The 72,089-nt window shown below is 43.4% G+C and overlaps 2 protein-coding genes across 2 annotated transcripts; both read right to left on the bottom strand.

Moving 5' to 3' along the window:
• Nucleotides 1-31,158: 31,158 nt before the first annotated feature.
• LOC309840022 (ferritin heavy chain-like) lies at nt 31,159-31,725 on the bottom strand (the record flags this gene model as incomplete). Its single annotated transcript, XM_082682031.1, has 1 exon — nt 31,159-31,725. One exon carries the CDS (start codon nt 31,723-31,725, stop codon nt 31,159-31,161), a length of 567 nt encoding a protein of 188 aa, XP_082538157.1.
• Nucleotides 31,726-45,440: 13,715 nt separating this feature from the next.
• LOC309840021 (ferritin heavy chain-like) lies at nt 45,441-49,308 on the bottom strand (the record flags this gene model as incomplete). Its single annotated transcript, XM_082682030.1, has 3 exons — nt 45,441-46,087; nt 47,339-47,480; nt 49,300-49,308. 3 exons carry the CDS (start codon nt 49,306-49,308, stop codon nt 45,441-45,443), a joined length of 798 nt encoding a protein of 265 aa, XP_082538156.1.
• Nucleotides 49,309-72,089: the final 22,781 nt, after the last annotated feature.

Raw genomic sequence — 72,089 nt, 5'->3', positions numbered from 1 at the left:
TACATGTCTAGGAAACGTATGTGTATCCCGTCTGGTTTGAAAAAACACAAACAGCATTAGTGAGCACGTATTCTGTATGGGTGGTCTGTGATGTATTGTCGGGGTAGGGAGGGAAGAGATAAAGGGACACAGGGAATAAAGCATTTCACATTCTCAAGGACTCAGAGAGAAGTACAGATATATAAATAATAGAAATGACTAATTGATAAAGGCAGAATAAAATATAGGCTAAAGAGTGCTGAGTGTATTAAGCTCTGTGTGTGTGTGTTTATATAGGAATACAGCGTAAGAAAACTGCCTTAGGTCATGATTCACAGAAGCAGACCCTGAGAAGAGGATTTGCGTGCAAGTGATTTATTAAGGACCTGTTCCCATGGCAGAGTGGGGGATGAAGTAGGGGAGCTGGGGGAAGGCTCCAATAATGGGAGTGGGAGAAGTAGAAAGGGAAAAGCGAGAAAGCCAAGTAAGGGTTCCATTTTAGGCCAAATTTCATAGAGGGTAGCTTCAACCTGTTTTCATGAAGGAACTCTGGAGTGTAAGTTACACTTCAGAATCATGCCAACTTGATTGTTTTCATACTTCCACATCCACAATCATTGCAAAGCAGTTCCAGTAGCCTGAGGGGAGTCTCCTTCCAGAAGAAGAGCTGCAGGTATTGGCCTGGCTGTTGAAAGCACACCAAAGTTGAGTCAGGGCCACACAGAAATCCATAAAAAGGGATCCTTGTGCCTTAATACAGGAAGTGTGGGATGTTTTGCCTAGCTGTGAAATAGACATCATCTGCTATTGTAAGACATTATGATATGATGATACTATACTTAATCCTGCTAAGGGGTGATACGTTCATATTGTGATGCCCTTCTGTAGACAATTAAAACATATAATGCTTTAGAGTAGATATTTAAAATGACTTACTGTTGAATGAATGAGTGAATGAATCAATGGACAAGGAGCAGCTAAAACTCCAATTCTCATAACATAAAATTTTCCTTGGAAAACTTGCAGGCTTCCTTTGAAGCCCTGTACATGAAATAAGAGACTGTTGATTGTTCAAGACTTAAAGAATGCAATATGTAAAATTTTTCCTTTAAGCAATAAATACCTCATAAAAAATACATCTCATAAGCCTATCATTTTCAAAACCAGATGCTTTCTACTGCTTTTCTATTCTGCCTTCATAGAACCTCTGCCATGCACTTGGCAAATCTCTGTGAGGGAAGATGGTTCTACCTTTTAATTATTGATTCATTATGTACGTATTTGTGGAGGGCCTGTTAACACAAGTTCGTGTGCCCGACGCACAGTGAAGCCATACAAACTGAAACATCGGAGTTTGGAGCAGAGAAGGGTTTACTGCAGGGCCATGCGAGGAGCCGGGCGGCTCCTGCCCTGAAAGCCCCGAAATCCCCTAAGGGTTTCTGCAGAGCACTTTTAAAAGCCAGGTGAGGGAGGGGAGGGTCGCAGGGTATGGGATCAGCTTGTGCACAGTTCTCTGACGGGCTGATGGTGAGGCAGCAGGGTGGTGTCACAGTGGTTAACATTATCAGTCCTTAGGCTCCAGGAGGCCTGGGGCTATGTGCTCTTGGTTGTCAAGTAGTTAACATCTTCCATTTGTTGGAGAGAAGGGCTTGTTTTTTTTTTACATCTGCAAAACAACTCAGGAAATGTGCATGAAATACTATTATCTAGGTACTTCAGAGAGGAGCTAAAGCAGAGGATATGAGGGAAGGCCTGTCCCAGGAAGGCCTGCATGGGGTCCTGCTTGGTTACAGGCCTAGGAACCCTAGGAGTTCAAGGACATCTGGTCCCGCCCCTGAAGGAGCACAGGGGGTACGAGGAGCTACAGCCTCACTGCAGATGAATTATAATCGCAGAAGGCCACACACACAGGAGCGTCTCTTTACTAGAGGTGTTAGGGGGATGCTACACAGGATGTCTGTGTTGGTATTTGTATGCTAAGTTTGCATATACCAGGAGAGGAAGGAGGGAAGTGGACATTCTAGTCAGGGATGTTGGCCACGTGAAGGCAGGAATAACAGTAATATCTAGCTCACGTTTATTGAGGGCTTCCTCTGTGCCTAGCACTGTAAATCAACATGGTGAAAGAGTTTGGGGTCCAGCAGGAATGTAACTGAGGAGGTAGAATCTGATTGTGAAACGTCTTGTGTGATGAGGTTCATAAATGTTGTCAGAGTAATTAAATCATTGATTTCCTGTTGTCAGTGAACGCAAGTCCATGTGCCCGACGCACAGTGAGGCCAAACAAACCGAAACACTGGAGTTTGGAGCACAGAAAGGTTTATGGCAGGGCCACGCAAGGAAAGGGGTGGCTCATGCTGAAAAACCTCTGAACTCCCTGATGGTTTGGACGTAGAAATTTTTATAGGCAAAATTTGGGGTGAGGGCTGCGGGGCGTGTGACTTTCTTCTGATAGTGAGGTAACGGGGCGGTGCTCCAGGAATCTTGCGCCCACCTTGAAGTTGCCATCCTCCTCCTAGGTGGGAGGCTTAGTTCCAGCAGAAGAACTCAAAGATATTATGTATTGATATATTCCTTGAGCAGGAGCCAGGATCCTGCTTTAATCGCTGCAGTATAGCTGCTTGATGGCTCCTCCTTTGTTTCTGCATTCCTCTAGTTCCCTGATTAGCAACTGTTTGAATCTGCCCTTTGGAACTCAGAGAAGGCCTAGGAGGCTGAAGCCTTTTCCCTATAAACAAGAAATGGGGGACACAGAAAGGGTTAGGACCCAGGAGGGCCCCACATGGTCCTGCTCGGTTTCACTGGCTTAATAAGGCTCTCCTGACAAGGAACAGAAAATCCTTTCCTTTGGGAAGTCATTACAATCATGCATCTACCCATGGACACAAAAGCCTATCCACTCACATGACCCTAAAATCAGAAAATATTAAACATAAATGCCAGGGATTACCTATCTCAAACACAGCCAGACTACTGAGTAGAACATGGGTTACACTCATGCCCTTGCTCTTATTAATCTCAGTCACTAATTTGAGGACTCTAGAACACCTCTTTCAACCTTTAACACGCATGTAAATAATCTAGGGCTCTTCTTAAAATGCAGATTCTGATTTAGTAGGTTTGGGTTGGGGTCAAATATTCTGTAATTCTAGTAAGTTCTTAGGGCTTCCCTGGCGGCGCAGTGGTTAAGAATCCACCTGCCAATGCAGGGGACACGGGCTCGAGCCCTGGTCCGGGAAGATCCCACATGCCGCAGAGCAGCTAAGCCCGTGCTCTATAGCCCAGTAGCCACAACTGCTGAAGCCCGTGCTCCTCAACAAGAGAAGCCACCGCAGTGAGAAGCCTGTGCACCACAACAAAGAGTAGCCCCTGCTCGATGCAACTAGAGAAAGCCCGCGCACAGCAACGAAGACCCAAGGCGGCCAAAAATTAAAAAAAAAAAAAAAAAGTTCTTAGGTAATGCCAATGCTTCTGGTCCATGGACCATACTTTGAGTAGTAAGGCCAGTTCACTAATTCTCAGCAGTGGCTGTACCTTGGAATTACTTGGGAAGCTCTTCAAACTACTACTGCCTGGATTCCACGCACATAAATTCTGATTGAATGTGTCAGGGGTGTGGCCTGAGCATTAGAATTGTTTTAGAATTCCCAAGGCGGTTCCAATAAGCAGCACAAATTGAGAGCCACCACAGTTAGTTATAAATGCACAGGCAAATGACTAAGGGGAACTTCTGGCACGTAGAGGAAGTACCTTTCAGAGGAGAAAAACATTTGTTAAGAGATGATTTTGGAAAACGGAAGAACCATTGCTTCTGGTCGGAATAGAACACTTAACATAATAGAACAAAAATTACCAGGACATGCAAATGAAGTTTCATATTGCAATAGTCAATCATTCAGGCTTTCTATTAATAACTCAGCAATTAGGATTGAAAGTATGTCCTTTAAGTACTTACATACATTATAATACTGAATTCTCAGTAAAAATATTTTTCCATTTAGAAAAGCAATATGTGCTCATGGCAGGAAATTTGAAAAATATAACCCATAACCCAACACCTAGGGAACTATAACATTTTCATATATTCCTTTCATAAATTTTATGCATTTACACAGGTGTCTTGATTGTTTTAAAGTGTGAAAGTGCTGTATTTTCTATTAAAAGTACCTTAAAATATAATTTTAATGGCTACATTCATAGACTATTGTTTCTCTAGTGTTTAATGACTTTTTGTAAGTCAGTATGGGACATAATATCCTTTCCCCTTATTTGGCAGAGTGGTTCATCATAGTATAGATCACAGCAGAACTTAAATAACTAAGTTAAATGTTATACTAGCCTGTTATACTCTCTCATTTCTATTTTATTTAGTTTTTCACACTCATTTCTAAAAGCACAGACCTATAGTGAAGTCTCAATGTGAAAATGATATAACTCTCTAAATGGCAGCACAACTAAGTTATGATACAGGGATACTTTTTGTTATTGTTAATGGGTTGGATTTTACTTTCCCTTTGGACAAATGGGGCTTAGCACACAGCAATTTCTTATCTTGCTTGGTTATGCACACATCTAGTTGCTAATTTGGATGTTGGGATTGCTGCCAAAGAGATACGCAGAAATTGCTCAAGACTGGACAGATACTTAAAATAGGTCAAGCCAACCGATGGAAATAGCCTTGGCAGAGAAGGTGCAATCAGCTTTGCTCTGAGTTGTCTGAAGGAGGAATCGTCATCTTTCTTATTGTAGCAATGATTGAACAGTAATTCTCATTGTTTAGTTTCATAGGGCGCTAGGGATGGCTTTTTACAATTTTACTCAGGCTAGAACTTGGTGACTTTATCACTTAATTAAAATTCCCTGAATACTTCATGTACATAAAGTAATCAGTGGTGAGATTTTGAAAATGGTATTATAATCATTCTGTTACTATTATTTTTAGTTGGATGATATTAAAACTATATCCTTATTGGACACTATGTATCCTCCCACTCTAGAGGTTACCACAATCCTAAATTTGCTTTTTTTTATTCATATCTTTGTATACTTTATGCCCTATATATAATTTATATATGTATATATGCATGTTGATAAACTGTACACAGATGGTATCATTTTGTACATACCCTCTGTACCTTACTTTTTTTTTTTTTTTTTTTTTTTGCGGTACGTGGGCCTCTCACTGTTGTGGCCTCTCCCGTTGCGGAGCCCGGCGGCCATGGCCCACGGGCCCAGCCGCTCCGCGGCATGTCAGACCCTCCCGGACCGGGGCACAAAGCCGTGTCCCCTGCATCGGCAGGCGGACTCTCAACCACTGCGCCACCAGGGAAGCCCTGTACCTTACTTTTTTGATCAACATAGGTTTTTGAGATCTATATTGATACATGTAGTTCTAGTCCATTGATTTTCATTGCTGTATGCTATTGATATTTCATTGTATGACCATGCTATACCATAATATAGTTATCCATTTTACACTGATGAATATTAGAGATGTTTCACTCTTTTTCCTACTAAAAGAATGCTATAAATGTCTAATCATTTCTATGTGTGAGAGTTTCTTTAGGGACTATACGTAGGATTGGAATTGCTGGGTCATAAGATACGCAAGTCATATATTTTACTAGATAATGCCTAATGTTAAACAAAATGGTTGAGGCAACTTATAATCTTTATAAGCAATAACAGAGGTTGCAGTGGTTTACATCCTCAGCAACCCATGGTATTATCAGACTTTTTAATTTTTGTCAGTATGATGGGTATAAAATGGTATCTCATGATCTCCCACATTATTGCATCATTACTCTATTCATTGGTCAATGAGTTTTCCTAGTCTATGAATTGCTTGTTCACATCTTTTGCCCACTTTTGATTGAGCTGTCTTTCTCATATTTATTTATAGTAGCTTTTTATATCTTCTGATAACTAATCCTGTCAGTTATATGTAATTATAAAAATCTTCTCACAATCTGGGTCTTGTCTGGTCATTGTTTAGTGGTATCTTTCAATGCATAGGCATTTTTAATTTTAATATAGTTAAACTTTTCCAACTTATCAATCTTTTCCATGATGGTTGATACTTTTAATGTCTGTTTAAGAACCCCTTCCCTCAAATCATAAAACATTATTATCTTCTAGTTTCCTTCTAAAAATTTTAAAGTTTTACTTTTTACATTTAAATACCACAATCTCCCAAAATTGTTTTTGGTGTATGCCATGGGGTATGGATTCCATTTTTTATCTGTTGTTAACCTATTGCCCCATACCATTTATTAAGCCATTTATCCTATCCCTACTGAATTGCAATACTACTTCTATCATATCTAAGGTTTCTATAGACACACAGGTCTGTTTCTGAACTCTTTCTTCTCGGTTTCATTTGTCTATCTATCTCTGAACCAATGCCACTGTGTATTAGATACTATAGCTTTCTAATAAGCCTTGATATCTGACAAAGCAAGGTCTTCTCTCTAGCTCTTTTCAAAATAAGCCTGGCTATTCTTGGTCCTTTGTTCTTCCATGTTAATTTTAAAATCAGCTTCTAAAGTCCCAAGAGAATGTGGTTGAAATTCTCATTGGAATTGCATAGAATTTATTGATTAATATTGGACTGGATATCTTTAAAATATTGAGTGTTCTTATCCATTGATATGATTTATCTCTACATTTACTTAGACCTTTATCATCTTTGAATAGTTTTTAAATTTTTGGCATAGAAGTTTTACTCAACTTCCGGTAGATTTATCCCTCCCAAGGAACTTTATATTTTAATAGTAATATTGATCGTCCTTCTTGGAAATTACCTTTTCTAACTCTTTATTGCTGGTGGGTAAGAATGCAGTTGATTTTTGTGTATTGCCTATACATCCAGAAACCTTGCTGAACTCTCTTTTATTCATTCTAATAATATGTCAGATCAATAACATTTTTTAGGTGTGAATAAATTTTAATAATTTTTCTGAATACTAAATGTAGTACATGGTCATTCTTTAAAAAATTTGAAAGCACCCGAAGGAAATCCTTGTAAACATTTTGCCTTATTTAGTTTATTTCATTTTGGTTGTCTTCTTACCTTTCTTTCTTCCTTCCTTTAAAAAAAAAAAACTTTTACTCTAAAAATTTCCAACATAAATGAAACTGAACAGAAAAGTATAATGAACCTTCATGTTTTAATCTTCCAGTATCCACAATTGCCAACTCATGGTTAATATTTACAGTGCACTACCCCCTACCTACTCCTTTCTCTCCTTCCCAGATTATTTGAAACAAATCTCAAACACTATATAATTACATCTGTAAATACTTTACCATGTATCTGTGAAACAGTGGTTCTCAATTTGTGGTCCCCATACCAGCAGCTTCAGCATCATCTGGGCACTAGTCATAAATGCAAATTCTGAGGCTCTCCCAAAGATCCACCGAATCAAAAACTCTGGGGATGGGGCCTCAGCCGTCTGTTTTTTAATTCACCTCCTGCTTTTTAATTAATCCTGCTGATGTACATTCAAGTTTGAGAACCCCTCTACTAAAACATAAGAACACTTAGGAAAAGTAATCTCAATATCATTGACGTGATTAAATAACAATTCTTTCATATCATCAGTCAGTGTTCAAATTTCTCTAAAGGTTTGTTTTGTTTAATTTGAATTTTTAGCAATACATCATATGTGAGTTGTGTACTTCCATCATGAGGCTCATAATATTTTCTTGCTTTTTGTGTAGTTAGAAGACACAGATGATCACATTGCAGATGCATTATTTCACTAGAGTCACAAAATGGTAATATTCTAACTCTATCATTTCTTCATTTCTTGCTGGGATACTTCTCAAACAGAAAATGTCTTCCATCAACCGTTTGGTTACTTTGCCATACAGTGTGTATAGGAAAGGCTATTTTCCGGCTTTCAAAACTTACCACCTTTCTTTTACTATAGAAAATTTCCAACATATATAAAAGTAAAAAAAAAATTGTTTTCCTTACATAATTTTAAACATATTTGATGTGCTTTAATTATTGTTGCTTTTCTTATTGATATCGTCTTTCTTATAATTGAGTTTTTATTTATAGCAAAGCTCTGTTTGCACAGAGTATAAAAAGTCAAATCACTTCCACATTTCCCCTTCCAATGGCAACAGTTTTCAATTATTTTAGCTTATTAGTTTGATATCTTTAAATAACTTGCTTCCCCCTTTCTTGTTTTCAGTTTTCAGCCTTATCTATTGACTTCCCATTGCTAACAGAAGATCTTCAGAGAGAAGAGACTTCCCATTGCTAATAGAGATCTTCATCTAGTTATAGCATAATTATGGTGAGTTCAGTATTGTATTTTCATTGACTATGTAAATTCTATTCACAGCTGAGCCCCGTACAATACTATGGTTATTTTTCTATTTTTGCACAACTTTTTCTTTTACCTGGAGTTGATGATCACCAATGTTTATTTGCTTGTTGAATTTTCTACATTCGTATTACCAATTCAACCCCCCAACTCTCCATTAGTTGTCTAAATCTCCTCTTAACAATTTTGATACATCAGGTATTCTCTCCATTTCAACATCTTGAAGAGTAAAGCTAAAGTCTTCTGACCACCTCCAACCTGGACTGCTGGGTCTCTACTCCTGGGCACAGCTGCCATGCTGTGATCTCCCCTCACCCTTCAGCCTGTGAATTTCTGTGGCTTCTTTAGTTGCATCCACAGTTGCCTGGCTTCCTTACCTCCCTTTTCCTTTATTTAGTCCCTCATTTTGATGAAGCTCATCTCTAGTAGGTTCCTGGGAAGGGGCTTTAAAGAAGCCAATCTGGGGGGACTTTACTTGTTCAAAAATATTTTCATTGCCCTCTGAAACTTCATTGGTAATTACATAGAATTCTAGCTTGAGAGTCATCTTCCTTCAGAATCTTGAAGACATCGCCCCATTGCTTTCTTGGCTCCTGTGCTGTTGTTGAGAGGACTGAAGTCATTCTAATCTTTGGCCTTTTGAATAGAAACAGTTTATTCCTCTCTGTGGCAGCAAGTAGGGTCGTCTCTCTTTTCCCTAGGTTCTGAACATTCGTGAGGATATGTGTTGGTGTAGGCTTATTTCTATAAATTTTGCTGAGTGCTTAATAGGCCCTTTAAAACCTTTGGTCCTTCACTTGTGGGGCATTTTATTACTAGTTCTTTAATAATTTATTTCTCTCCATTTTCTGTGTTCTGTTTTTCTGTGATTCTTATTCATTGGCTGTTGGACCATCTGGACTGGTCCTTTAATTTTCTTATCTTTTCCATACTATCTCTTTGTCTTCTTGCTTTACTTTATGGAAGATTCCTTCAACTTTATACGCCAAACATTTTATTTCTCTATCATGATTTTCGTCTCTATAATACCTGTTTTTTCTTGTTGTTGTTGTTCTCTGAATGTTCCTTTACTAGCACCCTCTTCTTATTTCACGGATGCAGTATTCTCTTTTCTCTTTAGGGATATGAACGGAATTCTCTTCTTTAAAGTTTTCTTCTCCCTGCAATTTCAGTTCCCCCACCACACTCCTTTTTCTGTTTGTAGGTTTCATTTTGTTCTGTTTGACTTCAGTCTTTCAGGTTAGAGGCTCTCCTTAGAAGATTGCTCTCTTCAGTTCATACTTGAGAATGAAGTACTTAGAAGCTGACTGGAAGCTCTATGGGAGTAGGTGGGTCTTGTTGAACGTGGGTGACATGGTAACGTGGTGACACGACTGGCATATTCCCTTGGGGGACCTCTGATGTCTACATCCACAAAGAAGTATTATCCAGTAACCTGCCTGGGAGGCACAAGTCTGGCTGCCATCGCTACAGGGTCTGAGTGGAAGAAGGCGGCTAAGAGAAGTAGCGTATCAAATTCAGTGTATACTTTTTGACTTAATCCCCTATGTTTCATACGGTACTCCTGAGTTCACCTGTAGCTGGTGTTCTCCAGGCCAGAAGTCTCCTATGCTCTCCAAAGACCAACCCCAGTCACTGCCAGAGTATAGACAGTGCAATCAGATGCTGCACCTGGTGAAGTAGGGGATCTGGAATCTAAAGTCTTCCTAGAAAGAATTTCACCAGATCCTCCTGCTTTTAGGCCCACCCTCACCCCCAGTCTCAAGCTTTTCAAGGTGCTGGCTGGGTATATCAGATCGGTTCTCAGCTTTCCCTGCTGCCAGTTTAGGATTCAGATTTCCCAGGTTTTCTAAATCATTTACTGCTTTCCAGTTTCCGAATTTTGTTCGGGAACTGTTGTCTTATCTTCTATTGTACTTATCCTTTCAGGTTTCCATCTTTAAAAAATTTCATTTCCTGTTGTTTCAGTGGAGCTTTGGGAAGGAACAAAGGAAGGTCCTAGATTACCAGCTTCAAAGTTCCTTCTGAAGTAGGACCTCTTTGTTCTCCTAAGGAGAGAGTGCAGTCCTTGATCTTCAAGAAATAGAATCATATCCCCATTTTACAGATAGAACATTTTGGGGACAGAGAAGTCAGGTCATTTTTCCAAGATGACAGCATTGGGGGTGAGGCAGTGGCTCAGTGCATTTGTGTTAAGGGAAAAGACACTGCTGTAACACTATGCAGTTGTCACATTCCTGACATGTTACTCTGTCCTGCCTGCTCAGTGCTTTGCAGTTGACCTCTACCAATGTCACCGCCAAGCAAGCGTTAGTTGCTGAATACTAAATGACCGGGCTAAACATTCACACGTTGCTCTCTTCTGCAAAAAATGGAAGTAAGGTGACCTAGTATTTTTCATAATGGACTGTAATTAACTAACCAAGCTGAACAAGCCTTGAAGTTCATCTGAGAAAAGACTACCATTGCCAGCTTTCCGAAACTGAAAGCATGACAAATTTGTGAGTTGGGTCTTTTGGAGACAGGAAGAAAAAAGCTGAGGCCATCTAAAATTGAATTTAGTACCTAAAAGTAGGTCTCAAAATGAAAATGCTGCTTTACCCTTTACAGGCAGAGTTTTCTGGATCCTTATGCCTCCTGAAGCGATTTACTGCATGGATTTCTCTTAGGTCAGCAGGATGGTTACTCCAGGTTTAAGCCAAGAACATTTCGCCATCAGTTTTTGCTCCGATTCATTACTCTTATAGCTGGCCGTCAGGCTTCTATTGCATCAGTAGGAGTCAGACTAATACTGCCAGCAGATAATGTCATAATCTGTTGATGAGACTATTCATTTCTTTTGTCATTTCTTTATTTACTTAGGATACCAACTGTATCTTCCCTCTTAAAATGTGTCAGATGTGCTGACGCTCTATATACCTCAGTTATGTTCTCTTGAGTCTATGGATGAAAGGAACCTATACCAAAATCCTGGGGAAGAATGCCTCTGAATTAATTATACTGCCTGTGAGTGCATTCTATTTAAATATGCCTGAAATTGCATTTGCAGACCATTTATATTGAAACCGATCAGTGTTGCCGGTTTGTGGCTTTGCTTTCAGGAAGAAGGCTGCTATACTTAAAGGAATCAATAAAGAATAAATATACTCGCAAAAGAGTTCCTGACGTGGTGTTGTTAGAGGGAAGATGTGGAAAGAGGAGTCCTGCAAAGTGTGAGGGCAAGAACTCATCCTAGAGAATATCTAGACCAGCTCTTTCATTTTCTAGAAAACTGAGTCTCAGAACGATTTAGTGACTTTCTACCAAAATGCTCGGTTATTTGTCGGTGGAGCTCAGAGTAATGAATTCTCCGGCTTCTCAGGCCCATTCTCTTTCCACTTTACTGTGGCATCAAGGTATTTAAAAAACCTTTCTCTATGTTATTTATTTTTAATAAAAGAATATTCATAAAGTTGGCCTTTAAAATTTTGTATTGAGAAATAACTTAAAACTTACAGAAGAATCGCATGTATCATACACATAACTCCCTAACTTTACCTTTTATCTAGATATGTCGGTTGTTAACATTTTTCCACATCGTATGCGTGTGTGTACACACATACTTAATTATTTCAAGTTGAAGAGGCACTTGGGTATAGCTAATATCACCTAAGAACAAGCAGTTCTCTTGCAAAACCATAGTATAAGTATCAAATTCAGGAAATCTAACTTTGATACAATGCTATTTTTCATATAGAGTCCACGTTCAATTTTCACCAGTTGTCCCGACGATGCCCTCCTGGCAATTCTCTTTTTTCCCCCTAGATCTAATCCAGGTTTATGTATATTGCATTTAACTGTCCTGTCTCTCTCATCTCCTTTAATGTGGACTGGCTCTTGGCCTCTGTCTGTCATGACACAGATATGCTTAGAGAATATAGGCGGGCTGTTGTGGAGGAGTCTCTCAGTTTGGGTTTGTCTGATGTTTCCGCGTGATTAGATTTGGTTTATGTACTCTTCTGGCAGAAACGCTACATAAGTAGCTTTGTGTCCTTCGAGCGTCACATCAGGAGGCACACGATGTTGGTTTATCTGCTGCTGGTAATAACATCTTTGATGCTTGGTTAAGTGGGGTCTTCCAGTTTTCTTAGCAGGATATTTTCAGCACAGCATGAGGATCAAGAAAGTTTGCACAGCAGGAGGTCCCTAAAATCCCTCTGTGACCTGGACTCGATAAAAACTTGGCAAGAGCTGGGGTTAAGTATGGTTCCTTGTAGTGCTGGCCGGTGTGATTTAGCCCTGCAGCCGAGGGACCTCACCAAAGGTCTCAACTTGTATAGTTTCTCCAGGCCTCCTTCTGCCAAACCCTACAGTCTGCAGCACTAACATGGCAACCCCTGATGGGGCCTGCTGAGTCTCTTTCCTAGGAAGCCACACTACATAGATATCTCTTTAGCGGAAGGGAACTCACAAAGCATGAGGTCAAAATCCAAAACTACACGAGCTGGGTGAAACCATATGGTCTGCATCACCTGAGCCCTTTATTGATTGGTTGTAGAGATGTTTGGTTACCAAGGCTGACTTTATCTCCTTGGGCTTATTTATGAAATGGGCAATGATAACGACCAAAAGGAATGTGTTTCCCAAAGCTGTGCCTGTGGTTGCAGGGACCTCCTTTCCCCACTCAATCCCTTCACGCTCTCCTCTGCTGAGGTAATTAGCTGAAGAAAAGGGATCTTCACAAACACGGTTGTGATTTCTCTTCCGCAGAGGAGCATCCTCTCTGTGATGTAGGCCCTACCTGCTAGCCACGCCTATGCCCTGCCCTTCCTCTTACTAAGCTGGAATAACGTTTAAGAGGTTTTGACGTGAATATTTTATCAAGAAATATTCATTCTTGGTCAGTGATCACTGGGCTGTCTAAGAAAGGTGATGTTATATGGGACTGTGGACCTTCAAATCGGATACTCTCCCGTCTTGAGGGGCTGATCAGAAAGTAACAGTAGGGCTTCCCTGGTGGTGCAGTGGTTGGGAGTCCGCCTGCCGATGCAGGGGACGTGGGTTCGTGCCCCGATCCGGGAGGATCCCACATGCCGCGGAGCGGCTGGGCCCGTGAGCCATGGCCGCTGAGCTTGCGCGTCCAGAGCCTGTGCTCCGCAACGGGAGAGGCCGCAACAGTGAGAGGCCCGCGTACCACACACACAAAAAAAAACAAGAAAAAAAAAAAAGAAAAGAAACTAACAGTAAAAACAAAATAACCAAGCAGCTCTCTGCAGACATGTTTCCAGGCCTACCTTCCCAACTTCAAAATGATTTAATAATGAGTTGCTGTTGAGACTGGAGCTTCTCCGACATTTTAGAATGTGATGGTTAAAATGGACCGTCATTTATGAGGGACCTGCTAGCAACCTCAGTTTCTGCACTGCACATGAGAATAACCTGATCTGAAGAGACATATTTGGAGCAAGCTTGAATTTATGTGGCCTTGCAGTTGAGTCAAAGCTATTTAACCTGCAAGGAACAGAAACATACTTAAATTAGCAGCAGTCGAACTCACAGACATGGCAATGAGCCTCATGGGAGCTGGAACTAGAGAGGGGTTCTGTCGTCAAGGCCTTTCTGGAAACAGTCACTATAGGAGTTTCTGGCCCTTCCCTGGAAGCTGCACAATTTCTGTGATTTGGCTGCACTCCGCATGTCTGCTTCTTCCTGTTTTCTCATCAACTTGCTCGTTCTTCTCATTTCCTGAAGAAAGTCTGGTAGGATCGGGGTGGTGTCTCAGTTTGAGTTCTACCCAAAGAATATGCTAAGAAAAGTGTTGGATGCAAGTAGTCTACTTTTGGAGTGAAGACAGGAGGCAGAGAGAGGGAAGAGCGGTGGAAAGGGAGGAAATTCAATAAAAGAGGAGTTAATACGTGAGTTATTGCTATGGAGCTCAGTTCTCCGAGGGACCCTCTGAGAGACGGAGGATCATGCTGCAGAATCGTCCCTCCAAGAGAGTGAGGAAACTGGGGATGTCCTCGTTCCGTCTGTTACCCTGCTAAATATTCATCACCTTTTAAGACCATGCCTTTGATGAGGTTTTTTTTTAATGACTTCATTACAAAAGAGTAGAAGAAATGCCCCATATGGCCTCCAGGAAATCATTCAAGTATTCCAAATTACAGGTAAGAATTGTTTTTTCTATTCATGCTGGAGTCGAGGGAATAAATAAATCCGCTCTTTGTTTCCCTCTTGAGCCAAAAACCAGTTGAGACGTAAGACACAAGAATCAAACAGATAAGTGGGAAAAATATCAGCTTTGTCACTCTAAGATTGAATTGTACAATGAAACGGAACATATGGCCATAATGAGTCCCCCAGAGCCTCCCTTCCTGACAGCATGTCTGAGAATGCAGCCTCCCACTTGCAGGGGGAAATCATTCCTGGGGAACTTACCACAGGGAGTTTGTGAGAGAGGGTGAATCTTTGGGGTGGCAGAGGAGAGAGAGAGAGAGAGACAGACAGACAGACGGACAGAGAAGGGGTAAAGCTACAGAGCCACACTGTGTTTGTTGGGTCTCCTGAGAGGCCCACTCTGAGACACAGGAGTGCAAACATTTTATTGAGAGGTAAAGTTTTGAAAGATAAAAGAAGGAGAAAGCACAATTGAGCAGGAGAGCCTGGAATCTCAATGCACATTTGACAGGACGTCTGCCAACCCATTGGGGAGCTCCACAGCAAGCACTGTCTATTAAAGGGGTACCACCTTGGGCTGAAATGCCAGGCCTTGGCACTCCTGCTACGTTCAGTCATTGGTTGGGGCTGCCCAAGAAGAACATGGCTTTCAAAATCTGGAGGCTGTCAACTAACTTCACTCGTTGCAACTCACTGTCAAGTTCTTTCTTGAAGGGGGATCTGAGTGGCACCCCTCCAGGGCTGCCACACAGACCTACTGTGTTCCTTTTCCTACTGTCTCTGATTAGAAAAGTTACTCTTTCATCCCTGAAGAGGAATGGACAAGGGAGCAGAGAGAAGCTAGCTGTGTTGCTCCCATGTGTTTCTTTCTCAAGGGATGAAGTGGAAACACAGAAAGAAATACCAGTTAAGGAAAGGTCCTTTACACAAACGTGAGACATAAGAAATAATTCCCTCTGCTTCTTGCAACCAATACCATGTCATCCCACTTGCCTTCTCAAAAGGTCCTGTTAACTGGAGAACTTTTTATGTTGCCGAGCTAGAGATCTGGAGGGGACTCTGCGTAGCAAGAGGGAAGAGAAAATAAGTAGGGGTGAGGATGACAAGAATGGAGCCAATGACGCTGGGCACTGTATGGAGGAAGGACAGAGAGAAAACCATTGTATCAAAGAAGGCTAAGAAGGGATTTGGGAGAAGATAAATGTCAGAGATATTAAAGTTGATTACTTTGGGTAGCATGATATCAATTCCTTCTTGATCTCCACTGTGGTATCTTAAGAAAGGCTACATTGCCCTCAGCTGCCCTTGTGCGAGTGGATTCTTCACAGGATCCTCGATGAGGTATTGACATGTATGCCTGGAGGAATAGACCACGCAACAGAACTGAGTAGCTGAGACACAGTCTACCTTAGGTCTGCGTGATGCCCAAACCTATGCTCTCAACTGCTCAGCTTATACTGCTGTTGGTTGGCTTCCAAGGAGGGTGGCAGTGGTTCACAAAGTCAGCGGAACAGCTTAAACATTCTTTTGCCCTGAATATGCCAGAATTGTGGAGTTCCTTCTCTAATGGGCTTGTGTTCCAAAACCCGGGGTGTGGACCCAGAGAGTAGAGACACACTCTTCGTTTTCCATAGTTGCTCCAGAGTAACTCTGCCTGGTTAGTCAACCCCCAAGGGTTGACGTGACTTGCCAAAGAAGATAGCCGTGATCCTTCCTATCGTTGCATTCAGCCGTTACCGTGGAGTTTCTCCTGGGTCCCCCCTGGAACAGGTTACAGGTGATCAGAAGCAGTCCCTCTGGGCGGAACTACAAGGCCAAACAGCCAAAGCAAAGGAAAGAAGATGCAGTCTCTGGTGAAGAGCAACGGAGAGAAGCTAAAAGCACAGATCCTGGATATAGAAAATGAATACCCTCCAATCCTCCCATCACCGCCACTATTGTTATGACTAATAACAGATCAGTTGGAGGAGTCAGAAAAGGTCTGTTTCTATCTCTTCCTTTTCCCCTAGGCTGCAGTGAGTATTGCTCACCCTGCTTCTGTCCAAACCCCGCTGCTTCTGATTCTCTCCGGTCTTCATCCCCTGGCCTCATTGCCCACTTTTCTTCTTCCGCCGCTAGTCCACTTTCTCCTCTTCCATAGGCCAGCCTTTGGTCTCCTCTTACAATAAACATGGCAGCACAGAGCACGTAGTGTACTGAACTGCCACAGACAGAGGCCAAACAAGAACAGGACAAGTATTGACCTCACCTCTGGTGAGCAAGCCCCATGTTTCCTTTTTATTTTATATATATACATATATATATATATTTTAAAATTGCAGTATAGTTGATTTACAGTGTTGTGTTAATTTCTGCAGTATAGCCAAGTGATTCAGCTATACATTATATATATATATATACACATATATATATACATATATATTCTTTTTCTTTACATTCTTTTCCATTATGGTTTATTATAGGATATTGAATATAGTTCTCTGTGCTATGCAGTAGGACCTCGTTGTTTATCCATCCTATATATAAAAGCTTACATCTGCTAATCCCAGCCTCCCACTCCATCCCTTCCCCACCCCCTCCCCCTTGGCAACCACGAGTCTGTTTTCTACATCCGAGATTCTGTTTCTGTTTCATACATAGGTTCCTTTGTGTCCTACTTTAGATTCCACATATAAGTGATATCATATGGTATTTGTCTTTCTCTTCCTGACTTACTTCACTTAGTATGATAATCTCTAGTTGCATCCATGGCGCTGCAAATGGCATTATTTCATTCTTTTTTATGGCTGAGTTGTATTCTATTGTATATATGGACCACCTCTTCTTTATCCATTCGTCTGCCGATGGAAATTTAGGTTGTTTCCATGTCTTGGCTATTGTAAATAGTGTTGCTATGAACATAGGGGTGCATGTATCTTTTTTCATTATAGTTTTGATTATATATGCCCAGGAGTGGGATTGCTGGATCATGTGGTAATTCTATTTTTGGTTTTCTGAGGAACCTCCATACTGTTCTCCATAGTGGCTGCACCAACTTACATTCCCACCAACAGTGTAGGAGGGTGCCCTTTTCTCCACACCCTCTTCAGCATTTGTTATTTGTAGACTTTTTAATGATGGCCATTCTGACTGGTGTGAGGTGGTACCTCACTGTAGTTTTGATTTGCATTTCTCTAACAATTAGTGATGTTGAGCAGCTTTTCATGAGGCTCTCGGCCATCTGTATGTCTTCTTTGGAGAAATGTCTACTTAGGTCTTCTGCCCATTTTTGGATTGGGTTGTTTGTTTTGTTGTTGTTGAGTTGTATGAAGCTCCATGTTTCCTTAATTCTCAAAAAGGAAACCATTGAACAAAATATAAGCCAACAAAAGTAAGCTATCATCATGACAATTCTAACATGTTCCATGTTAGGATTCCATAAAGTATGGTTGCCTCATGAGGCGTACTTCAGAAAAGAGGTTAGCTGTTTAAAATATGTATTAGTACGCATCCAACACCATGGAGAGGAAGGTTGGTTGGTTTCTACAGGACCAGTCCACTTATTCAGAAAAATTCCTATAGTAGAAAATTTACTCATTAATTCATATTACCTTATTGTGACTATCACTTGGGAGAAAAAAGGAGTAGCAGATGCTGTTGATGCCCCACTCATATCGCCTTGACATCTCCCATGTCCATCCATGCTGCCCAACTTCCAGCTGCCAGCACCTGCCACTCTTTGCCTGAATCCTCTGTCTGGACACTGGAGCCCTGTCTGCCCTCTGCCCTCCCAGAAGCAACCCTCACCCAATGGCCGATGGAGTTACTGGGTAAACATCCCCACTCCCTTGCCTCAGGAGTAGAATAAATCTGAGGCCTGTTCTATCAGGAAGTTGCCCTTAGTGATCCTTGTCATCGATGCAAATTTTACTGGCTTCCTTCCCTTCCCTGCTTTTTACACTTCTACTTGTTACTGATATTTCCAGGGATTTTCTGCCAAGTAAATACTTGGCATTTAAACCGTTTTCTCAGCGTCACTTCTGGAAGAACAAAAACCAAGAAAATTTGCCTGACCCACTGCTTACTAAGCAGCCTTTTGATGTGTAGTAGAGTTACATTAATGGCTAATTCCTGGTAGGACGTTCTTGGGAGGTAATCTGTCCTGGTCATATGTGAGTCTTATCTGGCTGATGAGTGACTCTTGGAAATACTGTTGGTGTAAGTCAATCTTCTAGAACAGGGATTGGCAAACTACAACCTGTGTGTCAAATCTGACCAGCCAGCTAGTTCTATAAGTAAAGTTTTATTGGGACTGCAGCGACACCCATTCATTTACATATTCTTTGTGGCTTTCACACTACAGTAACAGAGTTGGATAGCTGTGACTAAGACCATAGGTCTGTAAATTCTAAAATATTTACGCCTTAGAGAAAAAGCCTGCTGATCCCTCATGTAGAACTGTTCACATTTGGGTTCACTGAGAAAAAGCAAGCCATGTATTTGTAAAGACGAGGGTCAGAACTTGGACCAGTGGCTTCTCACCAAATGGCAGCAGCTCAGCCTGAAATCCAGACTGATCACCACCCTCTCAGTTTGTCCCAGTGTTTGGTTATAGCATGTCCAGAATCATGTCTTGAGAATTCTAGAGTAAAAATGAGCAGGAGGGCATGGGCTAGAAAGGAGTATTGAGAAAGTGTCTTTGATTTTATTTTACTTTTTTGTTTTGTACAAAGATAAAACCATTTTTATGTTATGTATTTTTTCACATCTTTATTGGAGTATAATTGCTTTACAATGTTGTGTTAGTTTCTGCTGTACAACAGAGTGAATCAGCTATATGTATACATGTATCCCCATATCCCCTCCTTCTTGAGCCTCCCTCCCACCCTCCCAATCCCACCCCTCTAGGTGGTCACAAAGCACCGAACTGATCTCCCTGTGCTATGCAGCAGCTTCCCACTAGCCATCCATTTTACATTTGGTAGTGTATATATGTCCATGCTATTCTCTCACTTCGTCCCAGCTTCCCCTTCCTCTGCTGTGTCCTCAAGTCCATTCTCTACGGCTGCATCTTTATTCCTGCCCTGCCACTACATTCATCAGTACCGTTGTTTTAGATTCCATATATATGCTTTAGCATATGGTATTTGTTTTTCTCTTTCTGACTTACTTCACTCTGTATGACAGACTCTAGATCCGTCCACCTCACTACAAATTAACTCAATTTCGTTTCTTTTTATGGCTGAGTAATATTCCATTGTATACATGTGCCACATCTTCTTTATCCATTCATCTGTCGATGGACATTTAGGTTGCTTCCATGTCCTGGCCATTGTAAATAGTGCTGCAGTGAACATTGTGGTCCATATCTCTTTTTGAATTATGGTTTTCTCAGGGTATATGCCCAGTAGTGGCATTGCTGGGTCATACGGTAGTTCTATTTTTAGTTTTTTAAGGAACCTCCATACTGTTCTCCATAGTGGCTGTATCAATTTTCATTCCCACCAACAGTGCAGGAGGGTTCCCCTTTCTCCACACCCTCTCCAGCATTTATTGTTTCGTAGATTTTTTGGTGATGGCCATTCTGACGGGTGTGAGGTGATACCTCATTGTGGTTTTGATTTGCATTTCTCTAGTGATTAGTGATGTTGAGCATCTTTTCATGTGTTTGCTAACAATCTCTATGCCTTCTTTGGAGAAATGTCTGTTTAGGTTTTCCACCCATTTTTGGATTGGGTTGTTTGTGTTTTTGATATTGAGCTGCTTGTGTATTTTGGAGATTAATCTTTTGTCAGTTGCTTCATTTGCAAATATAGAAAGTGTCTTTTCAAATATGGTTCATCCGCACACTTGAAAATTTCTCTCCAAAAAACATTCTTTCTTGATTGACATGGTGCTTGCTTATCATCCCATTGTGCTATACCCTCTTGGATCTTAGAGGCTCAGCATTAATTATTAACCAATTTGAAACTGGTTAATGGAGGTCCTCTGTATGTGATCCTATGCTGTGGATGCCCTGATTCTAGCTAGCTTGAGCTCCTTCTGCATAGAGACACTTTCTGTTCTTTCTTGTCAACCGTCTAACCCCCAACAATTGATCAAACAGTATTCTATATATAATAAATGCTCAGTAAACTGTGTCTCATGTCCATCACACACAGAGTCCTACCCTTGAGCCAACATGGTAATAAAACTGGAATCATATGCCAAATATGAAGTAATTGTGCATAACGGGTGAGCGATAAGGAATATAGGTTGGAAATATGCGAACACAGTGGGTGAAATCCTTCGTCCTGGCCATCCAGGCTTATCTTCAGACATTCGAATGGAACAAATTGCTAAGTCACAAAATTTTAAACCTGAGCCCTTCCTGAGTAGGTAATAATGAAACTAGAAAAGAAAGAATAAATCTGACCCCTTTGGGAAATTAACCAGATTGCATAAACTTTATGTCTTGTTATGAGATCCTTTTGGCCAGAGACTAATTACTAAAAACTTGTTTTTGCTCTATCATCCACAATCTAGTAGAGCGATAAAATAGGTACGCCAATCACGACCTTTAGAAAGACATTTAGAAACGACATTGGAAAGAATAGCCTAGCACTACATTTATTGTCTCGTCTCTCTCACTTCTATGCATTTTTTAAACCACTGTGATCTGGGCTTTATGTTCAGTTAGGTTCAGCTTACCATTTTTTTTAAAGTTCCTATTACATGTATGCTAGTGCTTAAGGAGAGGGGAAAAGACCCCACATACTCCCTGCCGTCAAGGATTCTATAGCCTATTAAGGAATGTGTATAATGTGCATGTGTATAAAAAAATTGTCATACAGAGTGGTAAGTGTGATTGAAAGCAATGAAGTAGGAGTTGTATTGCCTGTGTTTAAGGGTGGATTTTAGGTTGAGTGTTCTGGAAACAGAGCCCGAGACGGGTTTATTGAAGGAGTATACTCAGGGGAAAACTGTATACAAGTAAGGGAAGCCGAATAGGGCAGGAGAAGGAATCAAGCAAGGATTTGATCTTAGGGAAAGTCTAACCTTGGCTTGACACAAGACAGATTCTGGAGCACAAATCTCACTGCAGAGACAGGGCCAAGTGTTCAGGTTCTTTTGCCTCTATCATTGGCCGTCCCAGTTAGCCAGGGGCACTCCTGAGAACATCACAGACGTAAGCTGTCAGCTGCAGCACGCACAAGCAGCTGGGGGTTTGGCTGTCCTGGCTGGTCAAATTGATCTGGGCAGAGCACCAATAGCGTCTACAAAAGGAGGGTTAGAAAAAACTAGATGATATGTTTATCCCTTTGGACAGCTCAACATCTGAGCACCCTTCCTGTTTGGTGAAAAATGTCAAGGCTGGAAACACTCCCATTTACCATTGCAACAAAAAGAATAAACCTAGGAATGAACCTACCTAGAGGAGGTAAAAGACCTGTACTCAGCAAACTATAATACACTGATGAAAGAAATCAAAGATGACACAAACAGATGGAGAGATATACCATGTTCTTGGATCGGAAGAATCAATATTGTGAAAATGACTGTATTACCCAAAGCAATCTACAGATTCAGTGCCATCCCTATCCAATTACCAGTGGCATTTTTTTACAGAACTAGACCAAATAATCTTAAAATCTGTGTGGAGACACAAAAGACCCCGAAGAGCCAAAGCAGTCTTGAGGGAAAAAAACGGAGCTGGAGGAATCAGACTCCCTGACTTCAGACTATAGTACAAAGCTACAGTAATCAAGACAATATGGTACTGGCACAGAAACAGAAATATAGATCAGTGGAACAGGATAGAAAGCACAGAGATAAACCCATGCACCTATGGTCAACTAATCTGTGACAAAGAAGGCAAGAATATAAAATGGAGGAAAGACAGCCTCTTCAATAAGTGGTGCTGGGAAAACTGGACAGCTACATGTAAAAGAATGAAATCAGAACACTCCCTAACACCATACACAAAAATAAAGTCCAAATGGATTAAAGACCTAGATGTAAGGCCAGACACTCTAAAACTCCTAGAGGAAAACATAGGCAGAACCCTGTATGATATAAATCACAGCAGGATCCTTTTTGACCCACCTCCTAGAGAAATGGAAATAAAAACAAAACTAAACAAATGGGACCTAATGAAACTTCAAAGCTTTTGCACAGCAAAGGAAACCATAAACAAGACGAAAAGACAACCCTCATAATGGGAGAAAATATTTGCAAACGAAGCAACTGACAATGGGTTAATCTCTAAAGTATACAAGCAACACATGCAGCTCAATATCGAAAAAACAACCCAATCCAAAACTGGGCAGAAGACCTAACTAGACATTTCTCCAAGGAAGATATCCAGATTGGCAACAAACACATGAAAGGATGCTCAACATCACTAATCATTAGAGAAATGCAAATCAGAACTACAACGAGGTATCACCTCACACGGGTCAGAATGGCCATCATCAAAAGTCAACAATAATAAATGCTGGAGAGGGTGTGGAGAAAAGGGAACCCTCCTACTCTGTTGGTGGGAATGTGAATTGGTACAGCCACTATGGAGAACAGTATGGAGGTTCCTTAAAAAACTAAAAATAGAACTACCATATGACTGGCAATCCCACTACTGGGCATATACCCTGAGAAAACCATAATTCAGAAAGAGTCACGGGCTTCCCTGGTGGCGCAGTGGTTGAGAGTCCGCCTGCCGATGCAGGGGACACGGGTTCGTGTCCCGGTCCAGAGGATCCCACATGCCGCAGAGCAGCTGGGCCCGTGAGCCATGGCCGCTGGGGCTGTGCGTCCGGAGCCTGTGCTCGGCAACGGGAGAGGCCACAACAGTGAGAGGCCTGTGTACCGCAAAAAAAAAAAAAACAAAAAAAAAGAGTCATGTACCACAATATTCATTGCAGCTCTATTTACAATAGCCAGAACATGGAAGCAACCTAAGTGTCCATCGACAGATGAATGGATAAAGAAGATGTGGCACATGTATACAATGGAATATTACTCAGGCATAAAAAGAAATGAAATTGAGTTATTTGTAGTGAGGTGGTTGGACCTAGAGTCTGTCATACAGAGTGAAATAAGTCAGAAAGAGAAAAACAAATACTGTATGCTAACACATATATATGGAATCTTAAAAAGAAAAATGGTTCTGAAGAACCTAGGGGCAGGACAGCCATAAACACGCAGATGTAGAGAATGGACTTGAGGACACGGGGAGGGGGAAGGGCAAGCTGGGACGAAGTGAGAGAGTGGCATGGACATATATACACTACCAAATGTAAAATAGGTAGCTAGTGGGAAGCAGCCGCATAGCACAGAGAGATCACCTTGGTGCTTTGTGTCCACCTAGAGGGGTGGGATAGGGAGGATGGGAGGGAGGGAGACGCAAGAGGGAAGAGATATGGGGATATATGTATATGTATAACTGATTCACTTTGTTATAAAGGAGAAACTAACACACCACTGTAAAGCAATTATACTCCAATAAAGATGTTAAAAAAGAAAAAAAGAGGGAGGGGATATGGGGATATATGTATACGTATAGCTGGTTCACTTTGTTATGCAGCGGCAATTAACACAACAACGTAAAGCAATTATAGTCCAATACAGATGTTAAAAAAAAGAAAAAAGAAAACAAGGCTCTGCTCCATATGATGCTTCCCATTTTCTGAGCAAAGTTCTAGGGCTTCCCCATCGGCTACCAGACATCCTTCTAAAATGCCTTTTCTGTTTTGATTAGCCAGGGTCCCATTTTGTGGTTTGCCACCAAGAACCCTGACAAGTACAGAGATTATGGAAATTGTTAGATCATAGATGATTAGAGCCTGAAAAAGATGGGGGTGTCAGGTAAGAGAAGAGCTAATGGAGAGGAAAGAGATGTTCAGACTGAGCAAGACCAGAAGTCTAGGGTCGACTCTGAAATGTTTTACTTGTAACACTCCCAGAAGGTGTGTCAAATCTAGGGGGAGTTTAGTGAAGGGGCAGTGAGTTCATCTGGGGACTTGGGGAATCTGAGTTTTCTGGCGACATCCAGAAGGAGATGTTTCACAGATGGCTGTGCAAGTGTCATAGTCAAGGGAAGCGTCTGGGAGTGGGGGCAGAGAGAGAGAGAGAGAGAGAGAGAGAGAGAGAGAAAGATTGGCCCATGGATATGGCTGAATTGGAGGGGAAATATATATTGAACAAGGGTTGAAGAGGCCAACAGCAGAATGCAGGAGGATGGTTCGCTTTATATAGTTCTCTATAGATAAACCTTAGGTAAACCACGAAAGGACAAGGAAGGTAAGAAAAGAAGGACACTGTTAAGAACTGCGGAATGATCAAGCAGAGCAAGTGCTGAAAAGGACTTTTGTGATGTGAATTAGTAAGCCAGTGATTACTTTTGAGAGAGGAGTTTTGGGAGAGTTCCTTAAAGGGGAAAAATCTCTCCCTCCTCCTGTGTCACGTAAATCCACTGCCTCTCCCCTGTCTCCTCTGGGTCTTCTCTCATTAACTGTATCCCAGTCCACTCCTGAATTTGTAACCTTTCCTACTCTGTTGGCTCCTCTGCAGTAAATGAACATAGCTAAAATACCCTTTCCACTCTTCTCCACTTGTAGAACTCCAGTTCCTCTTTGAAGACTCCGTGTTACCTCCACAGCGGATGTTGCCTTCGACCCAGGTAAGATCCAGACTCTACCCTTTCCTCTCCTGCACTCACACGGCACCTTGTAAGCCTCCTCTTTTAGCTCTTACTCAGATAGATGGGTGGTATCTCTCTGTGTGTGCATCTTTTCCACCACGCTTGTGAGCAGGAACTGTGCCCTAGTCATATTATATTCCTAGTGCCAAGCATAGCGCAGAAAACTTCCAAGAATCCAGGATAATTTGTTGAAAGAATTTGGCTAAAAATTCTTGGCTATTTTAATTGGGCCATTTGGCTAAAAATGTCAAAAGCTGCATGAATGCTCCCTCCTAGAATGTTTTCTTTTAGGTTTGTTTCTTGAATTACGGTTCTAAAACATATTTTAAGGTGGAACTTTTACTTCTCCATCAACTTTATAGAAGAATTAAACTTTGGGGAGAAAAAACAATCATGCCCAGGGAATTAGCGCACAGAAAAAAAAAAGAGAATAAATCTCCTCGTTGCATGTGGCATAGTTAATATCAGATATAACATGTTGTAAACCAAAAGTAATGTTACCAAAAAATAAACGTTAAAATACAGATGAAAGGGAAGGAGTCTATTCCTCCTCAGGCAAGGCAGTCGCTTTGCATATTAATGAACCTTAAATGCCTCACAGTAAGAAAAATGATTGGAATGGATTGCAGTAACTTAAAAATGAGTACACTTTAAACAGCTTCTGTGACGAATATGTGATTATGGAGAATCAAAATGGCTAGTCCCACTCTGATGCTCCCAGAAGAGAGATGACTGCTGGCCCTTAATTAACAAAGCCACATGTGGAGCCCAGGAAACTGAAGACACAAAGAAAGTTGACAGGTTGACGTGCTGAAATTCGCAAAGATGTCAGTCTGGAAGATGACAACTACAATTCTGGGGAGTGTGAGGGTTAGGGATGTGTATAAAATATTATAAACATCCAAGCCATTCTAGAATATTCATTGAAAGCGACCCAAAAATGGAAGAAAACGGGAAAAGACAAAGAGCTGCATAAAGACAGGTGAAAAGTTTAAAATATTTGATGGCTTGAGATGACTTCAGGGCTTGCGGCAAATTACTGTATAACATGGCTTGGCAAAGATTTCCCGTAACGTGTTAGGCTTTGCAGGCCACACGGTCTTTGTTGCAATGGCTGACTCTGCAGTTGTAGTGCTAGTGCGTATGTAGCCACAGACAATGGGTAATTGATTGGGTGCGGCAGTGTTCCAGTAAAACTTTGTTTATCAAAACCCTTGGGGGCCAGATGTGGCTTGCAGTCTGTAGTTTGCCAAGCCGTACTCTAAAAACACCAGTTTGTGACAAAACAGCACATTGCGCAAAAGCCGGTATGTAAATATGTGTGTGTGATCGATAGTTGTTGGTTCAATCATTGTTGTTCGGGTTTTTATTGTGCTTGGTGTGTTTTTGTTGTGCTTGGTCCCGTACTTACATGAGGGTATGGCTGAGTGAGTTGGTTAAATCGAGGCATCAGTGTTATTTTCCAGCGTCCCAGGCGATTCCAAGGTGCAGCCACGTGTAACAAATAGGATGCTGAAGAATGCTGCGCAAAATTCAATGTGCATATTATTCGTCACCTGGGGTCTTGTTAAAATGCAGATTCTGATTCGGGAGGTCTGTGGTAGAGCTTGGGATTGTGCATTTCTAACAAGCTGTCAGATGACACTGACCTGCCCGTCCAGGGACCACATTTTGAGTAGCAAGGTGTGCTTGCACTGGCTTTCAATACCTGGGATGTCGTGGTCCTGCCCCTGAGACTGATGTAATTGGTCCTGGAGGTGGCCTGGGCATTGAGAGCTCTAAAAACTCCCAGGTGGCTCTAAGGTGCAGCAAAGCTTGAGAACGTCTTTGCTAAATCAAGTGCGTGGTGACATACATTTTCGTTATTATGTTATCAGTAGCCCTGTTGCCCGTTCTCCCCTTCCAATCCACCCATTCCTCTCCTTTTCAGGTCCCAACATCCAGAAGATGGGTGGGATCAGGATTAGCTTTTCATCCTTTCAGTCTTTCCCAGTGGACTGTAGTTCAGGATGGAAAGAGGAGGGAGGCTCAGGCAACCTGGGTCTGGGAAGAATAAGCAAAACAATTGTTCTAGGGGCCGACTTAAAGGGGAGGCTGATTGAGACAAATGGGGAATTACCACAGAGGGTTGTCACAGCAAAACTCACCTCCAGGCTTGGGCCTGAGTTTGGGGCACTGAAAACAGCAATCTGCCCTCCCTGAAGCCTGGCAGCAACTGGCAGCCAAGCAGCTAGGAAGGATTTCTCCTTCTTGATATGCAGAGTGACACAGTTGGTCGAGATGCAAGAGAGCCCCCTAGTGGCAAAGTATAAATGTGAAATCCTTTCATCAACAAATCATAAACACCACAAATGAACTTAGAAGTAAGTGAGTGATAATGATGGTAATGATGATAAATGGTGGCTTACAAATATATGTACTATATGTGCCAGGCACTGTTGTAAGTATTTAGAAAATATTAACTCATTTAATCTCAGCAACCCAATGGGGTTGATGCTTTTTAAAAATTTTAGTTGATTTACAATATGTTTCTGGTGTACAGCAGAGTGATTCAGTTATACATATATATCCGTTTTTCTTATTGTTTATTCCAAGATATGGGATATAGTTCCCTGTGCTATACAGGAGGACGTTGTTGTTTATCTGTATTGTATAGAGTAGCTTGAATCTGCTAATCCCAAACTCCTAATTTATACTGCCTCCCCCCTTCACCTTTGGTAACCATAAGTTTGTTTTCTATGTCTGTGAGTCTGTTTTTGTTTTGTAAATAAGTTCATTTGTATCATACTTTAGGTTCCATATATAAGTGATATCATATGACATTTGTCTTTCTGTCTGACTTAACTTCACTTAGTATGATAATCTCTAGGTCCATCCGTGTTGCTGCAAATGGCATTATTTCATTCTTTTTTTACGGCTGAGTAATAGTCTATAGTATATATATATATACACCACATCTTCTTTATCCACTGATCTGTCGATGGCCACTTAGGTTGCTTCCGTGTCTTGGCTGTTGTAAATAGTGCTGCTATGAACACTGAGGTGCATGTCTCTTTATGAATTATAGTTTTGTACAGATATATGCCCAGGAGTGGGATTGCTGGATCATGCTGTAGCTCTATTTTTCGTTCTTTAAGAAACCTCCAGACTGTTTTCCGCAGTGGCTGCATCAATGTACATTCCCACCAACAGTGTAGGAGTGTTCCCTTTTCTCCACACCCTCTCCAGCCTTTGTTCTTTGTAGATTGTCTGATGATGCCCATTCTAACTGGTGGGAGGTGAGACCTCATTGTCCTTTTGATTTGCATTTCTCTAAGAATTAGTGGTGTTGAGCATCTTTTCATGTGCTTCTTGGCCATCTGTATGTCTTCTTTGGAGAAATGTCTTTTGCTCATTTTTTGATAGGGTTGTTTGTTGTTTTTGTTACTGACTTGTATGAGCTGTTTGTATATTTTGAATATTCAGCCCTTGTCAGTGGCATCATTCGCAAATATTTTCTCCAATGGGGTTGACACTTTTATTATCCCTGTTTTACATATGAGGAAACTGAGGCGCAGAGAAGTGAAATAACATGCCCAAGTTCCCCCAATTTCGTAAGTGGCGAAACTGGAATTTGATCGAGTCACCCTGTGGTGAAGGATCCAAGACACCGAACTGCTTCTCCAAAACAGGAGAGTAAGAAGGATCTTCAGTCAATTTATAGCTGTAAACACTGATGAACAGCTGCTCAGCCTGTGCTTCCTCATATCTAGAGGAGAACAGTTTATATACATATATATATATACATATATATATGTGTATATATATATATGTATGTATGTATTGAGACTGTATCAGAGAGAGAGCAGGGACCTCAAAGCAGACAGAGAAAGAGTGAAAAAAACAAGTTTGACTAAAAAGAGTAAAGGGGGAAATACCATTCAACACCATTTTCTGGAAACTAAACTCAAAGGACCATAATCCTCATTTTTAAGAAAGTATTGAAGCAGAGTTATAGGGAAATGTAGAAAGAAATTACTCCTTAGCTACACTTGTTCATATTTCAGTAAATGTTAACAGGAATCTAGTTAACTCTGAAATGACTCAAGCTACTCATGTGTCTTTGAATATAGGGTACGAAGTCTGAAAATTTCTAACTCTGACCCTTGTAAACTATACACGACACAGAAGAAATTATATGTTTTGAGTATTTTTTCTGAGACCTAGACAACCTTAGGGTTTACATGGGAACAGATTTCATCTGCTGAAATAGAGAATGGACTGAGAGAGGGGAAGAGTTGTAAAAGGGGAACGGAAAAAAACCCAAAAGCCAAACATAGAAAAGCAGGTCTGTCGTTTCCTTGGGAAATCCTTTTACTGGGAAATAATTGTCTTTCTACCTATAGTCAAGAAGACAAGGTAATAGGCTAACGCCTCTCCACGTCTAGAAAGGAGAAACCAGAGACCACGCTGAGATTAAGAACAGGCTGATTTTGAGATAATCTCTGAGCAGACGCAGGTGGCCACAGTCTGGAATGAGGCAATGGTCCAAGCGGGACCAGCAGCTCTCTAGGTGTTCCAGTGTCTCATCCCATCCTCTGAGTGCTGGCTGCTCTGGGTTTGGGGCCGCCTGTGCCATCATCTCTCTACTTCCTTTCTGGTGAGCTTCTATCTACTCCGTGACCTCAACCCGTCTATGTATATATAGGCTAATATGTCCCATATGTATTTTTCCAAACCTGACATCATCCCCGAGCTCCAGTTTCATTTTTCTGGCTACCCGCATGACAGTTCCACTTGGGTATCTAATAGGCACCTCAGATTTTACATGACATGCCTTCCCAGCTCCTCGAGTCCCCCTGCAAATACGCCCAGCTTAATAAATAGCACGACCAGCAGCCAGGGTGTTCAGATCCAAACTTGAGCCTCGATTATTTTTGTCCTTTCCCATTCCTCACCTCTGGTCCATAAAGCAGATCCTGTAGACTCATCCAGTTCATCTGCAATTTGTCTGCATCTCTTCATTTCCTCTACCAACACGCAGTTCAAGCCACCATTGTCTCTCTGGGCCTGCTACAGTGAACTCTTAACTGGCCTTTCAGCTTCAACTCTCCTCATCCTCTACATTCTTCACAGCAGCCAGAGTCAGAGTAACGTGGCTTAACATTCAGAGAGCTTTATTCTACTTGATATTCAATATCACAAATTGACCTTCAGCCGGGACCTTATATTTTTGAGTCCTTCTTTTGAGGTAATTTGGGGTTTGGGGTACCATGTTACCTTAATGGAAGAAAGAGTACAGTAAAAAAAACCTACATTTGCATGTGTTGTAAGGGCAATATGCATGTCCAGCATGGTGACGAGGGAGTCACCCCTGTGTTTGTGTGCAGGGCAGCCTGAGGCTCAGTTACCATTATCACTGTTGCTCAGGGTGAGCTTGTCAAAGAGGGACCCTGCCAAGCTGGCTTCTGGGGTCTCCATCTTGCTTCCCAGAATCAACAGACACTAACATTTACATATTTTAGTAAACTCGAAGTTTACAGGTAAAGTTTTAAGGACCCTTTATTTTAATCCCTGTCCCACCCCATTCCCTTCATTCTTCCTCCAGAAGCCACACTACTGTGATTTTTATACCGCGTTTTTATACTCCTGCTATTCGCAGGCACCCGCATTCAGCAGCGCCTCACCTCACCACCCGCCATATACCCACATTATTTATAAGGGGAAGATGGATTTTGCACTTTCCAGGGCCCCATGGAATGCCTTCTCCCTCCCTCTGTGGAGATCCTGAGTGGCATGTGGGTGGGGCATGGGTGCGTGGAGAGCCTCCTGGATACCTGTTTTAAAAAGTGAGCGATTTGCACACAGGAACCAAGGAGAGACCTTTATTTCTTTAGGAACCAAATAAGTTTATTGGAAGAAGTGGCAAAGCTGGAAGAAAAAAACTTAAGTGAACTTCTTCTGCCAGGGCACTATTGCCGTGTGCATGGCAGGCACGGTGACCAGCGCTCTGGTCACCCCGTGGCTCTGGGGAAGTCCAGTCCACGCTCAGTTCTTGTCGCTGTCGCCCAGGGTGAGCTTGTCAAAGAGGGACCCTGCCAGGTCGACGTCCGGGGCCCCCATCATGCTCAGGCTGGTGACATGACCCTCCACCTCCCTGATGAACGCCACCTGCTGGCTGGGGTAGTGAGTTGCCAGGAAGTGGTGCAGGTGGGGGTCGCTCTTGTCGATGGCCAGCTGGTGCAGGTGGAGCAGGCTGTGGTTCATGAACTTTTCCAGGAACAAGGTGCACTTCATGGCCTTGAGGCCGCTCTTCCAGTTGACACTGACTGGGCTCCTGATGTCTTGGAAGTCGAGGCGGCCCCCGCGATGGGTCTGCAGGCGAATCAGGCACCGGGCCCGCATGCTGTGCTCGCGGGAGCGGCGCAGGAAGAACCGGGTGAAGTGCTTCAAGGCCACGTCGTCGCGGTCGAGGTAAACGGCCGTGGCCAGGCACACTAAGGAGGCGTGGAACTCCAGGTTGAAATGGCTGTTGATGGCGGCCTCGCAGTCGGGGTGGTAGCTCTGGCGCACCTGCGAGGGCGGCGCGGGCAGCGTGGCGGGCGGCAAGTGCATCGTGGCGGGCGTGAAGGCGAAGCCGCGGGCCCTGCGGTAGCTGCCTCAGAGCGAAGAGGGCGGCCACTCTGGGGTGGACCGGAAATGGTGTTCGTTTTGGGAGTCAGGCGGTGGGCTCCTGGTCCTGTTACCGGGAGAGGTCCCGTGGTGTTGGCGGGTCACAAACGCTGCACCCACGTTGCGTCACAGGCTGGGTGAGGCAGGGTGACTTTGACCTGCGCACCTGGTATCTATTACGTTTTTAACGTTGCAAAAATATTTCGGTTTCCAAGGGCTTTCTCTTGTTCTCCAGTTGCGCCCTCTTATAGCACGCTGTTCTCATTTTATAAACCCATTGTCTTCCTTAAAATTCTGAGAATATGAATTTGTAAGTTTTGGTAATGTTCTCTTCCGTTTCCTGTATTATAGTTGTTTTCTTCTCCAGAAATAGTTCTGTTTGTTCATCATGATCTTCTCTTTCACTTTCCTCAAGTATCTGGCAACCATTTGTCCATTCGTATTTGGGAGTAAAGGAGTCATGTGATCAGCCAAGGTAACTGGCATGGATCTGATCTACAGTTGGGACGCCCATTTCACTAACAGTCTTCTCCTGCGAATGGAGGGGCTCAGTGTGTCAGTTAGGGAGTCTTTTCTATTTGGGGTACATGGTGTGGAGCTTGTAGGTAAGATAGGGACCATCCCAAGTGCCCAAAGCTTGGCATTTTCTGACATTAGAAGACTTTCGTGTATCTCTTCTGTAATAGATCGTGTCGTTCTCTTTTGTTTCTTCCTCTTCTGCTGAGCGGGTCTGCGGTTATCTCAAACCTGCTGTCGTATGGGTTCCCTTCCTGAGCCTTTGAATGACACAAGGAGACTATCACCCCATCGCCTGCACCACCACTGTGCACTGGATCTTGGTAAGAACAAAAAATAAAAATGTACTGTCTTAGGCCAGCAAGACTTGGGATATTTGTGACAGCAGTTAGCCTACCCTGACTAGTTACCCAAAGGAAGTTCTGGCTGACTACGGGTTATAAGCCATTGTAAGCTTATAGCATTTCCTCTTGGTGGAAATGCAGATGCAAAAGTTAAACAGTCTAGATAGAGCCGAATCATCTTGCTCTTCTTTCTTTTGCTAAATTCATCAATAATATGTATCAGTCCTGCTCCCTTTTTCCCTCATGGAGAGTGGAATGAAAAATCCCTCAAAGACCCATGAAGCACAAGGAGTAAGTTTTTCCGTTTCCCTCAGTGCTGGGGAAGAAACCCAGGCTGGTCCTCAGGTGGCCGGCCTTAAGCCGACAACAGGAGGCGTAAGGGGTGGGAGTGGGACTGGCTGACCCCTGAATCAGTCAGCTGTGGTGAGGGAGATGTGGGTCACGTAGGAACGGGGGGCGCCCCCGGAACCACATAACTGGAGGATGTGTTTGTGTGGGGCAGCTCCCCCGAAGAGGAGGATACTGGTCCAGAGCTGGCAGCGGAGCTAGGGAGATGGTCCAGGGATTGTACCACTTAGCCTTCCCGATTGGAGTGTGAGGGCTGTAGGCTGGAGGGAGTCCCAGACCTGTGTGTGTCCTCTCCACCACACAGCACGCCGGGCGCTGAGCACCTCATTCCCTGAGCAGTTCTTCGCCTTTGGAAAAGAGTAGAGAGAGAGAAAGGAGCAACAACAGTGGGATCAGAAAGGCCTGGAACAACCAGTTTGAGCCATCTGTGGGGGGTGGAAAATGGCTTCAGCTCCCAAACGCAGCCTCGGGAGGCCCTGGGGCAGCGCTCTCCACGAAGGGCAGGGTTCGGGAGCCTGGCCGCAGTGAGCACCGGCTAACCAAGGGGACCAGGGCGCCATTCCCAGGGAAAGATTTGATGAGTCCTCACCAGACCCGGTGATTCCCTGCCTTCTCACTAATCCTCGCGATTCTGTGAGGGAGGATTGTTTTTATCATGTCCCACACGAGGAAACTGAAGTCTGTGATATAAACTTCTTGAGCAAGATGATGTGGAACCCGGAGTAAAGTCAGATCTGACTCTCAGCTACACCCCTGGTGACCTCAGTCAATAAAATGGGGTATACACAGGACACTGTCATGTGGTTTCTTGAGGCCTCTCCCAGGTTTCCATAATGAGAGAACAAAGAGGTGCAGACAAACAGCTGTTCTGCTTCTGTAGCCGCTCAGTTACCCGCCTGCCCCCCTTCTCGGCACAGTCCTAACCTTCAGCAAGGCCAGGTTTCCCGTACGCGGCCATACAGGACAGTCTCTTCTTGCTCAGCTTCTACTAGGAAAGAAGTTTAAGTAAATTTTTGAAAATTTGTGGAGGACCACAGTTTGAGATGGAACAGAAGTTTTCCTCAGCAGGCCGCCAAGCCCCTGACCATGGCTGGACGAGGGCGTTGAAGTTGGGCATCACTCCTGTCATGTGCCTCCTGGCCAACGCCTCCAGCGGGGTTGTTCTTGATTTACATTCTGCTGGTCTAATTGATAGGTGACATCTCCTCTGAAGTTTGTGATCTCTCATCCTCTTTCAATGGGGGTAATCAATATTTCATCCTAGGGTTAGAACAGAGACTTGGCCTGCCTTTCCATGTAGACTAAAATCAGTTTTCTAGAGAATTATTTAGCACCTCTCTCCCAAACTCCTGTCCCTTGGTCGATTCTCCAAATAACCATTGACACGTGTGTATGCTTCTTCCCAACCAGACTGTACTTGGTGATGTCTTGTGAAGATCACCACCCGTCTCCCTCTCTCCACAGTTTGATGCACGTAAATCCCCCCAAATTGCTTACAGGTTCTGTGTACCTGTTTGGTGTAAGTAAACCACACTTCTCAAATGTGGACGGTAAATCTTCACACCTGAGTTTTTAATCTGGGGGGAGGGGTGGGGCTGATATGTTCGCAAACCACCCATGTTCTGCACTTAGTGGCCAGCAATGGACTCAGACCCATTTCTTGGAGAAACGAGTGCAAAGAACGATGTGGAAAATCCCTGGTCCTCAGTGCTTTCCTCACCGTTACTTTATGATTGAGAACGTGTTGTTCAAAAATCCAGTACCTCAGTTGTACTTCTTCATGCAGAAGGAGTTCAAATGATTCCTCTGTCACGTGTGGCCAGAGACTGTGACTCTTGTGGAGAGTTGTAGTCTAGGTGTGGTCCTGTGGTTACTGACTGCTATCAAAGGATCCATTTGACCCAAGGAGGGGTGAGGAAGAACCCCTCCAGGAGCAAGGTAAACAACAGAAGTCTTGGGGGTGGGCTCAGCCTCTCAGTAGTGATGCTATTGTCCAGAAATGCCTGGGGCACTCACCTGGGCCATACTGCTTGAGGCAGCCCTCACAGACATTTCCCCTTTGGGAGCCAGTATTGTGATTAGACCCGCCCTCCCCCCACCCCCCACCCCCGCCACCTTGCGGTTCTTATTATGATTGCAAGACACACTTCAGTAACAGCCATCAGAGAACTTCGAAGAAAAAACATGATTTATTACTCACAGGTCCTGGAGGATACATGGCATGCGTGGAGGCACACAGCGAGGTCATGGGTAGAAAGAGTACGTGTGCAGGCCTGGGCTTCTTTGACTGGGGTCTAGCACGGGATGCCTAGGGGTTCACAGGTTCGGACTTTATTGGTGAATTTAAAACATGAGCGGGAATTACAATGCCAGAAGGGAAAAACAAGTGGTCAGATGGTCAGTTCCCTCAGTCGACCAGAGATCTCCGAAACAAAGGAGGCTTCTGGGGCGGGGCCGCCTGGCTCTTCCTCTAGTCCTGTAGCCGGCAGTGTGTTTATTCAAGATAGCTGTCTTTGATGTGGGTGCCTAGGCAATGCGAAGCTTCAGGTCAGGCACTTGCATTACAATAAAAAAAAATAAAAAAAATACTAACTCAGCTGCTTACAGTAGAATCCCCCCTGTGATGCTGAAGCATCTGAGTTAGTGGTGAGGACGTTAACACCCTTCAGTCGCTTGTAGGCGGGGAGCTGTCTGGTTTGGAGCGCACATTGTGGCCTGCTTCCGTGGGGAAATATGATACAGCGCTGTCCTGCTGTCGGCGGGGGACAAACTCACAGTCTGGCGAGCCTCTTGGTATAGGGTAGGGTCAGCCAGCAAGGACCTAGCAAGTTCTGCAAAATCATATCATAGTAGGTCATCCCCCGATGCCATCAGGGCAATGCGTTTACTCTACTGTTTCTGGGAAGTCTTAGTCTACGTGGCAGCGTTCCGCAATATAAACTTTACCTTTTTGAGCTTAACTTTCTACGTATGTAGTAATGTATATCTTCGAAGGTTAACTGAATCACAGGGAGATTGTCATTGAAGGCTGTTTTCCCTAAGCAAGTGGGCAGCTGCCCATCCAAAACATATAATAAATACAGAGGCGCATTGTAAATCAAACTGAAATAGGGCAGCCTAGTGTAGTGGCTAAAAGGATGGATTCTGGAGCCTGATGCCTTGGTTTCAAATCCAAGCTTTATCATCTAACAGATGTGTGGCTTCAGGCAACTTATTTCATCTTGTGGCTCCAGTCTTCTCATTTATAAAGTGGGAATAACGATAGTACGTACCTCAAAAGCTTGGTGTGAGGATTAAATGAATTAATACAGCTATAACACTTAGCACAGTGCCTGGCACATACTAGGTGTTCAAGAAGGCTATCTCCTCTTATTATTGATACAAGTGTTGTTAACACTACTACTAATAAATAAATAAGTAAAGATGATAGATGTAGAGATTGAGATAAAGGATGATACCTTGGTCTCTAGCTTCAGCAACTGGTTCTGTAGTGGTACCATTTATTGAGATGGAGAAAACCGGGAGAGGAGTAGACTTGGGCATAAGTTTGGGGAATGGCAAAGTTTAGTTTTTGATGTGAATGTGAGGTGCCTGTGGAATAGGAATATAAAAGTTTCAAATAGGCAGTTTTTCTACAGGTCTGGGGTTCACAGAATTATGGACCAGGGATATACTTTTGAGAGTAGTCAATATACTGTATTTTTAAGATTATGACAGTGGATGACATAACCTAGAGAGAGAATTTAGAAAGAGAAGGAATGAGGGTGTCCAGGATCAGTCTCTGGGGGTATGGCTAATGAAGAACCAGTGAAGGAGATGAAGAGGTATGGCAAAAATAAAAGAAGGAAACCTACCTTTTAAGTAGGTTTCAAGAAGGAGGACATTGTCAACTGTATATAATGAGGGCAGAAATATGCATTGAATTGGACCCTTTTGAGAAGTTTGGTTATGAAGAAGCATAGACTAATGAGGATGATAGCTGGATGTGTCATCAAGGAAGGATCTCTTTTTTAAAATATCGAAAATTCTAGCACATGTTCATATGTCAGCAGAGGTGATCTGTTCGAGAAGGAGCGATCAAGGAAGAGAAAACAGGAGGAGATAGAATCCAGAGCAGAAATGGAGGGGTTGGCCTTTGACAGCGGCAAGAACACTGCCTTTATTTCTATGAGATAAAGCGCATAGCACAATGCTTGACATATAGTAACTGCTCAGTAATTAGTAGCTGTTATGCTTGTTGTTTTTGTTGTAAGCTCAAGAGCCATGCTGACTTGGACATGGAAAAGGCAGTTTGAGTATGCTCAGAGCCCAAGCCTTAGTGGAAGGAAAGCCTGGGTAAGGAGTTGGCATTTAGGGTGTGCTATTCTAAACAAAGACCCAAGAAATGTGAATTTTGAGATATAAATGCATTTGGCTAGGTTGCCCCACCTAACGTAGCCGTATTTTTTATGTCAGGGGAGGGTACGAGGCATCTCTGATTATGACATGGACAAAAGACAAGGTACTTTTATTTTATCAAGTATACTTCAAAGACGTGGCTCTGAGAAATGGGCAGATTGAGCTCCATTGAGATTCACTGATCAGCATCTCTCATAGTGCCTGTTGTCCCTGTGACACATGTAATTAAGGAGAAAGTGTTCCCATCCATTATATGTACCTCAGCAAAATGTGCTTCCATATGATGACATTAAGCAGTAAGTGCTTTGTGATTTATGCTGTTTCTATGATGTCATTGTCTGTGCTCTCACTACAATAAGCTGAAGGCGTTTTAGCTATTATTCCTTTAGAGACAAGTACCTTTTGTTAAGGGCCGGTTTTTCCCAGCATCCTGAAATGCCTTTTGCCTAATCATCTCTGAGCATAAATGCAAGCTTTGTGATTTTTCAAAAATGCTTCAGAATTTCCTATAAATGTGTGCTTTTTAATTCTTTCCTCAAGTGGTCTTTGTGTATCCGGTAGAAGTCTAAATGTTTGATTGTTTTTTTCACCCTATGTTTTTTAGATTAAAAAAAGAGTTTGATTGGTATTAGATATGAAAGATAGAATACGCTTTAAAACTTTCAAACTGTTCTTTGAGATCAGTATTAGAGAGAGCGGCTCTTTCAACAACTATCTGTCGTCCTGGTTAAAGTGTGTAAGAAGCTACCTGGCCAGGAAATGGGCTGCATTGGTTTTGAACCTGCCTTGTTATTGGTACCATCTGTCTGTTCTCCTAAATACTGAGCCAGGCCCTTTGGTTTCTGTGAATTTCCAGATTCCTGCATATTTGCCTTAGTCTCTAGGATTTAGGCCTTTCTAGTTCCCATATCTTTGCTTGGTCTGGCCTGTCATGCTTTGTCCTGTGTGTTTTCAGACATGTGTGTGCTTGCCTGGTTTAATTCACTAACTTTTCTCAAATGCTGAATCAGGTATGCCTTCTGACTTTTGATCCCGGGACTGATCTCTGTCCTGGAGTACCAGCTTTTTACCCTGGCCTCCATGTTATACTGTAACTCCCAGCACCGGCATTGAGAGCTGAATAAATCACTGATCTGACCCAGTACAGCATTTCTGATTTTCATAGCAGTAGTCGTAGAATGTAAAGGATGCTGTGCTTGACGTTTGAATCTCTGGGGTTAAACTCTGGCACTGCCAGAAACTTACTAAGTGTCTATGAGCAAATAGCTTAGCTTCTCTGAATTCAATCTCTTCTTTTGTAAAATAGGGATAATTTTTGCTTCATTCATTTTTGTGAGGATAAAATGAGAAATAAGATATCATATGTTGCAAAAAAACCCTAACATGATAACTAGCACATGTCTGTTAAATCTGATATTTTCATACACAATTGTGTGTCATTAAGTAGTTTCTTTTTACAGGCAAGTACTTTGTTTTCAGAGCAAATACTAGCCCATAAGTAAAAAGTATCAGTGACAAAAATTTCCTGCTTAAAAGTCAGAAAGACATTACCACACAAATTCATTTTAACAGTGATCCCAAGTTTCCCAATTAATTTATCTTCAATTCTTATGTATTCTGATCACCAATTGCATTATGTCCCTTCTGAAAACAATTCATAGGACAACTTGTAAATTTCTTGCAGAGAAACTGGATATTCAGAACTGAACAAAAACATGACAGTGATCATAAGAACAAATATTTGTGTATTTGGTGGGGAAGCTTTTTGTTATCCAAGAAATCATTTGAACTTTTGTCCATTTATAAGATGTGATTTGCTTCTTATGTTCAATGTGCCATTCATTAAAACAGCAACATGCCATTTTAATCTATGTATTTCTGGTGAAGTCATGCTCTTGAAATACAACTTCATGTGATTACAATGATTGCTGTCACATTATCTAACCATAAAGAAGATGAGAAAGTAAATCAGCTCTTTTCGAGTACTTGGTGCATAGAGAGGTATTCAATATACAGCATTCTGTTCAAAGTTCAGGGAGGCAAATATCATTATTCCTGATTTACGGATGTGAAAACTGAAGCTCAGAGAAGTTGAGTAACCTATGTTTATACAGCTAGTTCAGAGTGTAGCTGAGATTCGAACTCATGTCTTCTTTATTCCAGTTCCATGTGTCCTTTTCACTACTTGAGGTAAACTGCTACTGTCTCCTGATGCCAGAATGGTAGGGAAGACCCCCTGTACTTGGAGCTGTTCAACGGTTAATCCGATTCCTGGCGGTGAACACATACAACTGAGTGTGAAAGGATAGGTTAGTAAGGGAACAGAGAACAGGCAAAGGCTGAATAGCTCACATTCGGAGGCATGTTGTATTCAGCTAATTCATAAACACTGCACATTGGACCTGCAGGTACGTAAAACTCAATGATTACAACCTCCCGTCTTCAAAAAAGGGAAGGTCAGTGTAGAGGAAGTATATCATATGTGGAATGAATCTGTAAGTCATTTTGGTGTCACGTCACTCCCGTTACTGTCTTACTAGGGGATGGCAGCAGTGTTTTTTACTCGATGTGTGCATGTGTGCAATTGTTTTCACTGGGAAATAAATCAGCGATGCTATAGTCTTATGACCCTAAGAGAAGTGTATAGGTTTGTAATGCATCTATCACGCAGCCTACAGAGAACTTTGCCCAGGACAATTCAGCCATCAGTTTCATTCTTGTTGTTAACATATACGACATCCATAATGTTATAGTGTAGATCAGGTTTCGTATTTCAGCTCTTCCATTTTTGTTTAAGTGTCCACGATCAATTACTTAATGTCTCTGAATCTCAATTCCTTCTATGAAATAGGGCTAAGACTACCTTATAGATGTATAATAAAGAGGAAATGAGGAAAAATAGATGGACATATTCCCTTATATTCTGTTCAAATGTTACATGGAGATGAGTGAAAGCCAGTTCCATTGCTGTTCATGACAACACTCTTGTAGTAGCTTAAGTTCCACTAGCTCTGCACTGCTCATGGAAGCTATTATGTGTGTATGTGTGTGTTTTGTTTCCACATCTAGACTGCTTTGCTCTTGAGGACAGGGCAAGTGTCTAATAACATTTTTGTATCTCTAGGGCCTTTCATAAGTATTTAATACATGGCGGTTGCTCATAATGATTACAAAGTGTGTGCCTACAACAACAGTATTCAGATCGCCTTTCTTTGTTGTCCACATTCCATTCCATAAACCACCAAAGCTGATGCAGAGATGGAGCTCCTTTAGGCCTGCTCATTCATTCATTCATTCGTTCATTTATTTATTTATTTATTTATTTCCATAGCTCTTTGCAGTGACTATCCTAGAAAAGTTATATCGTTATATTTTGAAGGTATATTATTTTGAAGATAATTATTAAAATTTTAAACTATTTTTACTAGGTATTTTTTCTGCAATTAATGAAAGCTATAGGTGGGAGTGACTTTCATTATGTCATGTGGTTTGACTAATAGCCTTTTACTGCAAGAGTAGTTTATTGAAGACATTTTTTTCCAAAGATGGAAATTCCTATTTAAATAGCTAAAATTAAAGATTCTTAGTAAACACGGTATTTTAAAACTAGCTAACTAACAATTATCAAGTAGTAATTATGTGTCAGATTCTATACTAAGTCCTCTGTGCACATTAAATTATTTAATCCTGATAATACCTCTGTGAGGTAGAATATTGCTGTGATCCACATTTTACAGATAAAGAAACTAAGGCACAGAGAGGTTAAGTAACTTGCCCAAGCTCACACAGCTAACATGGGCAGAGATTCACACATAGGTGATCCAATTCCAGAATCTGCTCCTAGTTTCAAAATTATGCTGCCTCTTACTATACCTTGGTACTAGGTTTTTAAATGAAATGAACTCTGGCTGTCATTATCATTGATGCTGAAACATTATGCATTTATTCCAGTTCTTGGTCTCATTCATAGACCTTAATTAGGATTTTTCCTTTATAATTTGCTTTGCTTCTCTTAGCTGGGAATCCAAAACTTTGTTTTGTTTTGTTTTTCCCAACTTTGCATCAGAATCCATTGCAGGGATGTGGAATGTTCTCATCACAAGAAAAAACTGTGAATATGTGTGGTGACAGATGTTAACTGGGCTTAACTACGGTGATCACTTTGCAGTATATACAAATATCGAGTTATTATCTTGTACACCTGAAACTAATATAATGTTATGCTAATGATACCTCAATAAAAAAGTTTATTGCAGTTACCTTTCTTCATGGGCTGCCTAATTAAAATATTCCACTTTGACAGTTCCTATATTTTAAAGATATGTTTATAAATATATATTTATCCATCCACATTTTCTGATATTCTTTTGCTATTCTGCCTATGTGAAATTGAAGCTCACAGATGTCTGTCTCATGGAAACTTGATATTGACGTGCAGTTAGATATGCAGTCAAAAGAGAGCAATTTTAAATTGTTTTCTTCAAGAGTATCTCTTTGCCTGTCTGCCAGTATAGGAATCTGTCTGCTGTGTTCAGTGTTATTTGGCATTTCTATACAATGTGTTAGCCTTTTATAGCCTTGGCTACATACTGCTTTAGAAACGCACTTGTCATATGAATTTAAAAACCAACAGATATGTATGCCTCCCAGACAAAAGATATTTTGAGGATACATGTAAAGCATTTTCATCATAACGTTTGAGTGAGTCCTTTGGTTTCCAGACACTAAAACATTAAACATGTCTGTTCAACTCCAGTTGCCTTTTATTGATCATTATGATGTTTTCAAAAATATTATTTAAAGGTAGCTAATATCTGATTTTAGGTTCCACATATAAGTGATATCATATGACATTTGTCTTTCTCTGTCTGACTTAACTTCACTTAGTATGATAATCTCTAGGTCCATCCGTGTTGCTGCAAATGGCATTATTTCATTCTTTTTTATGGGTGAGTAATAGTCCATTGTATACATATATACCACATCTTCTTGATCCACTCATCTGTTGATGGCCACTTAGGTTGCTTCCATGTCTTGGCTGTTCTAAATAGTGCTGCTATGAACACTGGGGTGCATGTATCTTTACGAATTATAGTTTTGTACAGATATATGCCCAGGAGTGGGATTGCTGGATCATGCTGTAGCTCTATTTTTCGTTGTTTAAGAAACCTCCAGACTGTTTTCCACAGTGGCTGCATCAATGTACATTCCCACCAACAGTGTAGGAGTGTTCCCTTTTCTCCACACCCTCTCCAGCCTTTGTTCTTTGTAGATTGTCTGATGATGCCCATTCTAACTGGTGGGAGGTGAGACCTCATTGTAGTTTTGATTTGCATTTCTCTAAGAATTAGTGATGTTGAGCATCTTTTCATGTGCTTCTTGGCCATCTGTATGTCTTCTTTGGAGAAATGTCTTCTGCCCATTTTTTGATAGGGTTGTTTGTTGTTTTTGTTACTGACTTGTATGAGCTGTTTGTATATTTTGAATATTAAGCCCTTGTCAGTCGCATCATTTGCAAATATTTTCTCCAATGGGGTTGACACTTTTATTATCCCTGTTTTACATATGAGGAAACTGAGGCGCAGAGAAGTGAAATAACATGCCCAAGTTCCCCCAATTTCGTAAGTGGCGAAACTGGAATTTGATCGAGTCACCCTGTGGTGAAGGATCCAAGACACCGAACTGCTTCTCCAAAACAGGAGAGTAAGAAGGATCTTCAGTCAATTTATAGCTGTAAACACTGATGAACAGCTGCTCAGCCTGTGCTTCCTCATATCTAGAGGAGAACAGTTTATATATATATATGTATACATATATATATGTGTGTATATATATATGTATGTATGTATTGAGACTGTATCAGAGAGAGAGCAGGGACCTCAAAGCAGACAGAGAAAGAGTGAAAAAAACAAGTTTGACTAAAAAGAGTAAAGGGGGAAATACCATTCAACACCATTTTCTGGAAACTAAACTCAAAGGACCATAATCCTCATTTTTAAGAAAGTATTGAAGCAGAGTTATAGGGAAATGTAGAAAGAAATTACTCCTTAGCTACACTTGTTCATATTTCAGTAAATGTTAAAACAATCTAGTTAACTCTGAAATGACTCAAGCTACTCATGTGTCTTTGAATATAGGGTACGAAGTCTGAAAATTTCTAACTCTGACCCTTGTAAACTATACACGACACAGAAGAAATTATATGTTTTGAGTATTTTTTCTCAGACCTAGACAACCTTAGGGTTTACATGGGAACAGATTTCATCTGCTCAAATAGAGAATGGACTGAGAGAGGGGAAGAGTTGCAAAAGGGGAACGGAAAAAAAACCAAAAACCAAACATAGAAAAGCAGGTCTGTCGTTTCCTTGGGAAATCCTTTTACTGGGAAATAATTGTCTTTCTACCTATAGTCAAGAAGACAAGGTAATAGGCTAACGCCTCTCCACGTCTAGAAAGGAGAAACCAGAGACCACGCTGAGATTAAGAACAGGCTGATTTTGAGATAATCTCTGAGCAGACACAGGTGGCCACAGTCTGGAATGAGGCAATGGTCCAAGCGGGACCAGCGGCTCTCTAGGTGTTCCAGTGTCTCATCCCATCCTCTGAGTGCTGGCTGCTCTGGGTTTGGGGCCGCCTGTGCCATCATCTCTCTACTTCCTTTCTGGTGAGCTTCTATCTACTCCGTGACCTCAACCCATCTATGTATATATAGGCTAATATGTCCCATATGTATTTTTCCAAACCTGACATCCCCCCTGAGCTCCAGATTCATTTTTCTGGCTACCCGCATGACAGTTCCACTTGGGTATCTAATAGGCACCTCAGATTTTACATCACATGCCTTCCCAGCTCCTCGAGTCCCCCTGCAAATACGCCCAGCTTAATAAATAGCACGACCAGCAGCCAGGGTGTTCAGATCCAAACTTGAGCCTCGATTATTTTTGTCCTTTCCCATTCCTCACCTCTGGTCCATAAAGCAGATCCTGTAGACTCATCCAGTTCATCTGCAATTTGTCTGCATCTCTTCATTTCCTCTACCAACACGCAGTTCAAGCCACCATTGTCTCTCTGGGCCTGCTACAGTGAACTCTTAACTGGCCTTTCAGCTTCAACTCTCCTCATCCTCTACATTCTTCACAGCAGCCAGAGTCAGAGTAACGTGGCTTAACATTCAGAGAGCTTTATTCTACTTGATATTCAATATCACAAATTGACCTTCAGCCGGGACCTTATATTTTTCAGTCCTTCTTTTGAGGTAATTTGGGGTTTGGGGTACCATGTTACCTTAATGGAAGAAAGAGTACAGTAAAAAAAACCTACATTTGCATGTGTTGTAAGGGCAATATGCATGTCCAGCATGGTGACGAGGGAGTCACCCCTGTGTTTGTGTGCAGGGCAGCCTGAGGCTCAGTTACCATTATCACTGTTGCTCAGGGTGAGCTTGTCAAAGAGGGACCCTGCCAAGCTGGCTTCTGGGGTCTCCATCTTGCTTCCCAGAATCAACAGACACTAACATTTACATATTTTAGTAAACTCGAAGCTTTCAGGTAAAGTTTTAAGGACCCTTTATTTTAATCCCTGTCCCACCCCATTCCCTTCATTTTTCCTCCGGAAGCCACACTACTGTGATTTTTATACCGCGTTTTTATACTCCTGCTATTCGCAGGCACCCGCATTCAGCAGCGCCTCACCTCACCACCCCCCATATACCCACATTGTTTATAAGGGGAAGATGGATTTTGCACTTTCCGGCGCCCCATGGAATGCCTTCTCCCTCCCTCTGTGGAGATCCTGAGCGGCATGTGGGTGGGGCATGGGTGGGTGGAGAGCCTCCTGGATACCTGTTTTAAAAAGTGAGCGATTTGCACACAGGAACCAAGGAGAGACCTTTATTTCTTTAGGAACCAAATAACTTTATTGGAAGAAGTGGCAAAACTGGAAGAAAAAAACTTAAGTGAACTTCTAATGCCAGGGCACTATTGCCGTCTGCATGGCAGGCATGGAGACCAGCGCTCTGGTCACCCTGTGGCTCTGGGGAAGTCCAGTCCACGCTCAGTTCTTGTCACTGTCGCCCAGGGTGAGCTTGTCAAAGAGGGACCCTGCCAGGTCGACGTCCGGGGCCCCCATCATGCTCAGGGTGGTGACATGACCCTCCAGCTCGCTGATGAACGCCACCTGCTGGCTGAGGTAGTGAGTTGCCAGGAAGCGGTGCAGGTTGGGGTCCCTCTTGTCGATGGCCAGCTGGTGCAGGTGGCGCAGGCTGCGATTCACGAACTTCTCCAGGAACAAGGTGCACTTCATGGCCTTGAGGCCGCTCTTCCACTCGATACTGACTGGTCTCCTGATGTCTTGGAAGTGGATGCGGCTCCCGCGCTGGTTCTGCAGGCGCATCAGGCGCCGGGCCCAACCGCTGTGCTGGAGGGAGCGGCGCACGAAGAACCAGCTGAAGTGCTTCAAGGCCACGTCGTAGCGGTCGAGGTAAACGGCCGTGGTCAGGCACATTAAGGAGGCGTGGAACTCCAGGTTGAAATGGCTGTTGATGGCGGCCTCGCAGTCGGGGTGGTAGCTCTGGCGCACCTGCGAGGGCGGCGCGGGCAGCGTGGCGGACGGCAAGGGCATCGTGGCGGGCGTGAAGGCCAAGGTGAAGGTGAAGCCGCGGGGCCTGCGGTAGCTGCCTCGGAGCGAAGAGCGCGGCCGCTCTGGGGTGGACCGGAAATGGCGTTCGTTATGGGAGTCAGGCGGTGGGCTCGCGGTCCCGTTACCGGAAGAGGTCGCGTGGCGTTGGCGGGGCAGGAACGCTGCACTCACGTTCCATCACAGCCTGGGTGAGGCAGGGTGACTTTGACCTGCGCACCTGGTATCTATTACGTTTTTAACGTTGCAAAAATATTTCGGTTTCCAAGGGCTTTCTCTTGTTCTCCAGTTGCGCCCTCTTCTAGCACGCTGTTCTCATTTTATAAACCCATTGTCTTCCTTAAAATTCTGAGAATATGAATTTGTAAGTTTTGGTAATGTTCTCTTCCGTTTCCTGTATTATAGTTGTTTTCTTCTCCAGAAATAGTTCTGTTTGTTCATCATGATCTTCTCTTTCACTTTCCTCAAGTATCTGGCAACCATTTGTCCATTCGTATTTGGGAGTAAAGGAGTCATGTGATCAGCCAAGGTAACTGGCATGGATCTGATCTACAGTTGGGACGCCATTTCACTAACAGTCTTCTGCTGTGAATGGAGGGGCTCAGTGTGTCAGTTAGGGAGTCTTTTCTATTTGGGGTACATGGTGTGGAGCTTGTAGGTAAGATAGGCACCATCCCAAGTGCCCAAAGCTTGGCATTTTCTGACATTAGAAGACTTTCGTGTATCTCTTCTGTAATAGATCGTGTCGTTCTCTTTTGTTTCTTCCTCTTCTGCTGAGCGGGTCTGCGGTTATCTCAAACCTGTTGTCATATGGGTTCCCTTCCTGAGCCTTTGAATGACACAAGGAGACTGTCACCCCATCGCCTGCAGCACCACTGTGCACTGGATCTTGGTAAGAACAAAAAATAAAAATGTACTGTCTTAGGCCAGCAAGACTTGGGATATTTGTGACAGCAGTGAGCCTACCCTGACTAGTTACCCAAGGGAAGTTCTGGCTGACTACGGGTTATAAGCCATTGTAAGCTTATAGCATTTCCTCTTGGTGGAAATGCAGTTGCAAAAGTTAAAAAGTCTAGATAGAGCCGAATCATCATGCTCTTCTTTCTTTTGCTAAATTCATCAATAATATGTATCAGTCCTGCTCCCTTTTTCCCTCATGGAGAGTGGAATGAAAAATCCCTCAAAGACCCATGAAGCACAAGGAGTAAGTTTTTCCGTTTCCCTCAGTGCTGGGGAAGAAACCCAGGCTGGTCCTCAGGTGGCCGGCCTTAAGCCGACAACAGGAGGCGTAAGGGGTGGGATTGGGACTGGCTGACCCCTGAACCAGTCAGCTGTGGTGAGGGAGATGTGGGTCACGTAGGAACGGGGGACGGCCCCGGAACCACATAACCGGAGGATGTGTTTGTGTGGGGCAGCTCCCCCGAAGAGGAGGATACTGGTCCAGAGCTGGCAGCGGAGCTAGGGAGATGGTCCAGGGATTGTACCAGTTAGCCTTCCCGATTGGAGTGTGAGGGCTGGAGGCTGGAGGGAGTCCCAGACCTGTGTGTGTCCTCTCCACCACACAGCACGCCGGGCGCTGAGCACCTCATTCCCTGAGCAGTTCTTCGCCTTTGGAAAAGAGTAGAGAGAGAGAAAGGAGCAACAACAGTGGGCTCAGAAAGGCCTGGAACAACGAGTTCGAGCCATCTGTGGGGGTGGAAAATGGCTTCAGCTCCCAAACGCAGCCTCGGGAGGCCCTGGGGCAGCGCTCTCCACGAAGGGCAGGGTTCGGGAGCCTGGCCGCAGTGAGCACCGGCGAACCAAGGGGACCAGGGCGCCATTCCCAGGGAAAGATTTGATGAGTCCTCACCAGACCCGGTGATTCCCTGCCTTCTCACTAATCCTCGTGATTCTGTGAGGGAGAATTGTTTTTATGATCTCCCACACGAGGAAACTGAAGTCTGCGATATAAACTTCTTGAGCAAGATGATGTGGAACCTGGAGTAAAGTCAGATCTGACTCTCAGCTACACCCCTGGTGACCTCAGTCAATAAAATGGGGTATACACAGGACACTGTCATGTGGTTTCTTGAGGCCTCTCCCAGGTTTCCATAATGAGAGAACAAAGAGGTGCAGACAAACAGCTGTTCTGCTTCTGTAGCCGCTCAGTTACCCGCCTGCCCCCGTTCTCGGCACAGTCCTAACCTTCAGCAAGGCCAGGTTTCCCGTACGCGGCCATACAGGACAGTCTCTTCTTGCTCAGCGTCTACTAGGAAAGAAGTTTAAGTAAATTTTTGAAAATTTGTGGAGGACCACAGTTTGAGATGGAACAAAACTTTTCCTCAGCAGGCCGCCAAGCCCCTGACCATGGCTGGACGAGGGCGTTGAAGTTGGGCATCACTCCTGTCATGTGCCTCCTGGCCAACGCCTCCAGCTGGGTTGTTCTTGATTTACATTCTGCTGGTCTAATTGATAGGTGACATCTCCTCTGAAGTTTGTGATCTCTCATCCTCTTTCAATGGGGGTAATCAATATTTCATCCTAGGGTTAGAACAGAGACTTGGCCTGCCTTTCCACGTAGACTAAAATCAGTTTTCTAGAGAATTATTTAGCACCTCTCTCCCAAACTCCTGTCCCTTGGTCGATTCTCCAAATAACCATTGACACGTGTGTATGCTTCTTCCCAACCAGACTGTACTTGGTGATGTCTTGTGAAGATCACCACCCGTCTCCCTCTCTCCACAGTTTGATGCACGTAAATCCCCCCAAATTGCTTACTGGTTCTGTGTACCTGTTTGGTGTAAGTAAACCACACTTCTCAAATGTGGACGGTAAATCTTCACACCTGAGTTTTTAATCTGGGGTAGGGGTGGGGCTGACATGTCCGAAAACCACCCATGTTCTGCACTTAGTGGCCAGCAATGGACTCAGACCCATTTCTTGGAGAAACGAGTGCAAAGAGCGATGAGGATCATCCCTGGTCCTCCGTGCATTCCTCACCGTTACTTTATGATTGAGCACGTGTTGTTCAAAAATCCAGTACCTCAGTTGTACTTCTTCATGCAGAAGGAGTTCAAATGATTCCTCTGTCACGTGTGGCCAGAGACTGTGACTCTCTTGTGGAGAGTTGTAGTCTAGGTGTGGTCCTGTGGTTACTGACTGCTATCAAAGGATCCATTTGACCCAAGGAGGGGTGAGGAAGAACCCCTCCAGGAGGAAGGTAAACAACAGAAGTCTTGGGGGTGGGCTCAGCCTCTCAGTAGTGATGCTATCGTCCAGAAATGCCTGGGGCACTCACCTGGGCCATACTGCTTGAGGCAGCCCTCACAGACATTTCCCCTTTGGGAGCCAGTATTGTGATTAGACCCGCCCTCCCCCCCACCCCCCACCCCCGCCACCTTGCGGTTCTTATTATGATTGCAAGACACACTTCAGTAACAGCCATCAGAGAACTTCGAAGAAAAAACATGATTTATTACTCACAGGTCCTGGAGGACACATGGCATGCGTGGAGGCACGCAGCGAGGTCATGGGTAGAAAGAGTACGTGTGCAGGCCTGGGCTTCTTTGACTGGGGTCTAGCACGGGATGCCTAGGGGTTCACAGGTTCAGACTTTATTGGTGAATTTAAAACATGAGCGGGAATTACAATGCCAGAAGGGAAAAACAAGTGGTCAGGTGGTCAGTTCCCTCAGTCGACCAGAGATCTCCGAAACAAAGGAGGCTTCTGGGGCGGGGCCGCCTGGCTCTTCCTCTAGTCCTGTAGCCGGCAGTGTGTTTATTCAAGATAGCTGTCTTTGATGTGGGTGCCTAGGCAATGCGAAGCTTCAGGTCAGGCACTTGCATTACAATAAAAAAAAATAAAAAGAAATACTAACTCAGCTGCTTACAGTAGAATCCCCCCTGTGATGCTGAAGCATCTGAGTTAGTGGTGAGGACGTTAACACCCTTCAGTCGCTTGTAGGCGGGGAGCTGTCTGGTTTGGAGCGCACATTGTGGCCTGCTTCCGTGGGGAAATATGATACAGCGCTGTCCTGCTGTCGGCGGGGGACAAACTCACAGTCTGGCGAGCCTCTTGGTATAGGGTAGGGTCAGCCAGCAAGGACCTAGCAAGTTCTGCAAAATCATATCATAGTAGGTCATCCCCCGATGCCATCGGGGCACTGCGTTTACTCCACTGTTTCTGGAAAGTCTTAGTCTCCATGGCAGCGTTCCGCAATATAAACTGGGAAGTCGGGCCATCTGGGTGAGCAGCTAGGTCTCCAGCTGGTGCCACGGCCCTGGGGTGTCATCTCTGGTATAGGACGCATAGGCATCTCCAGTGGCGAGCTCTTGGGCTGGGGCGGTATTGTCTGGAATGGTATCCTCTCCAGCAGTGAGTCTGTCTCACTCAGGGGTGAGGTCCTCTGGAGTGGTGGCCACCCAGGGGCGGGTGCATCCTCCCATGTGGCTGTGCAGTTGGGGTATTGATCATGGGCTGGGCATAGGCTAGCCTGATATAACTTAGAGGCTTCCCCGAGGACCGAGCTGCACGTCTGGTGCCTGCTGCTAGTGGAACAAATGGTTAAGAGCTCTCTGGGGTCATCAAGGGCACCTCTAGCAACAGAGTGGGATGCTGTCCTTTCCTTCCCGGAGGAGCTCATCCAAGCACATAAAGATTCTGGGCACATTTATATCCCAGGCTACGGGAGATCTTATGGGTGCTCCTTAGGCATTCCTGGGCTCAAGCCGTGAGGGCAATCAGTGGACAAATCCTGGGAGCACAGTCCCTGTACCCAGGTGGGTTTTATGTACGAGCAATCATAGGGCCAGTTAGCTTGTAGCAGTGTTTGATGTTGAAATTGGGCGAGTGTCATTTAGACATTGCTTCCAGCGGGCCCGTTGCCTATAAAGGGATGCGATCCCCTTGCCGCTCAGACTCAGTGGCACACTAGCCTGAGCCCTTCCAACAGGGCTCGCCAACATTCCCTGCTTTTCCACCCTGTGGTGCTACTGTGGGCCGCAGCAGTGTTTTGACAGCATTCTATCTGGGTGAGGGTTAGGCCCAAGGGCTCTACCAGTAACCCTATCACCCAGGCGGTACAAAGCAATAAGAATAGCCATCAGCAGATGGAGCGCTGACGTTCGAATGAGCTGGGGTCAGGTTCCTTCTGGATGAGCTCTCTGTGTATTGCTTAATGGCTGAGCGCGGTTGCTTGGTGGGGGAAAGTACTGGGTCGCCTTGCCTGGCGTGGGGTCAGGCCACGACTTGTAGCTTGCTCGGCATGTTCTCATCCCCAAATGTGGCCTGCGTCCACCAAGCAGAGTTCCTTTGCCTCGTTCAGACACCCAAAGTGCGCCACTGGTTGGTCCCGGGGCGCTGACTTCTGCTTCCTCTAAATTAGCCGGCGCGTTCAGTTTCATCAGCCAGCTCTTGTGGCCACTGTATTTGGTGAGAGCGGCCGGTGTGGAGGTGGCTGCTTTTGGAGAGTCGTCACCGTTGGCAGGATTTCCAAAGAGATGATCTCACACTGACTTGGTGGGCTTGTGGCCTGTGGGGCATTCAGTGGTGACGGGACCATATAGGACTCTGTGCCCTCGATCAGGCTATATCAGAGGGAAGCGGATGGTCAGATGATGAAAAAGAAAATCATAGCAGCATAGGGAAGTGGAGTCAGAGGTCAAAACGTGAAGGGCGTCGTGCTAGAGTGTGAAAGCTTGAGAACTGCCAGAAACGACCCGCGGTGGCATTTTGGAGGGTGTGTGATAATTGTGTAATCATTGGTATGAGGGGTATAAAGGCTCAGGGGGTGAGAATTAAGCAAGATGAGGGCCTGCGGCAAGAGTTGCATCCATTTCGAGAACCACTTGCTTGCAAATAATTTAAGTGGTGTCTCTTTAAGGAGGTCATTAAGATGCTTGATGAGGCCAGCTACCTGGGGGTGGGATCCTAGATGGAAGTTTGGAAGAATGTTGGGTGGGAGAGCCCACTGTTGAATCTCCTGAGAGGTACAGTGGGTGCCCTGGTCAGAGTCAGCAGTGTTTGGCGATCTGAAGGGAGCAGCATTGAAGGTAGTAAGGAAAGAGATTACCTGTTTTGAGGAGGAATTGTGGGCGGAGTTCACCAAGGGAAGCCTCGTGTTAAGTATCAGTGATGGTGATGGGTTATCTGGAAGCCCCAGCAGAGCGGGAGTATGGTCGGTCTCCCCGGGGGAGTGGGTCCCCGTTGTTCGGTTTGGGTGCAGAGAACGCGCTCATCTATCACCACCTTGGCTGCCGCTGAAGAGGGGGGCGTCCCCTCGCATGAGCACGAGTTGTTAAGGCACGAATTCCCCGATGACCTGAGGTTGTGCGGGTCCATTTCGCAAGCTGGGGAGAAGGGTCGGTACCCTGAGGCATCTACAGGGCAGAGAGTGGAGGGCTGAGTTGAGGGGGTCTGACCGCAGTATTCCTAAAATGGCCTCAGGTGTGGAGTGGTTAGCGTGAGCAGAAACGTGAGAACTGATGATAGGGATGGGGGATTCTGCTAGTTCCTTGCGTATCTTGGAGCCCCAGATGGCCTTGCCTTGTATGAGAAAATTGTCCCTTAGCCATTGGCCAGACCCAACTGCAAGGCTGTTAGCAACAGCCCGGGAGGCTGTGAAAGGCCCCTTTTGGTGGCCTCCTTAAGGGCTGGGTGAACAGCTACAGGTTCTGCCAGTTGGGCTGAGCCAGGAGTGTCCTCCTCGACTAGAAAGGTGCCCGAGGCCGGGTGGATGACGCAGCCCTCCAGCGAGCTGCATGGCATGCAGCGATGGCACTGCCCTCGGTGAAGAGCACTGACTCCCTGTCCATTTCAGACAGGTGGTACCAAGGGGCTCCCCAAGTAGCCACAGGAGGAGAAAGCGGGGTGGGGTGGGGATGGGGGCTGTCACCTCTCGAGGCTCTCTGGCAAGGGGCTGAGCATGGGGGAAACCACATTCTCCTGTCATTTGGAAAGGCCTTTGACATCAGGTTTAGCCCTCCCCTGAAGGTACCATTTCCCTGTTACCAAGGAGGCATCAGTGGCCGTGGTGAGCTTTTCTCTTAAGAGGCGTCTCTCACTCAGGGCACTTGAGGAACTTGTGTTCAGAGTGATACCGGGCGGGGGGGTGCTGGCTAGGGGCTCAGTTCCTAAAAGAGCCCGAGAGGCTGCCGAAAGCTGGTGCCCAGGGGGAGTCTACGTGCCTGCCGCTGGGGAAGGTGCTTAGTCCACAACCCCATAGGAAGCCAGGTAGACTCCTGTTTGGTCCCGAGACTGCAGGAGGCCACTTGACGTGGAATGTGGAGCCAGTGGGGACTAAAGGTAAGACTTGCTGGACTGCGTGCTGGGCACCTTGCAAAGCACACTTGTCGGGCTTTGCCCCAGTGGAAGGTGGGTGACTTGTGTGCGATTGCGTATACGATAGGGCGGGATGAGGGATGTGTTGCCTCCAGAACGTGAAAAGGCCTGATATGTGTTGTGCTTGTCTGAGTGTCGTGGGTGGTTGAATGGTGAGTAATTGATGTTTGGCCGTTGGGGAAATTTCTCAGCCCTTAGAGGACTAGATGATGCCCAGAAACAAGACAGATGAGGCCGGGCCTTGGCTCTTGAGGTCCGGGTGGTGTGCGAAGGGATGCGAATCTGCTCGTACTGCTTTCTCAGAGGAACCCCTGAGCGTAATGTCATCAGCGTAGTGCCAAAAGCAGCACCTTTCCAACTGTAAGGTGCTTAAGTCCTGGTGGCAGAGGTTATGTATGGTTGCAGGGCCGTTTCAGTATCCCACTGGGAAGCACGTAAATGTATAATCTGCCCCCTTCAAAAGTGAAGGCAAACGGAGCCTGGGATTCCTCCAAGGTGGGAACAGAATAGAAGATGTTAGTAGGTCAGTGAACACAGAGGACGCTCCTTGGGCCGACTGGACATCCTCAGTCAGTTCTATGTTATTAGGGATTGGAGCCTTACTGGGGAACCTGAGCCACTGAGGTTTTGATGGCCAACGGTCAGGTGCCTTTGGTTGGTGGCTGGCTTAAGTACTGGCCAAATGGGGCTACTGAACGGGGAGATGGTGGCTTCGTGACTCCAGTCTGAAGCACCTCTTTAATGACGTAGGCGTAGGCCTCCAGCGGCCTGTTTAAGTCCCTACTGGGGAAGGTTTACCGTCTTGACCAGGGGACGAAGAGTCCCTGGCGTCCATTTGGAGAGTCCCACCAGCAAGGCCAAGAACTTGGGCTTATTCCATGTGGCACGGTGTTGTGTCAGTGCCTCCATGCCTATAATAGGAAAGAACGAGCTGGGGGGCCACCACCAGAGGAAGCCATTTGAGGTGAAGGGTCCCAATAGTGATATCCGAATAGCTTTGTGAAGCTTTGATTGTTTTACCAGCAGTGCCCTGTAGGTGGAAGGGCTTCCCTTTTGGGGATACAGAGGGATTGCCTAGAATGACAGTGACTTGGGTCCCCATGTCTAGTAGGGCCAAAAAGGACTGTGCATTTTTATTGTCCTAATGGACCACCAGAGTGGTACAGGGGTAATTGTCCCCAGGTGGTGGGACAAGCCCCTGGGAGCGGCTGATTTCCTAGGGTAGGAGCTTAAGTGGCTGCCAGTCCTGGAGGTTAGGGAAGCGGGCAGAGGGGGTAGCGGGGACGGGCTTGGGGCTAGAAGATGGCCGGCAGAAGAGGGCTGTAGCTGGGAGAATGTGAGTTTTGGGGCCTGGAGTTTAGAGAGTGGCTGTCCAGAGGTTAAGTAGCCAGGAACCCCAGGTTTTCCTAACTCCCAGTAGAGGTTTTGCCTGTGTATTCCCATAAGGGACAAAATTAAATCAGAGGTTTATTAGGAAGGGAGTGGGGAACCCTTCCCATTGAGGGACATTTGTTCGAGGGAGACCTTCCTGGAGCGGTGGTGACGGAGGGCCTTGAGTGTGACGTATTGGGGCATCTGGGCAGCAATCTCCTCTGTGTCTAGCAGCCATGTCAGTGCCCTCCAGTTGCCTGATGGATGGTTTCAGGAGTCCCCCCGAAATGTAATAGCGCTGCCCTGTGATTAGGGGGGCGCCTTGTAAAAAGGAATTCTCTGGGCTTAGGGTCAGATGGGGCCTATTCAGGGTTGGAAACTCAGGGAGTCGTTTGGGTCACTGTGGTGATGGAAATGACAAAGCCATTGGATCATGCCAATTTTGCACAGCAGGAGGCACGGAGGACCCTCACGTGCATGAATGGTCAATGAAGGCCTTTTAAATTAGTGGTCTGACTGTCTCATTCGACCGTATGGCCTTGATCACGGCTGCTCTGGGGAGATCATTGAATTATGGCAGCAGTGACATTTTGGCGTGGGTACCACAGGCAACACACGACAGAGGCGATATGCAAAAGCACGTAGCAGCATGGCAGACCTCCAGCAAGCGGTGTTCCGTTCCCAGGTGGTGTTCCCTCCCTGGGCTGGTCAGCTAGTAAGCCAGTCGCAGCTAACGGGTATTCCTCTTGATTAACTGCAAGGCAATCATGCAGTCCTGCCAACAAGGCCAATTGTTTTGTGCTGGTCTCAACCTATCAGTAGTGATCTATTGGCTAGAAATGCCTAGGGGCACTCACCTGGGCCTGAGGTGAGCCCTCACAGACATTTCCCCTTTCAGAGCCAGTGGTGTGATTGGACCCGCCCTGGTGGTTCTTATGATGGCAACAACCATCAGCGAACTTTGAAAGAAAAGAAAAGAAAACCAAGGATTATTACTCACAAATCCTGAAGGATACATGGTACAGCTGGGGCCACTCAGCGAGGTTGCGGCAGAAAGGTAGTGGGCCTGGGGTTGTGTCTTTATTGGAGTCTAGGATGGGGTGCCTGGGGTTTCACAGGTTCACTCTTTGTTGGCGAATTTAAAACATAAGGGTGGGAATTAAAACTCGGGAAGGGAAAAACAAGTGGTCAGATGGTCAGTTCCCTCAGTCGACCAGAGATCTCCGAAACAAAGGAGGCTTCTGGGGCGGGGCCGCCTGGCTCTTCCTCTAGTCCTGTAGCCGGCAGTGTGTTTATTCAAGATAGCTGTCTTTGAAGTGGGTGCCTAGGCAATCCGAAGCTTCAGGTCAGGCACTTGCATTACAGAAACAAAACAACACAAAACAAAACCCAACTGTCCGGTGCTTACACTATATTTACATAAAGATGCCCTATCTTATTGTACATCCTCTAGGGCAGGGATTGGTTACAAAAATGGCTGAGGGAGCAAGAGTGTCCTTCAAATGCGTAAGTCTGCCATATGGTTTTTCTTCCAGTTTTACTGAGATATAATTGACATGTAGCACTGATAAGGTTAAGATGTACAGCAGAATGGTTTGACTTACATAGATCATGGAGTGATTGCCAGTATGAGTTAGCATCAATCATCACATATAGATACAAGGAAGAAAACATGTTTTTCCTCGTGATGAGAACGCTTAGGATTTACTCTTAACAACTTGCGTGTATACTATAGAGCAGTGTTAATTATATTCATCATGTTGTATATTACATCCCCAGTACTTATTTATCTTAAAGCTGGAAGTTTTCACTTTGTGACCCTCTTCATCCAATTTCCTCTCCCCACATGCCCCACCTCTGGTAACCACAAATCGAATCTCTTTCTCTGTGAGTTATTTTGCTTTGATTCCATATACAGGTAAGATGATACAGTATTTGTCCTTCTCGGACTGATTTCACTTAGCACAATGCCCTCAAGGTGTATTCATGTTGTCACAAATGGCAGGATTTCCCCCTTCTTTATGGCTGAATAATATTCCGTTGTATATACGTATCCCATGTCTTTGTCCGTCTACAGGTGAAAGGATAACATTTAGGTTGTTTCCATGTCTTGTCTATTGCAAATAATGCTGCTCTGAGCATGGGGCGTGGGGTAGGGACAGGTATCTCTTCAACATAGTGTTTTCACTTCCTTCGGATGTATTCCCAGAAGTGGAATTGCTGGATCATATGGTTGTTAATTTTTTTGAGGAATCTCCATACTGTTTTCCATAGTGGCTGTGCCAGTTCGTAATTTCGCCATCAGTGCATAAGGGTTCCTTTTTCTCCATGTGCATGGTGGCATTCGTTATCTCTTGTCTTTTTGATGCTAGCCATCCTAACTGGTGTGAGGTGATATCGCATGTGGTTTTGATTTGCATTGCCCGTGCTGTTGAACATCTCTTCACATAGCTGTTGGTCATTCATGTATCTTCTTTGGAAAAATGTCTATTCCAGTCCCTTGCCCATTTTTTAGTTGGATTGTTTGTTTGCTATTGAGTTGTATGTGTTCTTTACATATTTTGGATATTAACCCCATATCAGATATTTGGTTTGCAAGAATTTTTTCCCATTCCATAGGTTGTCTTTTCATTTTGTTGGTCGTTTCTGTTGCTAAGCAGCTTTTTAGTTTGATGTAATCCCACTTATTTATTTTTTAAATTTTGTTTGCTTGCGCTTTAGTGTCATGTACAAAAAATTCATTGCCAATACCCATGTTAAGGAGCTTTTTACCTATGTTTACTTCCAGTAGTTTTATGGTTTCTGGGTTTACATTAAAGTCTTTAATCTATTTCCAGTAAATTTTTGGGAGTGGTGTAAGATAGGGGTCTCATTTCATTCTTTTATATGTGAAGATGCACTTTTCCCAGCCACAGTTATTGACGAGACCGTCTTTTCTCCACTGAGTATTGTTGCCTCCCTTGTCAAATATGACTTGACCATATACATTTGGGTTTATTTCTGGGTTCTTGATTCTGTTTCAGTGGTTGAGGTGTCTCTTTTTATGCCAGCACCGTACTATTTTGAAGAAAGTAGCTTTACAACATAGCTTGAATTCAGGAAGTGTGACGCCTCCTGGTTGGTTGTTTTCCAGGATTGCTTTGAGTATTCAGGGTCCTTTTTGGGTCCATCTAAATTTTAGGATTGTTGCTTCTATTTCTGTAAAAAATGCCATTGGACTCTTGGTATGGATTGCATTAAATCTATGGATGGCTTTGGGTAGTGTGGCAATTTTAACAATATTAATTCTTCCAGTCTATGAATGAGGAGTCTCTTTCCCTTTATTTATGTCATCTTTGATTTTGTTCATCAATGTCTCATAGTTTTCAGTGTAGAGATCTTTTGCCTGCTTGGCTGTATTTTTTCCTAAGTAATTTATTGTTTTTGATGCTATTGGAAGTGGGATCATTTTCTTTGCTTCATTTTCAGATAATTCTTTGTTAGTGTATAGAAACGCTACTGATTTTTGCATGTTAAATTTGAATCCTACAACTTTATGGAATTTATTGATTAGATGGTAAGTTTTTGGTGGAGTCTTTAGGAATTTTTTTAGATATAAAATCATGTCTTCTGCAAATAGAGACAATTTTACTTTTTCCTTTAAAATTCTGATGCATTTTATTTGTTTTCCTTGCCTGATTGCTCTGGCTTAACCATCCAGTACTATGTTGAATAGAAGTGGTGAGAGTGGACACTCTTGTCTTATTTCTAATTTTAGAGGAAAGCTTTCAACCTTTCCACCTTTATTATTATATTAGCTGTTGGCTTGTCAACATTATGACCATGTTATGTTATTAAGTTGAGGTAAATTCTTTCAATACCTAATGTGTTAAGAGTTTTGTTTTAAATCATGAACAGATGTTGAATTTCATCAAATGCTTTTTCTGCGTCTATTGAGTTGATCATATGATTTTTATTTTTCATTCTATTAATGTGAGGTATCACACTGATTATTGTGGATGTGCTGAAACATCCCTGCATCTCAAGATAAATCCCACTGGATCATGGTGAATGGTCTTTTTAATGTGCTGCTGAGTTGAGTTTGATAGTATTTTATTGAGAATTTTGAATCTGTATCTATCAGGTATATTGGCCTGTAATTTTCTTTATTGGTGGTGTCCTTTCCTGGCTTTTGTACCAGGGTAATGTTGGCCTCGTAAAATGAGTTTGCGAGTGTTCCCTCCTCTTTGATTTTTTTTGGAAGAGTTTGGGAAGTATTGGCGTTAATTGTTTATTTTTATTTCTTTTTTATTTTTAAAAATTTTATTGGAGTATAGTTGATTTACAATGTTGTGTATCTTCTCGATCGGTGCCTCCATTCTTTTTCCGAGACCTTGCATCGTCTTTGCTGTCATTACTCTAAATTCTTTTTCAGGTAGGTCGCCTATCTCCACTTCATTTAGTTGCTATTGTGGGTTTTTATCTTGTTCCTTCATCCTCCACATATTTCTCTGCTGTCTCATTTTGTCCGACTTTCTGTATTCGTGGTCTCCTTTCTGCTGCTGCAGGATCATGGCTCCTCTTGCATCTGGTGTCTGCCCCCCGGTGGGTCAGGTTGGTCCTGAGGCTTGTGCAGGCTTCCCGGTTGGGAGGGACTGGTGCCTCCCCATTGGTAGGTGGAGCTTGTCCCTCTGGTGGGCAGGGCCGTGTCAAGGGGTGTGTTTTGAGGGGGCTGTGAGCTCAGGACAACTTTAGGCAGCCTGTCTGCTGATGGGCAGGGTTGTGTTCCTGTGCTGCTGGTTGTTTGGCCTGAGGCGTTCCAGCACTGGAGCCTGTAGGCTGTTGGGTGGGGCCAGGTCTTGATGCCAAAATGGTGATCTCTGTGAGAGTTCACACCAATCAATATCCTGTGGGTCCTTTGCCACCTGTGTCCTTGCCCCCCCTCCAAGTGAGCCACAGCTGACCCCCACCTCCCTAGGTGATCCTCCAAGACTCATAGGTATGTCCAGCCCAGGCTCTTATGGAGTTACTGCCTTGTGCTGGGTCCTAGTGCATATGAAACCTTGTGTGCACCCTTCTGGAGTGGCATCTCTGTTTCCCCCAGTCCTGCACCCAAGCTCAGCTGGCCTTCGAAGGCAAACGCTGTGGGAGTTCCTCCTCCCGATGCCAGACCCTCAGGCTGGGGAGCCTGACGTGGGGCTCAGGACTCTCACTCTTGTGGGAGAACATCTGTGATATAATTATTTTCCCGTTTGTGGGTCACCCATACCTGGTGGGTATGGGATTTGATTATGTCATGAAAGTGCCCCTCCTACTGTTTGTTGTGGCTTCTTCTTTGTCTTTGACTGTAAGGTATCTTTGTTGATAGGTTCCAGTCCATTTTGTCAATGGTTGTTCAGCAGTTAGCTGTGGTCGTGGTGTTTGCATGAGAGGAGGTGAGCTCAAGTCCTTCTGCTCTGCCGTCTTTTCCATAATCGAGGGGCTGCTTTCAGTTTGCATGCTTGCTGCCTCTTTCCTCCGTGTGTGCTGGCAGTTCTCCCCTTGATATGGGGTGTGCAGGTGCAGCAGCCCTTGCGTGCTCCCAGGATGGCGGGGGCAGGGCTTGGCACCTGCTCACAGGTCTCCTAGGGTCGGCTGCGGTCCATGCACTCCCGGGACATCAGACGTAGGGCTTGGCGCCTGCCTGTGGGTCTCCTAGGGGCAGCTGCTCTCTGCGCTGTCCCAGGGCAGCAGGAGCAGCGCTTGGCACCTGCCTGTGGGTCTTGTGGTGATATTCTGTGCCCACTTCTGGAGCCCACAATAGCGTTGGTGACTCGCTCCTGCCCTGGGAGCTCCTGTAGTTGGTGTCTCGTTGCCTGGGAGTGCTCACAGGGAAAGAAGCTCTTATAGTGGTCCCACCCCTTTTCTCGTGTGCCCCCCAGTAATGGCACCTTGCCTCTCTGGCAGGCCCTGGCTTCTTCGGAGTACACCCTCAGTTGCCACAGTCCAGCCTCTTCAGGCTGTCTCCGCACAGCCAACCCCAGTCCTGTCTCTGGGCCTGACCTCTGAAGCCTGAGCTTCAGCACCCAGCCCCCACCTGCAACAAGTGAGGCAGGGAGACTGCACTGAGCTTCTGGCCCAATCTTTTTAAATGTTATTCACGAATGTAAGTGCAAGCGTTTTGAGTTAATCACTTGCGTGATTTCTTATTTGAATAGTGCCCTAGTGTGATTCTTTCCTTAAACTGTTCTTAAAATAATAATACTCTTGAATGGTTATATTCGTACTAAGGGGTGATAATGGATGGTGTTTCTCAGATATTTTATACCTCAGCATTACTTCCTAGGTAAGTAGGTAACAGTAGAATATATGTTATCGCTAAGAGAAACCTAAAACTTAAAAACTACCTTTTCTAAGGGAAAATCAACAAACAAGCATGGACTGGGACCTCAAATTTCCACAAAGGAAATATGCATATGTATAAACAAAAGCCTTTCATCCAGTGTTCCGTTAACGAAGAATGTAAACTAAGTAGAAAGACAGAGTGAGAAACCTTCAGAGCAGATAGATTGTATTTTTTTAATGTGATTATAGGACCATAAAATGAAATGTTTGTGGTCAGTATTTGTATTAGTCAGTGTTCTGCAGAGAAACAGAACCAATAGGATTGATTGATTGATTGTAAGAATTGGCTGGCGCAATTAAGGAGGCTGACAAGACCCAAGATCTGCAGTCAACAAGCTGGAGACGCAGGAGAGCCTGAGTAGAAAGAGAAGCCAGAGGAGCTGATGGGTCAGTTTAAGTCTGAAGGCAAGAAAAAAACTGATGTCCCAGATCGAAGGCAGTCAGACAGGAGGCGTTCCCTATTGCTCAAAGGAGGGTCAGCCTTTTTGTTCTTTTGAGGCCTTCAGCTTATCCACACTAAGGAGGGCAATCTGCTTTACTCAGTCTACCAATTCAAGTTTTTTTTTTTTTTTTTTCCCCTTGCGGTACGAGGGCCTGTCACTGTTGTGGCCTCTCCCGTTGCGGAGCACAGGCTCCGGATGCGCAGGCTCAGCGGCCATGGCTCACGGGCCCAGCCGCTCCGGGGCATGTGGGATCCTCCTGGACCAGGGCACGAACCCCTGTGCCCTGCATCGGCAGGCGGACTCTCAACCACTGTGCCACCAGGGAAGCCCTGAAGTTTATTTAAGGCAAGATTCTTTTTAAGTTTTATTGAGTGATAATTAGCATATCACTTTGTATTAGTCCAAGGTGTATAATTTCATATGTGTATATATTACAAAATGATTGCCACAATAAATTTAGTTAACATTAATTACCTCACATAGTTATAAAATTTTTTCTCTTGTGATGAGAATTTTTAAGATCTGCTCTCTTAGCAACTTTCAACAATGCGATACAGTATTGTTAACTATATAGTCACCATTGCTGTACATTACATGCCTGGAACTTATAATTGGACATTTTTACCTTTTGACCACCTTCACCCATTTCCCCCACTGCCCATCCCCACCTCTGGCAACCACCAATCTCTTCTCTGTATATGTGATTTTTTTTTTTTGGATACCATTTATAAGTACTAGCATACAGTATGTGCCTCCCTCTAACTTATTTCAGTAAGCATATCGGAACTAGACTGACCCTGCGAAAGTAGTCTACTCACTCTATAAAAGCTCACCTTGGGGCTTCCCTGGTGGCTCAGTGCTTGAGAATCTGCCTGCTAATGCAGGGGACACGGGTTCGAGCCCTGGTCTGGGAGGATCCCACAGGCCGCAGAGCAACTAGGCCCGTGAGCCACAACTAGCGTGCCTGCGCGTCTGGAGCCCGTGCTCCGCAACAAGAGAGGCCGCGATGGTGAGAGGCCCGTGCCCGGCGATGAAGAGTGGCCCCCGCTTGCCACAGTTAGAGAAAGCCCTCGCACAGAAACGAAGACCCAACACAGCAAAAATAAATGAATTAATTAATAAACTCCTACCCCCAACATAAAAAAAAGCTCACCTTAATTGTTAAATTTTAGACTCTTCTGTTAAAATCCCAGAAGGCTAATATAATGCTTTTCTCCTTCCCTCTTATTTGGTTCTTTTTCTTTCTTAGCTAGTCACTGAAATCTGCTTTAGGTTATTTCTGGTGGAGAGGTTAGCAGGTAATGCAGTTCCAAACTATGAATAGCTTTTGGAATTAATAAATCCCAAAGATGAGTGTGAGAAAGGGAATTAATCTTCAAAAAGTAGCTTATGAACAATATAAATTTATATAGCCTTTAGACATTTGTAATATTATAGCCCTGAGCTGGTGTTTAATTTCAAGTGTATCTGTCTTTTCATTCTAAGGAAATTGCAAACTTCCTAAGGTCAGGGACATTAGATCATGTCTATTTATTTCTATTGCAGAGCTTTCTCTACTTGGGGTGTAATAATAATAATGGTGCAAAGAGTAGTAGATCTTAATTTTAATGCTTTTATTTTAAATTATTTTAGTGTAGTAGTAAAGTAATAGATATCATTTAAAATTACTTCAAGAGTATAGACCTTTAGTCTATTGAATCCAGATCCATTAAATACTGGTACTGGTATTCTGTAGTGTATTATGAAAAATATGATAGCTCACAAAGCTGAATATGTTTTTATTTAAGGATATGAAGGAAAGAATGCAAATATGCAATGTATAGTAGATTTGAGGGTTTTTTTTAATTTTATAGTCTTTTTTTTTTTTTTTGGCCACACCACACGGCACGTGTGGGATCTCAGTTCCCTGACCAGTGATCGAACCCGCATCCCCTGCAGTGGAAGCGTAGAGTCTTAACCACTGGACCACCAGGGAAGTCCGTTGAGTGATTTTTAGAAGTTAGTTACTTTCCCCACATGCTAGAAAGAAGGTCTGATTGGGGAAGAGGGGTGTGAAATCAGCAAGATGGTGGAATCAGAGGTTCCCGGCTTTAGTGTTCCTCAAGGAAATACAAACTAGCAACTCTCCACAGACAAGAAGGCCTCTGTGGGGAAAAAGAAAAAAAAAAAATCCCAGGAGCCAGAAGTGAGGCCGAAGGACCCCCCTGTGGACCACAAGGCAGCTTCACTTTGACTACGTAGCCCTTCCTGCAGGCCAGCACGCAGCCGCACCAAGAGGTTTCTCCAGTGGAGCAAAGAGACCCCAGCGTGAGCATCCGGGTTCCATCCTAGGGAGCTTCCCATGAGGTCCACATCCATCCTTCTCGAGGAACACTGGGAGAAAAGGGAGAGCTCAACCGCCTGGTATCAGCTTGAAATAAAGGGGACGGCGCAGGGCTTCCGGCTTCCAGCATGGAGATTGTGATGGACTGTGTACCTGACGGCAGTGGTGCCCAATCAGAGAGCACAGCCAGCAGTTCCTTCCACCTGTGGTGTGGAGCCAGTAATCTCATCTGGCCAGGGAGCACGTGGGCAGCTCTAGCCAGATCGGGTCCCCAGCCAGCAGTCAGGCCCAGCCATGGAACTCGTCCTCTATCCCTGCTTAGGCAGGGTCGCAAGCCAGCAGCCCCATCCAACTGCAGAGCGCAGCCTCTAGGCTTGCCCAGCCAGGAACCCAAACAGTGACTCTGCAAAATCTTGGAACCCCGTGCACAGACTCGCCTGGCTTAGGAGCCCAGCATACAGCCCCCTGGATGGCTGAGCAGATTTCCCATTATGTAAGCTAGTGAACTATAAGAGTAGCTATTTCATTATCTTTCAGTTCTTCCATGTGCTGTCAGTTTCTTCCTCACAATGCAAAGATTTGTTGGGTATGCTATAAATATTACAAATGGTGCTATAAATATTTTCCTTACTCAAAGGCCTGGTTTTTATCATGCACACTAAAGATTCTTTAGTTGCTCTAAGGATAGATTGAAAGAGAACAACATCCTTATCCTCTGCTTAAATGGTAAGAGGTCAGGAGAGCATGACATGGGTATCGCTGGCCATGATATCCAATTCTACTGGGTTTGTGATTTTTGCATCCTTCCAGAGTTGAATCTAATATATCCCTGCTCCTGCCACACAACTGACACAGCTGTGGTGGCTGTACCAGGCGAGATGGAAGAGCAGGGTACAACTGGTTCCAGAAAATGCAAGTCCATCTTTATGTTTCCTTTCCTAGAGGCCCTGGTGCTGGGAATGTTCTTCCTCTACTTTCAGTGGTTGGGGTCCGAGGTTTCAAGGTGAATATTTCATTGTCCATGGTACTGCTGAGTGTCAGTGTGGAAATAATACACACAACTAGAAGACTTTGACCTCACACTTGACCTTAGATAATTCAGTTACCTGGAGTTTTCTCAGTTATAAAATGGAGATAATAAGTCTTTGGGGTTTCTCTGTGTTATAAACGTCAAAACAAACAAAAAGCCCCCCAAAGATTGTGGATGGGCATTTTGAAAACTTTAAGTAGCTACACTAACACAGTTATACATCAGGCTCTCCCTAATTTCTTCTTCTTCGAAAAACCATGGATTTTGAAGTCTCCCTGGTGTTAAGAAGTCTAACTTCTGTTTGCGTCTGTTTATACCTGTATGACAACTAATACCAATGTGGGTAATTGCTGCAGTGAAGGAACCCATATAATTTCTCCAAGGAAACTTTTATTTTCACCGATAAGCGATAGGAGGCCTTATTAGTGACTCTTATTTTGCAAATGCACATTTTCATCTTAAGCTAAAGCTAGGATTGAGTGAGGTTTAGTTGAAGGCTATCACCCTGGGTAAACACCATCAAAAAGTGTTGTTTTTTTTTCTTCTTGGCTTCTTTCCTGGGTACCTTTTTAGGACCCTTCTTCCTTACTCCCTCCTCTTTCCCAAATGTATGCTGAGTATCTGTTCTGTGATGTTGGTGGTATTAGGCACTTATATAAAGTAATCCTTTAATTTTCAGCAAAGTGTGAATTTGCTAATATAGCCTCGATTGTATAGTAGAGGAGACATGCTTCTTGAAGTACAAGGTCACATAACCAAAATATGGAAAAGAAGATATTCTAGTGTGTGTCTTCTGACTATAAATGGGTTGCTATTTCTATGACTTGTACATATTCTTGAATGCACTTTTAGAATTGAGGAAACTGTAGATAATTGATTCTACTTTGGGTTAAATGGGAGACTGAAATCTCCTTTCTTACCTGTCGTGCACATCACAGCTCTTCTACTGAACTACTGCCCATGGAGTCATTTCACACGACAGTTTGAGGTACCTGATTTATTTATTTCAGAGATAAACTCATTCATTCATGCAGTTGAGTATTTGAGGGCCTGTTATTTAAGAGGGGGTGATTTGTGTTAGAATCCAATGGGGTAAAGTAGATAATGAGCACATTGACTGGGACATATAGTATTAACCTTACATACAAAGGAAATGACACGTAGCCCTTGTTGTGGATGTGACTGCAGTGGAAACTCTGAGAAAGGCATGTATTATAATACAAGAAACTCTGATAAATTGTATTTGATCAGTAAAAAGAAGGAAAACGAATGAGATCTTTTGAAGAGGAAGAGACCACTTCTGGTAGGGATTGTTTCACATTATGGGAACACAAGATGAGGGTAGAACGGATTTTCATTGTTAAAATGTGAGGGAAAAATTGTAGACTCTTAATCAATCCTATCATTTAGAAAAGCGTCTCCTCTATTAATTCATTCAGCAAATAGTTATTGAGCATCTACTTTGTGCTCTGCATTTTCTATGTAGTGAGAACTTAGAGGCTAATTTAAAATGTCTCTGTTTTCACAGAGGGTTAAGCCTAGACAAGAGAGGAAATACAGACATAAACATAGATATACATACCACATCTCGTAGAGATACATTTAAAGATAAAGCAGGGGAAGGTGGTAGAGAGTGATAGACGGTGATAATTGGGGTGTGGTAGTCTGAGAAGGACTCTCCAGAGTTGCGACATTTGAGCGATACCTGAATAAAGCAAACCGTATGAACATCTAGGAAAAGAACATTGCAGACAGAAGGAAGAGCAGATTCAAAAAGCTCTGAAATGGGGTATTTCTCATTCTCAATGGAGACTTTAGATTTTCTTCCAAGTGTAATGGGGAGCCTTCTGAGCATTGTAATTGGGGAGGAATGGGACCTGATGTTGATGTTTAAAAGGTGACTCTGGTTTACTGTGTGGAAAATATTGTAGAGTGTGAAAAGAATTGCAGTCGGAAAGCAAGGTAAGAGGCCCTTGCTATTGTGTGGCAAGATATGGTGGCTCAGAGAAGAGCAGTAAGGGTAGAGATGGTGAGAAGCGCTCCCTTTGGGAATATATCGTGAAGTTATATCCAACTTCAGCATGGAATTAGAGAAGTCAAGGCTAGCCTGAGCAATTGGCCGAGCGGTGACGCCATTTACCAAAATGGGGAATATGGCAAGAAGAGCAAATTTAGAAGTAGGAATTTATGTGTTCTTGTGATAATGCCTTTTCTTTCTTTCTTTCATTGAAGTGTAGTTGATGTACAATGTTGTGTTAGTTTTAGGTGTACAGCAAAGTGACTCAGTTATACATACATATATTCTTTTTCAGATTCTTTTCCATTATAGGTTACTACAAGATATTGAATATAGTTGCCTGTGCTATACCGTAGGTCCTTGTTGTTTATGTATTTTTTACTTTTAGTAGTGTATATCTGTTCATCCCTAACTCCTAATTAATCCCTACCCCCACCTATCCCCTTTGGTAGCCATAAATTTGCTTTCTATGCCTGTCAATCTACTTCGTTTTGTAAATAAGTTAATTTGTGTCATATTTTAGATTTCACATGTAAGTGGTAAAAAGATGTGGAATGAATATACACACACACACATACACACACACACACACACACACACAATGGAATATTACTCTGCCGTAAAAAACAATGAAATAATGCCATTTTCAGCAACATGGATGGAAGTAGAGATTATCATACTAAGTGATGTAACTCAAACAGAAAGAGAAATATATGATATTGCTTATATGTGGGAGATAATGCTTTATTTTAAATTCCTATTATACATGCTAGTAGAGGAGTCATATGGGAAACTGATTATACAGATCTGGAGTTCACCACTGAAGATAAAAATTGGGGGGTCACAGCTAGAGGGGTGGGATAGGGAGGGTGGGAGGGAGATGCAAGAGGGAGGGGATATGGGAATATATGTATACATATAGCTGATTCACTTTTTTTTTTACATGTTTATTGGAGTATAATTACTGTACAATGGTGTGTTAGTTTCTTCTTTATAACAAAGTGAATCAGTTATGCATATACATATATCCACCTATCTCTTGCCTCTTGCGTCTCCCTCCCTCCCACCCTCCCTATCTCACCCCTCTAGGTGGTCACAAAGCACCAAGCTGATCTCCCTGTGCTATGCAGCTGCTTCCCATTACCTAGCTGTCTTACATGTAGTAGTGTATATATGTCCATGCCACTCTCTCACTTTCTCATAACTTGCCCTTCCCCCTCCCCATATCCTCGAGTCCATTCTCTAGTAGGTCTGTGTCTTTATTCCCGTCTTACCCCTAGGTTCTTGATGAAATTTTTTTTTCTTAGATTCCATATATATGTGTTAGCATACGGTATTTGTCTTTCTCTTTCTGACTTACTTCACTCTGTATGACCGACTCTAGGTCCATCCACCTCACTACAGATAACTCAATTTCGTTTCTTTTTATGGCTGAGTAATATTCCATTGTATATATATGCCACATCTTTTTTATTATTATTCTAAATTAGTTTTAATAAATCTGAATGCTTCTTTTTTTTTACATCTTTATTGGAGTATAATTGCTTTATAATGGTGTGTTGGTTTCTGCTTTATAACAATGTGAATCAGTTCTACATATACATATATTCCCATATCTCTTCTCTCTTGCGTCTCCCTCCCTGCCACCCTCCCTATCCCACCCCTCCAGGCAGTCACAAAGAACGGAGCTGATCTCCCTGTGCTATGCGGCTGCGTCCCACTAGCTATCTACCTTAGGTTTTGTAGTGTATATATGTCCATGCCTCTCTCTCGCTTTGTCACAGCTTACCCTTCCCACTCTCCATATCCTCAAGTCCATTCTTTAGTAGGTCTGTGTCTTTATTCCCGTCTTACCCCAAGGATCTTCATGACATTTTTTTTCTTAAATTCCATATATATGTGTTAGCATACGGTATTTGTCTTTCTCTTTCTGACTTACTTCACTCTGTATGACAAACTCTAGGTCCATTCACCTCATTACAAATAGCTCAATTTCGTTTCTTTTTATGGGTAATATACCATTGTATATATGTGCCTCATCTTTTTTATCCATTCATCTGATGATGGACACTTAGATTGTTTCCATCTCCTGGCTATTGTAAATAGAGCTGCAGTGAACATTTTGGTACATGACTCTTTTTGAATTATGGTTTTCTCAGGGTATATGCCCAGTAGTGGGATTGCTGGGTCATATGGTAGTTCTATTTTTAGCTTTTTAAGGAACCTCCATACTGTTCTCCATAGTGGCTGTATCAATTTACATTCCTGCCAACAGTGCAGGAGGGTTCCCTTTGCTCCACCCCCGCTCCAGCATTTATTGTTTGTAGATTTTTTGATGATGGCCATTCTGACCGGTGTGAGGTGATACCTCATTGTAGTTTTGATTTGCATTTCTCTAATGATTAGCGATGTTGAGCATTCTTTCATGTGTTTCTTGGCAATCTGTATATCTTCTTTGGAGAAATGTCTATTTAGGTCTTCTTCCCATTTTTGGATTGGATTGTTTGTTTTTTTGATATTGAGCTGCATGAGCTGCTTATAAATTTTGGAGCTTAATCCTTTGTCAGTTGCTTCATTTGCAAATATTTTCTCCCATTCTGAGGATTGTCTTTTGGTCTTGTTTATGGTTTCCTTTGCTGTGCAAAAGCTTTTAAGTTTCATTAGGTCCCATTTGTTTGTTTTTGTTTTTATTTCCATTTCTCTAGGAGGTGGGTCCAAAGGATGTCGTTGTGATGTATGTCATAGTGTTCTGCCTCTGTTTTCCTCTAAGAGTTTGATAGTTTCTGGCCTTACATTTAGGTCTTTAATCCATCTTGAATTTATTTTTGTGTATGGTGTCAGGGAGTGTTCTAATCTCATACTTTTACATATACCTGTCGCGTTTTCCCAGCACCACTTATTGAAGAGGCTGTCCTTTCTCCACTGTACATTCCTGCCTCCTATATCAAAGATAAGGTGACCATATGTGTGTGGGTTTATCTCTGGGCTTTCTATCGTGTTCCATTGATCTATAGTTCTGTTTTTGTGCCAGTACCATACTGTCTTGATTACTGTAGCTTCGTAGTATACTCCAAAGTCAGGGAGCGTGATTCCTCCAGGTCCGTTTTTCGTTCTGAAGATTGCTTTGGCTATTTGGGGTCTTTTTTGTTTCCATACAAATTGTGAAATTTTTTGTTCTAGTTCTGTGAAAACTGCCACTGGTAGTTTGATAGGGATTGCATTGAATCTGTAGATTGCTTTGGGTGGTAGAGTCATTTTCACAATGTTGATTCTTCCAATCCAAGAACGTGGTATATCTCTGCATCTGTTTGTATCATCTTTAATTTCTTTCTTTAGTGTCTTATAATTTTCTGCATACAGGTCTTTTGTCTGCTTAGGTAGATTTATTCCTAGATATTTTATTCTTTTTGTTGCAGTGGTAAATGGGAGTGTTTTCTTGATTTCACTTTCAGATTGTTCGTCATTAGTGTATAGGAATGCCAGAGATTTCTGTGTATTAATTTTGTATCCTGCTACTTTACCAAATTCATTGATTAGCTCTAGTAGTTTTCTGGTAACATCTTTAGGATTCTCTATGTATAGTATCATGTCATCTGCAAACAGGGACAGCTTTACTTCTTCTTTTGTGATTAGGATTCCTTTTATTTCCTTTTCTTCTCTGATTGCTGTGGCTAAAACTTCCAAAACTATGTTGAATAAGAGTGGTGAGAGTGGGCAACCTTGTCTTGTTCCTGATCTTAGTGGAAATGCTTTCAGTTTTTCAGTATTGAGGATGATGTTGGCTGTGGGTTTGTTATACATGGCCTTTATTATGTTGAGGAAAGTTCCCTCTGTGCATAGTTTCTGCAGGGTTTTTTTAATCATAAATGGGTGTTGAATTTTGTCAAAAGCTTTCTCTGCATCTATTGAGGTGATCATATGGTTTTTCTCCTTCACTTTGTTAATATGGTGTATTATGTTGATTGATTTGCATATATAGAAGAATCCTTGCATTCCTGGAATAAACCCCACTTGATCATGGTGTATGATCCTTTTCATGTGCTGTTGGATTCTGTTTGCTAGTATTTTGTTGAGGATTTTTGCATGTATGTTCATCAGTGATATTGGCCTGTAGTTTTCTTTCTTTGTGACATCCTTGTCTGGTTTTGGTGTCAGGGTGACGGTGGCCTCGTAGAAGGAGTTTGGGAGTGTTCCTCCCTCTGCTATATTTGGAAGAGTTTGAGAAGGATAGGTGTTAGCTCTTCTCTAAATGTTTGATAGAATTCACCTGTGAAGCCCTCTGGTCCTGGGCTTTTGTTTCCTGGGAGATTTTTAATCACAGTTTCAATTTAAGTGCTTGTGATTGTGATTGGTTTGTTCATATTTTCTATTTCTTCCTGATTCAGTCTTGGCAGGTTGTGCATTTCTAAGAATATGTCCATTTCTTCCATGTTATCCAGTATATTGGCATAGAGTTGCTTGCAGTAATCTCTCATGATTTTTTGTATTTCTGCAGTGTCAGTTGTTACTTCTCCTTTTTCATTTCTACTTCTGTTGATTTGAGTCTTCTCCTTTTCTTTCTTAATGAGTCTCGCTAATGGTTTATCAATTTTGTTGATCTTCTCAAAGAACCAGCTTTTAGTTTTATTGATCTTTGCTATCGTTTCCTTCATTTCTTTTTCATTTATTTCTGATCTGATCTTTATGATTTCTTTCCTTCTGCTAACTTTGGGGTTTTTTTCTTCTTCTTTCTCTAATTGCTTTAGGTGCAAGGTTAGGTTGTTTATTCAAGATGTTTCCTGTTTCTTAAGTTGGCATTGCATTGCTCTAAACTTCTCTCTTAGAACTGCTTTTGCTGCAACCCACAGGTTTTGGGTCGTCGTGTCTCCATTGTCATTTGTTTCTAGGTATTTTTTGATGTCCTCTTTGATTTCTTCAGTGATCACTTCATTATTAAGTAGTGTATTGTTTAGTCTCCATGTGTTTGTAGTTTTTTACAGATACTTTCCTGTAATAGATATCTAGTCTCATAGCGTTGTGGTCGGAAAAGATACTTGATACAATTTCAATTTTCTTAAATTTACCAAGGCTTGATTTGTGACCCAAGATATGATCTATCCTGGAGAATGTTCCATGAGCACTTGAGAAAAATATGTATTCTGTTGTTTTTGGATGGAATGTCCTATTAATATCAATTAAGTCCATCATGTTTAATGTATCATTT

The sequence above is a fragment of the Grampus griseus genome (genome assembly GCF_964374135.1).
Source record: "Grampus griseus genome assembly, chromosome: X".
Taxonomy (NCBI): Eukaryota; Metazoa; Chordata; class Mammalia; order Artiodactyla; family Delphinidae; genus Grampus; species Grampus griseus.
The sequence above is the reverse complement of the archived record's forward strand: the minus strand, read 5'-3'. Positions and strand labels throughout refer to the sequence as shown.